The sequence below is a fragment of the Taurulus bubalis genome, assembly GCF_910589615.1.
Source record: "Taurulus bubalis genome assembly, chromosome: 9".
Lineage (NCBI taxonomy): Eukaryota > Metazoa > Chordata > Actinopteri > Perciformes > Cottidae > Taurulus > Taurulus bubalis.
In genome coordinates this window covers 1,573,391-1,645,479 of record NC_136597.1, presented here as the reverse complement: position 1 = coordinate 1,645,479, position 72,089 = coordinate 1,573,391, and the positions used below count along the sequence as shown (strand labels likewise).

The window sequence follows — 72,089 nt, the reverse complement described above, 5'->3', positions numbered from 1 at the left end:
AGACGCAGCTGGTTTAAATTTTGCACACACACACACACACACACACACCATTAATTTAAGCGATAATGGTAAGTTTTGACCTGACAGCATAACAGTTAATATGAATAATGATAAAAAAACCTCCTCCTTTCCGCTGTCATTTATAATAATAATAATAATCGACTCATTCCTTTAATCACAAAAGTGGATGTTCATAGGGAAATGCTGTAAACATTGCAACTCTTCTAAGAACCCATGTATCATCATTTCAATAACCTCTTATGAAAGGTTTATTTCTTATTCAGAACAAAGCTTTTGAGCAGGTAGTTTCACGTCCCTGTTGGTAAATGAAGCAGCCTAGAAGAAGCATGTCAGTAGGACTACATTAAGACACTGGTGCAGGTGATATGGTAGCGATAACAGAGGCTCTTCATATTTGGGCCCTTACGGTTCTCGGAGCATCACAGCTGCGTCGTCTCAGCTCTTAGTCATTTGATGTTTGTGGGCGTTTTGCTTTGAGGCCTCATCAAGATTATTGGTGGTTCTCTGAGACAAAGCAAGACTGACGGCTGGCAATTTGGGTCAAATCAGTTGGTAACCCGCCTGCTACCGGGCTCTGACCACAGAACCAACAGCATCTAAACCGTGACGTTCTCCATTTGCTGTACATTTAGAAGCTTCTCCTCATCCTGCTCCACGCCACCACCTCATCCTTTGTTTTACTGTCCTTCAGCATGCGCCACGTGTTCTGTGTCTCTGTGGGGTCTCATCGAGTGATACTGGTGTGTGTGTGTGTGTGTGTGTGTGTGTGTGTGTGTGTTCCCCCTGTGTGTTGCAGCGATGAGGAGAAGAGTGACTCTTCAGAGAAATACTCAGTAGTGGAGTGTGGGGATTCGGAGAGAACAGGCGTCACCAGCTCAGCCGCAGCCTGCTGTCCCAAAACCGGGTCAGACGCAACACACACTCTCCTAAACACACCTCATTCAGACACACACACACACACACACACTCTCCTAAACACACCTCATTCAGACACACACACACACACACACACTCTCCTAAACACACCTCATTCAGACACACACACACACACACACACTCTCCTAAACACACCTCATTCAGACACACACACACACACACACTCTCCTAAACACACCTCATTCAGACACACACACACACACACACTCTCCTAAACACACCTCATTCAGACACACACACACACACACACACTCTCCTAAACACACCTCATTCAGACACACACACACACACACACTCTCCTAAACACACCTCATTCAGACACACACACACACACACTCTCCTAAACACACCTCATTCAGACACACACACACACACACACTCTCCTAAACACACCTCATTCAGACGCAACACACACTCTCCTATACACACCTCATTCAGACACACACACTCTCCTAAACACACCTCATTCAGACACACACACACACTCTCCTAAACACACCTCATTCAGACACACACACACACTCTCCTAAACACACCTCATTCAGACGCAACACACACTCTCCTAAACACACCTCATTCAGACACACACACACTCTCCTAAACACACCTCATTCAGACACACACACACACACTCTCCTAAACACACCTCATTCAGACGCAACACACACTCTCCTAAACACACCTCATTCAGACACACACACACTCTCCTAAACACACCTCATTCAGACACACACACACACACACACACACTCTCCTAAACACACCTCATTCAGACACACACACACACACACTCTCCTAAACACACCTCATTCAGACACACAGACACACACACTCTCCTAAACACACCTCATTCAGGCACACACACACACACACACTCTCCTAAACACACCTCATTCACACACACACACTCTCCTAAACACACCTCATTCACACACACACACACTCTCCTAAACACACCTCATTCAGACACGTTCAGTCCCATGATCTCTTAAAGCGTTGGTTGTGTCTCAGTCGGTTTATGTTCCTCAAAGCTGTAACTTCATTGAGAGCAACAAGCCGTGAAATTCATCCCTTCATCACCATCTTAATGCAGAATCACAACCCTTCATTACTCTGTATAATTACATTTTTCAGTCCTTTATATTCAATTGATGAATTAAAAAATGGGATTGAACATTATATTTAATAAATCACAACATGGGAACTCGACTGTAAATGTTGAATCAGGACCAAAGGGTTGTGAGGTGCAATGTGGTAGAAAGGTTCATGAATAAAATTAAGTTTATTGAGCTTTTTACAATGTTTTTCTTTACTTGATCTTTTTAACGCGTCATATAAATGCAGATTCAGTTGGTGACTTGATTATAAGAGTCCAAGCTCCATAAGGCTTTGTCCACAAAAACAAACCTGCAGCAGTCGTCCATTTCACATGATGATGTAACCTCAGGCATATGCTCCCGTTCTATAGATCCAGTGGATTTAATGTCCCATTCAGATCAGGAACAGACACATTTCTACACAATCCATTTGATGTCGGTCATGTGATGCTGAACCTTTGCCTCTCCCTCGTGTCTGTCTGTGTCTGTGTCTGTGTGTGTGTGTGTGTGTGTGTGTGTGTGTGTGTGTGTGTGTGTGTGTGTGTGTGTGTGAGCAGTGAGAAGTGTCAGCCCAGTGTTGAGCTTCCCAACGGGCCTCTGGAGGAAATGTCACCCGTCGAGGAGGCCAAGTAAGTCCGTCTGCGATGCCGCTGAGAGGAGGCTTCAGGGGTCCAGCCTCCAGAGCCGGGGGTCAAACTCCTTTCAGTGAAGGGGTCGCATGCTGCCCGTGTTCTCAAGTGGGCCAGTGAAATCATAGCATAACAACAATATTTCTCTATGTTTACCTAGTGTACCTTACTGACGGCATATTTTCCGATTACAACTGAAAATGCGACATATGACTTTACTTTATGCTTCTTTTGGCTCCAAATCTGCTGAAAGATCGGACATCGTACCCGTCACAGTATTCCTCGTTAGGCTAATGTTGGCAAAAGCCTCTTTTATTTTAACGAGCTGGACCCTCCGGAACCGACCTGCACCTACCCAGACGCACTGAGCAGACGGGTTTCCATAGTTCTCTGGCCATCACTACTACTCATGCTGCAGCGTCACCATTCTTCCTCTTCCCTCTTCCCTCCAGACTGGACCAGAGCGCCGTGTCCTCAGAGCCGGCTGTGAACGGGCCGGCGTGAGGTTCTCCCGCCGCCAGCTGACGTCCACCGTTCTGCCACGCAGCGCCTCCTGCTGGCCAGCCGGAGGCGGCCGGCGCTCAGAGCCGCACCAATCACACGCCCCCACCAGGACCAGCAATACTCCTATTGGCTCATCACCGACCCACGGACAAGACAGGTGTACAGACACGGGACGAACTAAACGCAAAGAGACACTCGCTCGGATGGATACAGAATACCTTTTCTTCTGCATTTGTTTATATACTATTGTTCTGATGAGGTGATGTGCGACCGATCTCTTGCCACTCAAAATTAAATAGTAAATGTTGCTATAGTTAAAGAAATGATTGTATGAATAAAATATTTTATAAAAAGAAAAATGTATACAGAAACATAAGATGAATTACCAAGAACCAGGAATCCTGGCTGGAGCCGTCATCCGGCATTAACACAACCGTTGCTATACTTCAAACGCGCGCCACCCATTGGTCAGTCTGAGCCACCCAATTGAAACATTTTAAAAAGGACACTCATGTTCGCTGCAGGTATTATTTGTAAATGTTTTTCTCTTGTATTCTCCTGCATTGAGTAAGATAGGACACACCTTTTTCTCTTTTTTTGGGGGGGGGGGGTATACTTTTTTATTTATTATGGAAGTAAGACTCATGTAAGCCGACATGAGAGATCCAGTATGACGTCACCACAGCCTCTTCTTCTTCTCCAGAAACACAGTCCTCTCCTTCAGCCCAATACGCTTCTCTTTTTTCTGAAGTGCTTATGACTTGAAGGTCTTCCCTTTAAATCTCTATCGCACACATGAAGACGCACGGTGGTGACGTGAGGCAGTTTAGAGAGCGTGGTAGTTCAGTTAAAGACTTCTACCTGGAGACGCGCCATTGGAACGGCTGTGCTGCTGATCAAGGGCCAGCCTCAGGTGTTTTATTCTCTGCCTCTCCAAGACGCCGATGGCAGAAGAGAAGCTCGACGGTCAAGTCAGTCCGGTAGACCGACGAGGGAACTCTTGTTTCCGTGATGGTTGTTGAAACGCTCCAGAGACGCTGGGGTCTGAACCCTGAGAGTCTCTGGTGCCGGCTTCATGTTTGTGTTCTTCGTCCGCCTTCAAGAGGCGACGACACATCAGAGTCCCACCGGCTGCTCTTGATCGGCAGCAGATCTGTGCTGCAGCTCCGTCCCCGCAGCTGGGCTTATGGCTTATGGCTTATGGTTTACTGGTTTAATGGTTTAATGGTTTTAAACGGCCTCCCACCTCATCCTTCTCATGGACTCACTTCCCTTCTGCCACATGTGACCCTTTCTTCTTCTTCATCTGGGCAACAAATGACTCACTGGTTGGGGTTTGGATCCAAAAATAAAAATGTAACTGAGTTTTCTGTACCAGCATTGGAAGGGGGAGGAGCTATTTACGGATGATTGTTCAACACTTTTTGTCAGATTTATTAATTAAATTTCATCTTAATTTCTGAAGCTAAGTGGTCTTTGCCGGTGGTTTCTTTGGCCTAACGGAGGGTTGTAGACTCTTTACAGGACTGTATAGGAAGCTCATTGCAGACGCACCGGCATGTGAGTTGGTGTTGAATGTGGAACCTGCATCAGACGTGACCATCAGGCCTGTTCCTGAAACCAGATGAGCTTGAAGACGCTTCGGGAAGTCGTCACCGCTTCAACTCCCTTCAGCCTCCAGAGACCTGCAGGTCAGTGACTTCTCTTTGAGCAGTTTGAACGATGGTTCAGGTTCGTTGATCCAAAACAATAAATACAGCATTAGTAACTTTAGTTCTAGATAGATGTATTAATACCAGGGTTCATACGCTCAAGGAGATTTAAAATGGTTATTTCCAGGCCTGGAAAAGTCCTTAAAAATAAAATCCCAAAGTTTAGTAAAAGTCATGTAAATGTGTTATATTCATGTGTTCATGTCGTTCATTCACGCTGAGTTTGGAATAATGAATATGCTTTTAAAAGAAAGACTCAAAATATAAGCAGGCATCTATATAAATGTTTATTCTTTTAATCAAACTATTGTCTCATTCATTTGAGTCATTTAAGGTTTACTGTATGCTTTGTATTCTCATTGTTAGTTTAAATACTATGTGTATGAACCAGTAATAAGGTATTTTCTTTGTATCAAGACAAAGCTATATATTTTACTATAATACTTATAAAATAGTAAAATATAAGTGCTACTGGAGATTAATGTAAGAAACAACCATCAAGGCTTTAGAAGTGTAACTTTGATCAGATCTGAGAACATCAGATCATTTAAGTATAATATTGCTTTGATATGTAGGCCAGATATCATTTATTATAGAATTAGAGCCTCGAGGTTTAAAATGTAAGGTTGTCATCGGCAGAAATGTAACTCACCTTTTTAAAATCACTTCCTGAACATAATAAATAAATAATGGTCTGTTGGCGCGATGATGAACCAGAAAACCGTTTCACAAGCAGTGAAGAGAAACGAGTGCCGAGTCAAACTGTTTTCTATGTAAATATGCAAATTATGAGAATAAAATGTTTGACTATCAAACACTACAGTGTTGAAACTAGACCAGGTCCACTTGTAACGGATGAAGAGTCCAACGACGAATAAGATGTATTATATTTATTATATTCATACGACTCCCTCCCTGGATGTGGACTGAAGGCCTCTGGAGCAGGAGCCGAGGTCTGGCAGTATCACGCATACACACATATGTATCTAACATATAGATGTATATATACAATATATAAGTATTATGTAATGATATGCATGTGTATGTAATGTCTGCAGTGCCACATTATTAGAAGGAAAGCAAAGTTGGGAAATAGGGCAAAAATTATTCATTTGCTTTGATGAAGGGCACACATTGTTCAGAGTATTAAATACATGTACATTTACACATGTACATTAGAAGATACGTGTTATATTATGAAATGAGTGTAAGAAAAGCAGGTTGAATAATATTGACCATCTGCAGGCCGAGTAGGACGTCTGTCCTTTACAGCTTGCCTCGTGACGAGCAGCGGTTGCTTTGCAAGCTCGTTCCAGAGAACTGGTTCTGTCAACTTGTATTCACTTGTGTGACAGTGGCAATGTGTCTAAACATGTCACGTCCAGGTCCTGTGTGGACACTGCTTCCTCTTTGATGGCATACTGGGGATGAAACACAAGAGGGTAAATGACAACCGTGTGATAGAAGGTGTCTTCAGTCATCAGGGGATCTCAGTACGCAGGCAGTAATTACACTCAGCAGCTGGAAGGCTCGAGTTACGGCCTTGGCTTTCGGGTCATTGGTGCTTTGGGATCTCCACGGCGATGGGAATGCCGTTGCTGTAAAAACACACAAGAAAAGGTTTAGTTAATATGAGCAAATGAGTGCATGTTCTTTGTATGTGAATAAGACAAAGGGTTGGGTTTTACTGGACAATGAAGGTGTGTTTATGGTACATGTAGTAAAGTAACCATTGTGAGAACCCAGTTTCCATTTCCAAATGTTCAATATGATGGTGCTGGAATTGGGTAGTATATATATTTTAGTGCTGGGCAAAGAAGAACAAATTTAACTGATTGCATGATTTTTCTGCGATTAATCGCATTATGTGAAAAATTCAATAATGAAGTCAAAACTAGTGTATTGCGCGCAAGTTAACAGAATATACATCTGTTTTTTTGGAATGGAGAAAGCACCATTACGTTGGAGTAAATAAAACATGTAGAAGCCGTCAGTCCGAGTGAAAGACCAGCAGTACAAACTGAGATAAGGTTACAGGACGTGCAGTCGTCTCAGAGAGGGAACAGCTGGTCGCCGTAACAACGTGTTGACAGCACAACAAACACAAGCATTCACATGTTAGGAAGCATATTCAGTCCAAAAAACGTGTTTTTCGGTTCAGTTATAGAAAAATGACCACCTGACCTGATCCTCGCTCGCACCATAACAAGCTGCATATCAGAATGACCCCCTAGAACAATCTGAGGACCAATGGGATTGCTGGATCTCGGAATGCCCCAAAAAACAAAACCAAAAACTCTCCGCCATGTGGAGACACTAATGCGGGTCAGAAAATGCTGCTGTAAGGGAGACTTATCAAGGTTTTAGTGAAACGTTATAATCGCTTCCTCATTTTAAGTAACTACCTTTTTTTTTTTTTTTAAATGTAAAACCACACGCCTCTTCTCACAAGGGTTACGGTACTTTAACCATTTAAATGAATTAATTTGACTTTGTGGATGAGCAGATAGCACAGTTTTAGTTTTGAAAAAACACAATTCTCTCATTTTCGGAAAAGGAGCGGTCAGCTGTTGAACTAAACTGCAGGCCCAGGTACCAAACCCACGGCCCGCCACTGCGTCTCAGTGACTCCATAGAAGCTGTAATCACCTCACAAGAGCCTCTTATTCTGTGGGCTGTATTGTCCCTTTTAATGGTATTTCAACTAATGCATAAATAATAAAAAGCCCTGGCTGCTTTTAATCTCGGGCAAAGAGTAAAATAATGCAGACCGTTCTGTAACCCATGAATCATGATCATTAAAGTCTCCAACTATAAACAGGAACAAACCAAAAGCCAAAATGAATGTCCAGAGCAGCACGTTCTACATCTGATGACACACGAGTGATTATTCATCACAGATCATATCTTGCAGTATTAATTTCTTATTAGTTCCTGGCATTGCCTCGTATTACAGCCACATTTTAAAAGGTAACGTTGCTCTTGTTGAGCAGCCTTGTCTTTATTTCAGGAGCTGGAATATGTTTAAGGACTTTTTAATCCCCAGTGACTCAAAGATGGCTGGAAATATATATTGATAGCTTCAGCAGTAGCTATTTACCCTTTGATCTGTAAGACATTTTATTATAGCTTAATGCAAATTACATATAATGGTGAGGAGTGTGTTCCAACAACAAAGACATCTCAACAAGACCAATTCTACCACAGGTAGACAGCAGACTTATATCAATATTCATAAACCAATAGGGGTGTGTGTGTGTGTGTGTGTGTGTGTGTGTGTGTGTGTGTGTGTGTGTGTGTGTGTGTGTGTGTGTTTCTATCTTTCTTTCTTCCTGAGTCAATTCATAGCCTACAATTATTGTCAGCATGTTATTTGAATTATCTTCTTCTTATGTGGTACAGTGGGATAAATGGCTCTATTAAAAGACTTGCATCAGATGAGTGTTTCTTAAAAGCAGCTTCAAGCTACTTTAATGCCATTAGGACTAGAATCACCAGCTCACGTGTGCAGTCATGTTGCAGTTCACGTCCGTCCAAAATGTAACCTCATCATTTCATCCTCTGATTGGCATATGAATTATTGAGTTATGTAAAAATGTGTTTGACCTTTGACCACTAAATTGCACTGCGTTCAACCTCGAGTCCGGAGGAGGTTTGTGTCACGTTTACCTGCTGGACTCGTCTATGTGCTCATTTACTCATGTATAAAGCATGTATAACATAAAAGAAATGAATCAAGTTTGACCCATTCAGCCAAACAGCCTACTATATTTACTGCATACTTCTCGTGCTACTGCTACTAATGCTACTACAGCTACTACTAATGCTACTACAGCTACTATTAATGCTACTGCTGCTACTACAGCTGCTACTACAGCTACTACTACTGCTGCTACTACTACTGCTACTACTACTAATGCTACTGCTAATGCTACTACTACAGCAGCTACTACTGCTACTAATGCTACTGCTAATACTACTGCTAATACTACTAATGCTACTGCTAATACTACTAATGCTACTGCTACTACTACTACTACAGCAGCTACTACTGCTACTGCTAATGCTAATGCTACTACTACGACTACTACAGCAGCTACTACTCCTACTACTAAATCCTTCTGGCAGAAAGGTGCAAATAGAGTTCAAAGTACTGAGATGTATATATTTATACGTATATTAGGTATATTTAACCCTGTGCATCCACAGAACCACCTCTCATACTTAAGCTGACACTATTGTTGTAAAGTTACAGTTCACAAATTGTTCCTGTAAAAATGTTTTGTAAAGAACACAAGCCACACGCAGATGAAACATATTCACAGACGATTTATTTTTGATTGAAATTATTTCACATCATAGTTGTTATTTTTCCTGTTAAAGATCTTTTGTATTTTTATTACAACAGCCACAGAGCAGCAGCAGCAATAATAATAATAACAATAATAATAATAACCCAGCAGGAGAAGCAGATCAATGCGGAGAAAAAAAGACTGAAAAAGAGAAACATGATGGACGACCCCCTTTTTTTTTTCTCCAGCTGCCAAAAAACATATTTTACAACAAGGAATTATGGGAAATGAAGTTGTTTTCAGTCTGTCAGATTCTGACCCGGTTCCTTCCGTAACAACTGTTAGAAAATGGCGGGAACTCTACAGAGTGTGCTGCACTACAAACAGAGGTGATGAAGAGGGAGGAGTCAGGCAGTGGACACGCCCTAAAATACAAAAGTGGGAGGAGTTAAGTGACAGCCCGCCCACTTCCTTAAAGGAGCAGTTTACTTTCATGAGGCGATGATGCTCCTCACGTCTAACTGGCAGCAATCTTCTCCTGGCGGTCATCGAAAAACTACAGGAAGTTACACTGAAGCTTGATTTGAAATAACGTTCAGTCAGTGTGCTCCACCTCTGATATGATTTCCTTATTTTTTTTAAATATGAAAATAGACGAACGTAAAAGATGAAAGCTGGAGCGGCTTCAGTCCTTTTTAGAAAAGCAATAATCACTCAAATCCTCACGGGGTCGATTCCTGGCAACAACCAATCAGAAAGTAATCAGATGGGATCTTTCTCCATTTCAGTCCTTAACCTCAGAGAGATAGTGATCAGACCCTTTTATCAAATTTTCAAACCTTTTTATAAAAACAAAAATTACAAAATAAAAATACCAGAAGATGCAGCGGCGGCATGTACATGCAAAAAAAACAAACACAGGAAACAAATGTCTGATTAAAGTGATGAAATCAAAAGATGTTGGAAAACGTAAAAGATATTATGAAAACATTATTTGTTAGATTACAGTGCACTTTGTGTGAAAAACAAAAACAACCACACGCGGAAGATGAAGGCAACAGCAGCCGGGAGGCTGAAGTACAGAAAAAGGATTAAGAGGGTCAAACGGGGTCTCCTCCCGTCCTGGCAGGGAGGAGACGGCTATATACACACTCCTATGTACATCATACAGGATATGAAAGAGTCCGAGAGCCAGACCCAAAGACGGCCGGACACAAACCGAGTCTACAGGCCAGACCCAGAACCGTCATGGCACCCAATAAATAGGAAACGAAGCCTGTGGTGGCGGACGGCGTCCCGTCCTCTGCTGCAGCTCCCGCCTCCGGTCAACAGACGCCCCGAGCGCTCCGGAGGTCGACACGGAACAAATAAACGGGACGGATGCGTCGGAGCGACGCTGAGGGCGGAGGCCGGACTCGTGTTGCGTTCGAGGGCGCGGACAAGAGAGCGACCCAAACCGGTCGGCAGGAAAGAGAGATTCTGACACAGTGTCGGGGCAGTTACCGCATCGTATGAAACATTTTGAGGGAATGTAGACGGGCGAATGTGGCCGAAAGTCTCTCGTCCCTTGTAGCCCAACGCGAAAGGATATGTACAGTAATTTTGTCCCATCCTTTGATGGGAAGGAATCATCCCAACAGCCTAAAAATGTCCCCCATGTCTTATGGCGTAATATAAATACAGCAGAACAGTCCAAAACAGGTGGTGAGACGGATAGATAATAGGCAACTCATCCACGGCTCCACCAGAGGCACTGAGACTCTTCACCGGAACTCAGGGGGGCGGGGTCCAGAAGACTCACCAGTCAGGACTCACCAGTCAGGACTCACCAGTCAGGACTCACCAGTCAGGACTCACCAGTCAGGACTCACCAGTCAGGACCAGTCAGGACTCACCAGTCAGGACCAGTCAGGACTCACCAGTCAGGACCAGTCAGGACTCACCAGTCAGGACTCACCAGTCAGGACTCACCAGTCAGGACCAGTCAGGACTCACCAGTCAGGACTGGAACCAGTGAACAAAACTAAAACTAAACTCCATGACGATGTTTGGCGAGCGTCCGTTCTTCTTTTTCATAACCGTGTCAAAAAGACAAACCCCACCAAAAAAAAAGAGCAGAGGATATGAAAATATACACCTCTCAGCTGGTGATGGTCTGGTTTACAGGCCCACTGGTGGCTTACAGGCCCACTGGTGGCTTACAGGCCCACTGGTGGCTTGCAGGCCCACTGGTGGTTTACAGGCCCACTGGTGGCTTACAGGCCCACTGGTGGCTTACAGGCCCACTGGTGGCTTACAGGCCCACTGGTGGCTTGCAGGCCCACTGGTGGCTTACAGGCCCACTGGTGGTTTACAGGCCCACTGGTGGCTTACAGGCCCACTGGTGTCCACCATGGTGGTGCAGAGAGATTCATGTGCTCCTCTCGGTTGGCTTCTTTTGTTGTACGTTGCAGAGAGAAAAGAGAAGAAAGACCTGTGTACTTCATTACTGTCAGGACGTAACAGCGCAGGAGGATTTAAAGACACGACTTATAAATACGAGGCGTCCTGTTGGACATGAGACCGTCAGGATGTTCACTGGGAACAAACGGAGAAGAAAAAGAGGAACAAACGTCGCCATCGCCGTTTAACTTTCCTGCAGTGGTCTGGAAATGTTTCTGAAATGTCATCGCTGGGGGTTTCCGCACATGTTTATATGTATATATGTTTTATATAGAAACACAGTATATGAAAGCACAGATGTCTGGAAAAATATGTTCATTCAAGTTGATAAAAACTTTTTTTTTCCTTTTTGAGTGAGTGAACGTGTCGCGTTAAGAGGAACAGGCACAGTCCTCCTCCTCTCGGAGGTAAAGCACCTCATGTTCCAAAAACAAAGAGAGCAGAACCGGAAACCTGAAAACCGAAGCCAAAGAGCAAAGAGAGGACAGTTCAACGCGGTCGGGTTTGAGAGCTACGCAGCGGGACGGAGAAGAACTGGAATGTGAGCTGCTGTGTCCAGCCTTCATGGAGGGGGAGAGAGAGGAAGAGGAAGAGAGAGGAAGGCCGAGGTTTTCCTCACGACGCACACAGAGGAGCGAGAGCTGGACCGGATATGAAAACTGTGTGGAACGGGGAAAACGAAACCGACTGTCACGGCTCCTCGCGTGTCCTCTGATCACACGGAGGTCCTGAAAGGTTTCTCCTTCAGGACAAAAAGACAGCTCCTTCCTGGCGACGGCGCCTGAAGATGACGAAGGCTCCTCGTGGTCACACGGGGATGATGTCAGAGTTCCTGGTCTAAAGATGGCCGATGTCACGACATCATTTCTGTGTGTGTGTGTGTGTGTGTGTGTGTGTGTGTGTGTGTGCGCGTGTGTGTGCGCGTGTGTGTGTGTGTGTGAGGGCCGTGTGGTCGATCACCAGGCCTCCGTGTACCGAACGTCAACGTCTTTCAGGTTGGGCAGTTTGGCCTGCAGAGACATGGACAAAGAGAAGGTGAGTAAATGTAGTATTTAAACTAACAATGAGAACACAAAGCATACAGTAAACCTTAAATGACTCAAATGAATGAGACAATAGTTTGATTAAAAGAATAAACATTTATATAGATGCCTGTATGTATGCCTGCTTATATTTTGAGTCTTTCTTTTAAAAGCATATTCATTATTTCACACTCAGCATAAATAAACGACATGAACACATGAATATAACATGAATTTCCATAACTTTTCCAGGTTTTCCATGACCGTATGAACCCTGTATAGGTACATTTGTTAAGCTTATCTTAGATTATATCGCACAATGAGCTGTGCACTGACATATTATCCCCTTAGAAATGTGTTGAAGCTAACGTGCTAATGTGTTAGCGCACAAACTAAACATCCCACAGGCGAGGAGCAACATTAGAATTCCTCTCAAGTGTTTCTGCTAACAAAGATGAAACCAGTATTTACTCCTTTGTCTGCTTTCTGCGTTACATCAGCATTTCATGGGAATATATTCAATTAACAGATGTCTCTTTAAATACCGCCAACAGTTCTTTTTAGGAAGTTTGGCAATCATTAGAAAATAATTTGTAACAGCCCAATAGAAATGTTGAAAGCCTCTGCTGTGAGATACGACTCGTATGTATTTCATCCTTTCATAGGCCGTGAATACTGAGCCCGTGTGTGCATGTACGTTCATGCACATTTAAAAGATATACATGCATATCTTTGTCTTTTCAGAGCACAGTTGCTGTGGTTTTACCTTGAGGTCCTCGTATGTGTCTGCTGTGAGCTTGGTGCTGTTCATGTTCAGACTGCACAGACTCTTCATGGCTGAAAGAGGCAAACAGTCAGTTAGCCACCGTTAGCCACAGTTAGCGGATTCACTTCCAAACAACCCCCTCTGCAGTTAACATTACACTTCATTTAGCTGACACTTTTATCCAAAGTGACTTACAATAAGTGCATTAAACCATGAGCACAAACTCAGAACAACAACAATCAAGAAAGTACAACTTCTTCAATAAAGTTAAACTACAAAGTGCTATCAGTAAGAGACATTTAAGTGCTGCTAAAGTGCTACTAGGTGCTACTTTCCTTATTCAACATGACACACGTGTATTTGGGGTTTCTATTCCAACATGCTTTGCATTCTCAGTCTGAATAGACGTCATCGTCCTCTGCGCCTGTCTCTTTAAGACCCACTCCTGAACAAGCCCAGCCCGCTCTGATTGGCTAGCAATATGGCGCACCTTTGCAAAGGTAGTTCAAAGATGCATTACAAGCTCCGCCAAAGGTTTGAAAGGGGACACACTTCCTGTCCACAAAGTGGGCGTGGTCATGCGTCTCGCATGACCACGCCCACTTTGTGGACAGGAAGTGTGTCCCCTTTCTGTCTGAGCGTCTCTGGGCGGTTCTCCAGCCGTCTCTGTTCTAACGAGCTCTTATGACACAGGAAGGGGAGCCACATCTGATTGGCTCGTTGAATCACATGTTCTCTGATGCAGACGGCCCGGTTGTAAAGCTCCAGATACCCAAATGTGTGTGTGTGCACGAGCACCGGAGAGGTGTTCCTAATATGTCATACTTGTTATAGTAAGTGTAATAAACAGAATGCAGGGATTCATGTTGTGCGCTTCCTTACAACTGAGCGCCAGCAGCCCGGCGTCGGTGACGGGCGTCTCACACAGGTTCAGAACCTGGAGGCAGGCCAGGTGTTCGGATAGCAACCGTAACCCGGCGTCCCCAAACTGGGGAGGGAAGCAGAGAGAGAGGCACGTGTTTGAGTAAATGTCATTGTTTACATTCAACCACAGGCAATATTCTCCTCAAAACACTCAGAGATTGTTAATGCATATTTACTGTTGCATAGTGTTAATCATTCTCAAGGAAGTACTGCTACTCAGGATTGTACTTAAGTACAGCAAGTTCACCCAAGTAGAAAAGTGAAATCTTTCTTTCTTTAGGGAGATGCAGAAGATGCTATTATTAGCCCATGTGTCTGTTTACACGTCTGTAGCCTACAATGCTAGTTATAGCCAACCCTTACACACATTAGAGTGTGTGTGTGTCTGTGTGTGTCTGTGTGTATTTGTGTGCGTGTGTGTGTCTGTGTGTGTGTGTCTGTGTGTGTGTACCTGTGTGTGTTTGTCTGTCTGTGTTTGTCTGTGTGTGTGTACACCTGTGTACGTGTGTGTGTGTGTGTGTACCCGTGTGTGTGTACCCGTGTGTGTGTGTGTGTGTGTACACCTGTGTACGTGTGTGTACCCGTGTGTGTGCGTACGTGTGTGTGTGTGTGTGTACACCTGTGTGTGTGTGTGTGTACACCTGTGTGTGTGTGTACACCTGTGTGCGTGTAGCTGTATGTGTACCTGTGTGCGTGTACGTGTGTGTGTGTACACCTGTGTGCGTGTGTGTGTGTGTGTACACCTGTGTGCGTGTGTGTGTATGTGTGTGTACACCTGTGTGTGTACACCTGTGTGCGTGTACCTGTGTGCGTGTACACCTGTGTGTGCGTGTGTGTGTGTGTGTACACCTGTGTGTGTGTGTGTGTGTGTGTGTGTGTCTATGTGTGTGCCTATGTCTGCGTGTCTATGTGTCTGCGTGTCTATGTGTCTGCGTGTCTATGTGTGTGTCTGTGTACCTGTGTGTGTTTGTCTGTCTGTGTGCGTGTACGTGTGTGTGTTTGTCTGTCTGTGTGTGTGTGTGTACCTGTGTGTGTGTGTTTGTCTGTCTGTGTACGTGTGTGTGTGTACACCTGTGTGTGTACACCCGTGTGTGTGTGTACACCTGTGTGTGTGTGTGTGTACCTGTGTGCGTGTAGCTGTGTGTGTACCTGTGTGTGTGTGTGTGTACACTTGTGTGTGTACACTTGTGTGTGTGTGTGTGTACACTTGTGTGTGTACACTTGTGTGTGTGTGTGTGCGTGTACACTTGTGTGTGTGTGTGTGCGTGTACACGTGTGTGTGTGTGTGTACACTTGTGTGTGTGTGTGTGCGTGTACACTTGTGTGTGCGCGTATGTGTGTGTGTACCCGTGCGTGTGTGTGTGTGTGTGTGTGTGTGTGTGTGTGTGTGTGTGTGTGTGTGTGTGTGTGTGTGTGTGTGTGTGTGTGTGTGTGTGTGTGTGTGTACCTGTGTGGACCAGAGGTTGAGCTGTTTGAGTGACGGCAGCTTGATGAGCTGCTCAGCACAGGCACTGGTGACGTTGGTGAAGGCCAGGCTCAGGTTCTCCAGGTTCCCAAAGGAACCGGAGCTCAGCAGGCGGGCCAGGTCTGCATCCTGATGTTGACCAGAAGAAACACACATTAGATGTTAAATATCTTGTGACGGGCCGGGACAGACGGGTGAAAGTGTGTTCTGGTCTCACCGTGGACTTGGAGGGCAGAGTCAGTCGGGTCGGGCCGCCTTTCCTTTGCTGAGGAGACGACAGAAAAGAAAGATGGCGGCTGAGCTCAATGCCTTGCAGGAACACTTTCAGCCAGTAGGTGGTGTGTGTGAGCAGCTGCATTCATTATTTATTCAGCACAATTCAAACAATAAAATGAAAACGGTGACAGAGATAAATGAATATCACAACAGGAAGAGACAAGAAGCCAACTGGGCTCATTTGAAGCCTGCACCTTTATAATATTTAACATTTTGCAAAATTACAAACATAAAATGAAATATGCATAAGATAGACATCAAAAGCGTGTGTGTGTGTGCGTGCGCGCATGTGTGTGTGTGGATGTTGGATTATACCTCTGTGGCTTTTCCTAATAATATATGTATGTGCCCAAATCTACATACCATGGTATGTAGATTTGGGCACAGTCCCTTTGCTCTCGCCCCATCCAGCGCTCGGGTCTGAACCTCTGGGACCTTTTAGCAGGTACTGGTTTGTACTGGTTTGTACTGGAGGACGGAGAAGCAGGAGCTCAGAGAATCTGCTCGAGAGGAGCTGGTGATTCCTTCACAGCGACAGGCTGAAGGCAACAGAGACGCTGTGGGACGTCCCGGGACAAGACGTCCTCAGTCCAGATCTACCAGAGCTGCACCATGTCCTCTTCAGGCCTCGCTGTACCTTATAAAGTACCGAGAGAGTGTGTGTGTGTGTGTGTGTGTGTGTGTGTGCGTGCGTGCACTCACCAGTTCTTTGAGCTCTCTCTGTCGGTCACAGAGCTGCTCGTACATGCGGAGGCCCACCTGGGTGCTCTCCAGCGTGGAGATGATCTGCAGCTGGGTGTCTTTGTTCTCGATGATGTTGTACTCCAGCATCAGACACAGGATCTGCACACACACACACACACACACACACACGCACACGCCGATCAAGTAATTTAATATTGAGAAAATAATCTGCAGATGAAAATAGTGTAAATATGTGTCTTACTTCTACTGTTACAACTCATCCTACTGCTTCAATAGGGTTCTATATGCTAATACATAAACACAACAGATGTCTTCTCTTGGTCATATTTATTCTTCCAGATAGCTGAAGGCAACTGGGAACAGCTGAAGGCCCAGTGTTCCCAGTCTATAAAGCCCAGTCTGCCTTACTGGTGCAGCTGTTCTTTCCCTACAGGCACATGTATGTGTGCTTTGGTACGCTGCTTTAAGTGGACATTTCTCACACACACACGGCATCAATCTCTCATGCACACTGGGTGTGCATGAGAGATTGATGCCGTGTGTGTGTGTGTGTGTGTGTGTGAGAAATGTCCACCTAAAGCATCACTGATTACAGCAGCACCACACATCTTCAAGAAAGAAGAAAGAAGATGTTCAAATGAAACGGGACTGGAGGCTCCGTACCTCCACCATGGTCTGGTTCCCTCGCAGGGCCAGCAGCATGCAGGGACCCAGCTTGTTCTCAGCCAGCGAGAGCAGGAACTTCTTGGTCTTGTAGCAGGAGCCCATGAGGATATGGACCTGGAGGAGAGGAGGAGAACTACGCATTAGCAACTAGAGTGGGCGGTAAGGCCAAAGAAACATATGACGGTATTTTGTAAGATTCTGGCAGTTTCACGGTATTTCATTCCGAGTAAACATTCATTCATTGAGCCCGAAACAGACCGCCGTTGGAAAGCTGTTAGTGGTGAGCAGCTGTTAGTACGTTGGTACATAGAGGGTGTTAGGAAGCTAAACATGGAGGGACTTAAGACCCAGGGGAATGTAGGTGGAAAAAAAAACAGTGACGGAGTTTCTTCTTGTTGTGAAAGTGGGTGAGCTTTACCCAGCATGCAGTTTGGCGGTGTAATTTTATAAATGTACAATTATTAGTGTTACAAATTGTTTGTGTCACAAACTGTTGTGTCGTGGTGTTTTACCTTTTTAACGAGCGTTAGTTGTGGGTTATTAATTGTTCTTATGAAGTTAGAACATGACTAAAGTTATAACCATGACTAAAGTTACAACATGACTAAAGTTACAACCATGACTAAAGTTACAACCATGACTAAAGTTACATGACTAAAGTTACAACATGACTAAAGTTATAACATGACTAAAGTTACAACATGACTAAAGTTACAACCATGACTAAAGTTACAACATGACTAAAGTTACAACATGACTAAAGTTACAACATGACTAAAGTTACAACATGACTAAAGTTACAACATGACTAAAGTTACAACATGACTAGAGTTACAACATGACTAGAGTTACAACATGACTAAAGTTACAACCATGACTAAAGTTACAACATGACTAAAGTTACAACATGACTAAAGTTATAACATGACTAAAGTTACAACATGACTAAAGTTACAACCATGACTAAAGTTATAAACATGACTAAAGTTATAACATGACTAAAGTTACAACATGACTAAAGTTAAAACATGACTAAAGTTACAACCATGACTAAAGTTATAAACATGACTAAAGTTATACCATGACTAAAGTTACAACCATGACTAAAGTTACAACCATGACTAAAGTTACAACCATGACTAAAGTTACAACCATGACTAAAGTTACAACATGACTAAAGTTACAACATGACTAAAGTTACAACCATGACTAAAGTTACAACATGACTAAAGTTACAACCATGACTAAAGTTACAACCATGACTAAAGTTACAACATGACTAAAGTTACAACATGACTAAAGTTACAACCATGACTAAAGTTACAACATGACTAAAGTTATAAACATGACTAAAGTTATAACCATGACTAAAGTTACAACCATGACTAAAGTTATAACATGACTAAAGTTACAACCATGACTAAAGTTACAACCATGACTAAAGTTACAACATGACTAAAGTTACAACATGACTAAAGTTACAACCATGACTAAAGTTACAACATGACTAAAGTTACAACCATGACTAAAGTTACAACCATGACTAAAGTTACAACATGACTAAAGTTACAACATGACTAAAGTTACAACATGACTAGAGTTACAACTATGACTAAAGTTATAAACATGACTAAAGTTATAAACATGACTAAAGTTAAAACATGACTAAAGTTAAAACATGACTAAAGTTAAAACATGACTAAAGTTACAACCATGACTAAAGTTACAACCATGACTAAAGTTACAACATGACTAAAGTTACAACATGACTAAAGTTACAACCATGACTAAAGTTACAACATGACTAAAGTTACAACCATGACTAAAGTTACAACATGACTAAAGTTACAACATGACTAAAGTTACAACCATGACTAAAGTTACAACATGACTAAAGTTACAACCATGACTAAAGTTACAACATGACTAAAGTTACAACATGACTAAAGTTACAACCATGACTAAAGTTACAACATGACTAAAGTTACAACCATGACTAAAGTTACAACATGACTAAAGTTACAACATGACTAAAGTTACAACCATGACTAAAGTTACAACATGACTAAAGTTACAACTATGACTAAAGTTATAACATGACTAAAGTTATAACATGACTAAAGTTAAAACATGACTAAAGTTAAAACATGACTAAAGTTACAACTATGACTAAAGTTATAACATGACTAAAGTTACAACTATGACTAAAGTTATAACATGACTAAAGTTATAACATGACTAAAGTTAAAACATGACTAAAGTTAAAACATGACTAAAGTTACAACCATGACTAAAGTTACAACTATGACTAAAGTTATAACATGACTAAAGTTATAACATGACTAAAGTTAAAACATGACTAAAGTTATAACATGACTAAAGTTACAACCATGACTAAAGTTACAACTATGACTAAAGTTAAAACATGACTAAAGTTAAAACATGACTAAAGTTAAAACATGACTAAAGTTAAAACATGACTAAAGTTAAAACATGACTAAAGTTAAAACATGACTAAAGTTACAACTATGACTAAAGTTAAAACATGACTAGTTACAACTATGACTAAAGTTAAAACATGACTAAAGTTACAACCATGACTAAAGTTACAACATGACTAAAGTTACAACTATGACTAAAGTTAAAACATGACTAAAGTTACAACCATGACTAAAGTTAAAACATGACTAAAGTTAAAACATGACTAAAGTTAAAACATGACTAAAGTTACAACCATGACTAAAGTTAAAACATGACTAAAGTTAAAACATGACTAAAGTTACAACCATGACTAAAGTTACAACATGACTAAAGTTACAACTATGACTAAAGTTAAAACATGACTAAAGTTACAACCATGACTAAAGTTACAACCATGACTAAAGTTAAAACATGACTAAAGTTACAACTATGACTAAAGTTAAAACATGACTAGTTACAACTATGACTAAAGTTAAAACATGACTAAAGTTACAACCATGACTAAAGTTACAACATGACTAAAGTTACAACTATGACTAAAGTTAAAACATGACTAAAGTTACAACCATGACTAAAGTTAAAACATGACTAAAGTTAAAACATGACTAAAGTTAAAACATGACTAAAGTTACAACCATGACTAAAGTTAAAACATGACTAAAGTTAAAACATGACTAAAGTTACAACCATGACTAAAGTTACAACATGACTAAAGTTACAACTATGACTAAAGTTAAAACATGACTAAAGTTACAACCATGACTAAAGTTACAACCATGACTAAAGTTAAAACATGACTAAAGTTAAAACATGACTAAAGTTACAACCATGACTAAAGTTAAAACATGACTAAAGTTAAAACATGACTAAAGTTACAACTATGACTAAAGTTATAACATGACTAAAGTTATAACATGACTAAAGTTAAAACATGACTAAAGTTATAACATGACTAAAGTTACAACCATGACTAAAGTTACAACTATGACTAAAGTTATAACATGACTAAAGTTAAAACATGACTAAAGTTAAAACATGACTAAAGTTACAACCATGACTAAAGTTAAAACATGACTAAAGTTAAAACATGACTAAAGTTACAACCATGACTAAAGTTACAACTATGACTAAAGTTATAACATGACTAAAGTTATAACATGACTAAAGTTAAAACATGACTAAAGTTAAAACATGACTAAAGTTACAACCATGACTAAAGTTACAACTATGACTAAAGTTATAACATGACTAAAGTTAAAACATGACTAAAGTTAAAACATGACTAAAGTTAAAACATGACTAAAGTTAAAACATGACTAAAGTTAAAACATGACTAAAGTTAAAACATGACTAAAGTTACAACTATGACTAAAGTTACAACTATGACTAAAGTTAAAACATGACTAAAGTTACAACCATGACTAAAGTTACAACATGACTAAAGTTACAACTATGACTAAAGTTAAAACATGACTAGTTACAACTATGACTAAAGTTAAAACATGACTAAAGTTACAACCATGACTAAAGTTACAACATGACTAAAGTTACAACTATGACTAAAGTTAAAACATGACTAAAGTTACAACCATGACTAAAGTTAAAACATGACTAAAGTTAAAACATGACTAAAGTTAAAACATGACTAAAGTTACAACCATGACTAAAGTTAAAACATGACTAAAGTTAAAACATGACTAAAGTTACAACCATGACTAAAGTTACAACATGACTAAAGTTACAACTATGACTAAAGTTAAAACATGACTAAAGTTACAACCATGACTAAAGTTACAACCATGACTAAAGTTAAAACATGACTAAAGTTAAAACATGACTAAAGTTACAACCATGACTAAAGTTAAAACATGACTAAAGTTAAAACATGACTAAAGTTACAACTATGACTAAAGTTATAACATGACTAAAGTTATAACATGACTAAAGTTAAAACATGACTAAAGTTATAACATGACTAAAGTTACAACCATGACTAAAGTTACAACTATGACTAAAGTTATAACATGACTAAAGTTAAAACATGACTAAAGTTAAAACATGACTAAAGTTACAACCATGACTAAAGTTAAAACATGACTAAAGTTAAAACATGACTAAAGTTACAACCATGACTAAAGTTACAACTATGACTAAAGTTATAACATGACTAAAGTTATAACATGACTAAAGTTAAAACATGACTAAAGTTAAAACATGACTAAAGTTACAACCATGACTAAAGTTACAACTATGACTAAAGTTATAACATGACTAAAGTTAAAACATGACTAAAGTTAAAACATGACTAAAGTTAAAACATGACTAAAGTTAAAACATGACTAAAGTTAAAACATGACTAAAGTTAAAACATGACTAAAGTTAAAACATGACTAAAGTTACAACTATGACTAAAGTTACAACTATGACTAAAGTTAAAACATGACTAAAGTTACAACCATGACTAAAGTTACAACATGACTAAAGTTACAACTATGACTAAAGTTAAAACATGACTAAAGTTACAACCATGACTAAAGTTACAACATGACTAAAGTTACAACATGACTAAAGTTACAACATGACTAAAGTTATAACCATGACTAAAGTTATAACATGACTAAAGTTACAACATGACCAGTGTTGAGGGTAACGAATTACAAAGTAACGGATTACAGTAACGTAATTACTTTTATAGGTAACGAAGTAAAGTAACGCATTACACTCAACATATTGTAACTACACTACTTTACTAGACCTCAGTAACGCGCGTTCCTGCGTTACTCAAGACATTTTTACCAGTCCGAAAAATTCTCTTTTAGCGGCGCGCGAGTCACACGACACTTCCTGATGAACAGCCTATCACAGAACTCCATCTGAGTGATCTGAGTGACGTAGCTGCTGGTGCGTAGAAGGAGGGAAGCGGGGAATGGAGGAGACGGAGACGGAGAGCCCGGATCCAACTGGGAGGTTCTCTCCAGGTTCCCTAGGATTAAGGATATTGCAAAGCAATACAACACTCCAATACCATCAAGTGCACCTGTCTGTAATGACGTGGAGCTTCTAATGAGGACAAGACACGTCTGTATGAACGGACTCCCTCTACTGGTGAACTGCAGTATTACAACTGTTAAAGCATTGAGAACGCGCTCTTGCACCAGACATGTATATATTTTCCACACGTAACATCAACATTAGTTAGCGTCAACAAGCACGTATCATTGTACTGTCTGCCTTCAAAGTAAAAGCACTTCCTGTTTACATGCGCTTCACAATAAGAGTAAATCATGTAATAAAACAAGTTACAACACTAGAAAGGCTTTCAGCCTGGGCAGTATTGATCTGACCCCAAGGAGGAACAGGCTGTCGGATAAAAGATTCCAGAGACTTTTACTCATGCGATACAATCGCTATTTTGAAGAATAGAGAAAAATGATAAACTTCATACTATATAGTGCACTTTCTGTTATTTAGGCAAAGATGAAGTGGATTTTCCTGTTTATTTAATTGCATTTTCTGTTTCTATTTTATGGGAAAAAGTGCCATTAATTTTCCTATTTTTCTTAAACCACTACAATGATTCCCATAACAAGCTGGTTTTGTTCTTAAACATTTGGTTTAGTGGGGTCTCATGTTTCCAAAAGCCTGTTTTAATGTGTTATGCTGTTTGACCTGAATGTCCCCACCATACACAGCCTCTTGTATCCTGTTGTTTGTGGATTTTAAAGTGAGGCATATTTCTTTGGTCACACAGTGTGAACAGGGTTAATGTTCCTTCAAGTTAATGGCTGAGTTTTATATGCCATTTTGTTTTACATGTTTACAATACACTATGTGGAAAGGCTAAGAGATGCCCTTTATTGAACATAAAGTGATGAAAGGGCCATGATGTTTGTCCAGGTATCTTTACGGTTAATTTGGACATTTGCTTAAAAAAATGGAAAGTAAAGTAACTAGTAGTGAAGTTACTTTTCAAATGCAGTAACTAGTAAATTAATCTAGTTACAATTTTCAGAACTAACTAGTAACTTGTAACTAGTTACTTTTTCTGAGTAACTACCCCAACACTGAACATGACTAAAGTTATAACATGACTAAAGTTATAACATGAATAAAGTTATAACATGAATAAAGTTATAACATGACTAAAGTTATAACATGAATAAAGTTATAACATGACTAAAGTTATAACATGAATAAAGTTATAACATGAATAAAGTTATAACATGACTAAAGTTATAACATGAATAAAGTTATAACATGAATAAAGTTATAACATGACTAAAGTTATAACATGAATAAAGTTATAACATGAATAAAGTTGTTAAATGTGAACCGGTACCGCAGCCCTAATAGTGACCCACGCACCGATGCTACCGTTTCTCTCTGCACTCACCATGCTGGCAAACAGCTCTCCATCGTCATCACAGGCCACGCCTCCCGGACTGTAGAGCTGGAACCAGCCGTCTTTACCTGAACGCACGCTGAGTAGGCAGGAATGCACCTGGAGAGGAAAGAAAAACACATTTTTCTGTTGGTGAATGTCTCCATAAATCTCCAGGAATCCCTTCTCCTGAGCGCCTCCCCGAGTGTGAGCGGTGGTGAACGTGCAGCAACGCTCACCTCCTGCCTCGGGTCCTCCGCAAACCTCTGAATGACATACTTCAGCTCCCTGTTGAGACACAAGCATTGAGGCACGTCAGGCTGCTTTCTGACCAGATCGTACTGAATCTGTGAAGGGCGGCGTTTGGGTGTCGGAGGTACGTACTTTGTGAACTTGGCGTGAGCGAGGGCCCTGGAGAGAGAGAGAGAGGAAGTGAGGAGACGTTAGAGCCGAGCTCAGAGCACAAGGAGGTCCGTCTAACATCCCCTCTGTGCTGCAGAGGCAGCAGGTTCATAACATCCTGACCAGTGGGTCCATGACTTTAACCCAAATGTCATGACAAACATTTAGTGAAGTCTGGGTGTAGACAGTAAAAAGTGAGTAAATGTATTTAAACTAACAATGAGAATACAAAGCATACAGTAAACCTTAAATGACTCAAATGAATGAGACAATAGTTTGATTAAAAGAATAAACATTTATATAGATGCCTGTATGTATGTCTGCTTATATTTTGAGTATTTCTTTTAAAAGCATATTCATTATTTCAAACTCAGCGTAAATGAACGTTATGAACACATGAATATAACACATTTACATGACTTTTACTAAACTTTTATTGTTTTCAAGGACTTTTCCAGGTCTGGACATAACCATTTATAAACTCCATGACTTCTCCAGGTTTTCCATGAGCGTAGGAACCCTGCTGCAGGACGTCCAGCTGAGGACAACATGTGATGACTTTCTATTGATCCGGTCCGCACACGAGCTTGTGAACTTCTAGGAATTGTTTGTTAGGTTAGACGACATTGTAAAAGTCATGACAATGATTTCAGGAGCAGTTGTGAGACGCGGTGCTGCTACATCGGCTCAGAGGATGGATACACAGCATGTTGTGTTCTGAGCGCTCCCACGCTTCATGGAGCTCCTGAAGCCCACATGGTGTTCACTGAATGAGTCCATGCCGGGGCTCTTAAATGCTCCGGGTCAACAGTGAGCCACGTCAACACCTCAGTGGCCCTGGAGGGTTAGGTGAGCTACTACAGGAGCAAGAGGAAATAAATATACATATTCTGTTCCATATCAGACATAAATCATGATGTTTCTTTCCTGCCAAGAGTTGAGATGAGAGGATTGATGTCTCTCATGTCCGCCTGGTCATTATGAAGCTGCCGGTTAAATTAGCTTAGCACAAAAAAGACTAGAAACAGTAGGACACAGCTAGCCTGGCTAATCCACCGACCAGCAGCAACTGAACCCTTCATCAGTTTATGTGCCAGACGAGTCTGGAACCAGTGACCTCCTGGAGTCTCTGCCAGTTGCCTGGTAACCTCTCCAAATTAAAAATCACTTTGATAACCACAACATATTCTTTTCCCCACGTTTCCACATTTTTTGTAGGGATTAAACTGACGAGATATAACGTGAATTAGTGAGCTTTAGAGGGCCCCTCGTTCCATTTCCTGTCTCTTTCCTGTTTTTCTTTCCTGCCATTATGCTAAGCTAAAGCTAGGCTAGCCAACTGCTGGTAACCTTCTCATCGAGAGAACTGGTCCTTTCAAACCGTGAGGAGTGCAGAACGGCCTGGTCTCTTTTCCAAAGAGATCAAGTGAGCCGGGGGAAGGCATGAAGTCATGAGGAGACAACTAGTTCCCTAGTAACAGATGTACGGCGTGTGTTTCTGCGTGTGTGTGTGTGTGTGTGTGTGTGTGTGTGTGTGTGTGTGTGTGTGTGTGTCTCGTGCACTGATGTGACTCATTATATCCCGGCTACAGGGTGCTGGGGAGTATTGTTGCCTTCCTTAATGACGCCCGAAGCCATGGACCCGGCAACAGTGGCGCAGGTGAGCAACAGGTGCGTCTCGGAGTTAGAGGAACAACAAGTCTGACACCGCTAATGAAGCCGGACAATTACGGAGAGGAACCCGCGGCTGCTTACAGCCAATTAGGGCGGGCCCTCTGGGGAGAGCGAGGCGGACCCCTCCGGGTCACGACCCCCAGAGGCGCGGTGCGGTACCTCACCCACGTCAGACCCGGCCCAGCAGGACCCGGCTATAAACATGTGACCCCCAGAGACAGTGATGCAAGGGAGGGAAATGAGGAAGGAGGGAGCCGGAGGGGAAGGACGCCGGCGGTTACAGTTTATGATTATGGTTATGGCTTCAAAGGGCTCTATTCCACATTTCTCTGAAACAGCCTTTAGACTTTTAGGAGACACTGAAACACAGAATACTACAAGTACTGCTTCATGCAACCAGTAAGACTTGTTTGATTTGAAAGCCTGTGGAAAGTCTCTGATTCTCCTCCCTTCTACTGTCTCCATGTCCACGTGTCTCAGCAGTGGTTGCACTGGGGCTGAGAGCGCTGACCTAAACCAGCACTGGGGCTGAGAGCGCTGGCCTAAACCAGCACTGGGGCTGAGAGCGCTGACCTAAACCAGCACTGGGGCTGTGAGCGCTGACCTAAACCAGCACTGGGGCTGAGAGCGCTGGCCTAAACCAGCACTGGGGCTGAGAGCGCTGGCCTAAACCAGCACTGGGGCTCACTGCCTCCTCTGTGGACAGAGAGATGAAGCTGTGCAGCCGGAGAGCAACTCCATGGATCTGATGCGGGTTCCAGAGGTTCTTTAACGCTCTTTACTCCGGCCATACATAGTAACCTGCAGTAGGCTTATATATACACACACACACACTCTAATGTGTGTAAGGGTTGGCTATAACTAGCATTGTTGGCTACAGACGTGTAAACAGACACATGGGCTAATAATAGCATCTTCTGCATCTCCCTAAAGAAAGAAAGATTTCACTTTTCTACTTGGGTGAACTTGCTGTACTTAAGTACAATCCTGAGTAGCAGTACTTCCTTGAGAATGATTAACACTATGCAACAGTAAATATGCATTAACAATCTCTGAGTGTTTTGAGGAGAATATTGCCTGTGGTTGAATGTAAACAATGACATTTACTCAAACACTTAATCACTTACTTGTGTAGTACAGACAAAACATATGATGTTTATGAAATTCTTCAAGTTTAAAACACACACACACACACACACACACGCACACACACACACACACGAGAAGAACTTTGCACTTTCAGGTTTTGACATTTACTTCTACAAACTGTGGTATTATTACTTTTACTAAAGTACAGATCTCTCTCAGCTCACCGTTAATACCCGTTTTTCAACTACTAAGTATTGAGTAAATAAAAATACGCATTTAAATGTTTTTGGGGTCATTTGAAGTGGCTTGAATGAGAGCTCAGTAGAAACATGAATGAGATGCAATCACTGTGTGTGTGTGTGTGTGTGTGTGTGTGTGTGTGTGTGTGTGTGCGCTCACTCTTTTGGAAAGGGGATGGGCTGCAGCAGGCTGGCGAGAGCCGGTCTCCAGTCATCGTAGTCCGACCTGACGGTTGTCACAGGGAGAGGAAAGAAAGGAGAGTGAAGTGAGTCAGAGGGGCAACGTACAGGAGGGTGCAGCCTGCAGACACAGGAGCAGTCAGAACACCAGCGTGACCTCACAGCAGCGCCCCACATTACTGGGAGTTGAGTAACAGCATCGCTCTTTAGGCATCTTGTTTGGTTACTACACACACACACACACACACACACACACACAGCTCCACTTTCACACCGTGAGACCGACGCTGAGACTCATAGCTTTAGCCACACTGACTCACACAGCGTCACCTTTATAAACCATATCTGTGTTCACCTGGCCCACGGCTCATCTTTCACTTTCTAATTCACTTCTATTTGTAAAGCCCAACATCACATCTTTGTCTCTAAAGGTGTTTACTGCAGTAAAAGCGCGCTGTGTGTTCTAAAGCCTTCCATGCCAGTGCTGCCACTGGGCATGTGGACAGTCAAAAGAGCCAAGCAGAACTTAATTGTTATTTCTTTAAAAGGAGCCCAGAAGACATATCTAAGACCTGAAGATGAGACTCTTCCTCAGACTGTTTGCTCAGCAGTCATGCAGACGGGACCCGACTCTTCGTTGTGGGGCAGAAACCAACCAGAACAACACTTTAGCGTATAAACCTGATGCTAAGAATCTCTGATTTTTCGGTGCCTTTAGAATGAGACTTTTATATCTCCATGTTCTCCAGTAGCCCAGAAGAGACGCTGGAGCGCCTTTGGCCTTTTCACGTTACCAAAGGCCACCGTAGTTCTCCAACTTTTTGTGAAACTGCGGTACCGTGAAACACCAAGAGCAAACCCGTGTATTTGCCAGCCACCGTGTGAAGCTTGCTCCTAAAGCAGAGTGATTATGGTATGGATGGCCTCTGAGCGCGGTGTGACTGTAAACTCACAGCATCTTGAGGATGAGGGCGAAGCAGCCCAGCACCCGGTCGGCCTGCGCCGGCAGCTGGATGGACAGCGTGTTGGCGGCCGGGCTGACCAGCAGGCAGTCGATGAGGTTGGGCTCGCTGTCGCCGCCCGGCGGCCCGCCCTTCCGCCTGGCGTTGGCCGAGTTGTTGTTCCGCTCCAGCTCCACCAGGATCTCGCTGGAGTTGACCACGGAGGCGGGCGGGGAGAGCGGCAGGGCGGGCGTCGGGGCGGAGAAGGGAACGGACGGGGCGGCGTTTGAGGGCGCGGGCGGAGGCGGCTGCGGGGGGCTGGGGGCGGCGGAGACGGGCAGCAGGGCGGCGGGAGGCGGCGCCGGAGGCTCGGGGCGCAGCAGGCGGAGCGGCATCGGAGGCTTCCGCTCGTTCTGCTGCTGGCAGCCGTTTCTGATCTCCTTCAGGCTGGGGGAGTTGTCCCGGCTGCAGGGGGGAAGAAGAGGAAAGGCGATTGGTCCAGATACAAATCCTATACTATGCAGGAAGTGTCAAAGTACAGCAGGCAATGCCAATGGAGGTATGAGCAAGAGAAGTGGGAAAGACAGAAGAAGTGACATCAAGCATCCAGGAGACGCGGTCCCCAGAGAGACGGCTCCTTCGTGAGCCGAGGGCTCGGACAAATGGACCAAGAAGGATCCAAGAGATGTGCAGGTGTGGGCTAACCCGACTCATCAGGCGTCGCCCCAGAGAGGATCCTCTCTGGGGCGACGCGAGCTGAGGAGATGACGCTGATGAGTCGCGTTAGTCTACACCTGCACATCTCCAGTCAACACAAAGCCCCTGCGGGACACACAAGGTGTTCACATTTGTATTTGAACACCAGCGTTCAAATACAAATCCCTGGAACGAGGCCCTGCACAAAGCAAACACGCTGTGGCTTTCTTTTGGGAACGCAAAGTGGTTTCATTTCTCCCAAGTTGTTTGCTTTCTCTCGAGCACCATGGCATATTTAAACCTGTTAACAAACAAAACTGCTCTGTTTTCCACAAGGAGCGATTCAGAGTTGGACCTTGTATTGCACTCTAGAGTTATTGTTCCACGTTAGCTAATTAGCTGAGGCTATAAATGGCATAATGTGGTCTGATGACGGGACGGTATCTGATCTGCTCTACCGGTAACATCTGCAGATTACCGCTCGTACCGTTTCCTTCATATTAGTCTGGCAAGATGTGGGAAATTAACAATTGCGTGTTTGTCCAATCAATGACAAAAGAATGACCCTTTGACCACGACAGCTGAACAAACAGGTCCTGAGGAGAGCGGCGGCTGAGCTTCTCTCTCGCAGCAGTGGAAGTGAGTCCTCTAGATGTCCTGGAAAGGTCTGCTCATCATAAGAGGTTTGTCAATTTCAAAAAACATTTTGACGAAAGAAAGTTGCATTTTGGTGTAAAACCACATTACGTAAAAGTGAAAACATGTTATAAGAAAGTCTCTCTCTGAAGGAGCCTGCGATGGGTTGAGTACCAGGATGCACTCACACTAACAACGGGCTCGCCCTCGCTTCCCGGCTGATAAAAAGAGTCTCTTGATCAAACACATCAGTGAAGATAACGCTACATCTGTTCACAAACACAGCTAAGCTACCTAGCTAGCTAGCAAGCCAAGCTAACGCGTTGCTTTCCAACTTGTGCGAGACGAGCAGTGTTGGCAAAGGCCCGAGCGTCTCCTCTCTACAGAACGATGACCCATTGGGTCTCTATCCGTTCTGTCTGCCACCGGCCACGATGTCCCAGGAAAAGGAACGCTCACTTACAGTACAGAGTACGAGCGTCAACCGTTATCAACCAAATCCCTGTAGCTGGACACAGATACCCCCAGTTACCAAAAAGTACCACTGGAAGTTCTTTGCAGGTACGCAGTAGCAGAAAAGGCGTGACGGCAGGGCCGACAACAACACCACGTGGAAACGAGCATTCATCATCACAGACCTCCACCAATCTTATTGACAGGTTTAATAAAGAATATACATCCATATGCTTCTGTCCCCTACAGCTCATGCCAGAGAGGCGTTACTCAGAGCACATCCACACTACACAGAGGGACTCATCTCTAGCATAAGGACAACATGAACACAGCGTTCACGCATGTCGCTCACTGTCAGCAAAGAGCACACATTGACTCAGGTAGCCATTTTGTACACAAGCAGCGAGGCAGTGTGAAGCCCCAGGGGAGCTGGAGCTCCTCTAGCCGTCCATGCCGCTGACCTTCAAACTGCAAAATGAGCTGCTCAAACTGCAGCGGTCAGATGAACAAGATGTCGAGACATGAGTGGAAAGGTAAGTGAAGGAGGTGAGGCAAGTTTACAAACTCCATCGTGTTCTGGAAAAAGACACTGTGTGTGTGTGTGTGTGTGTGTGTGTGTGTGTGTGTGTGCAGACTGACCTGTTGATGAACTCCTCGTAACAGGAGTAAATGGCGGCGAGACACACTGCCACCAGGTTTGGCAGGACGCGTGGGTGAGGGCACTGCCCGGTTGGCCCGTGCATGCTGCAACACACACGGCGCAGGTTAGACACCACGCTAACGTCTACTGAAGGATCAGCATCAGTCACACCATCGAGTATGAGTAATGGAGAGCCTATGTGTTGTTAGGAGGCTTTCATCCCAGAGAAGAATACCGTTTGAGATAAGTATGTGATGCACCAGCAGTCATTAGCGTGTCTACATGCGACCCATCTAGAGGCGTGCCGTTGTGCGGGAAGGTGTCTCACCTGTGGACGAACTTCTTGACGACCTCCATCCCAGCATTCAGCTCGTTGAGAGCCAGGATGTACTCCTGAGTGAAGAGACGCAGTCGAGGGCACTTTCCAAAATCCTGCCAGAGACGCACAATTCACATATATCAACCGAACCAAAGAGAGAAGACACAACTGGAGGATTACGTCAGAAAGGTAGAGGTTTCCGCTTCAGGACTTTAAGGGTTTAGATCAGACTTATCGGACAAACTGAATGCATTTCTTGTCCTACTAGACTTACACATAAACAACCAAAACCATGAAATTGCGTGCAATAAACCGGCTAGTAAGCGATTCGTAGTTCTATTACTCTGTGCCGCTCCCGGACAGAGCCGTTCTCACCATGTTGTGTTTGAGGATTCTCTGGACCACAGGGGTGAACACTTCGATCACCACCATGGACCGCGGCCGCTCACGACAGTGCTGCAACACACAGCCAGGCCCGTCAACAGGAAGCACTTCAAAACGTTTCTCTTCACGACAGAAGGTACATTTCAGCGTTGCTCTACTTTGACACATGGGCTCACCTTGCAGAAGAACTCACACAGGTCAGGTGGTGGGTGGTTGTTTTCCAGAAGAGGAGCAATGGCCTGAACACACACAGAGACAGATGAATATTTCCAAATCCTATCTCTCTTATTTATCCTGGCTGGGAGCCACCAGTATAGATCTGAGCTGTCCGTTGCAAGAGATTTGTAAACTAAACCTGCAAGGACACTACGCAAACACCAGAACCGCTGTCAGTATCAAACTCTACCTTCCTGCCCAGATACACCATGATACACCATGCTAGCACCATGCTAGCACCATGATACACCATGCTAGCACCATGATTCATCATGATAGCGCCATGATAGCACCATGATAGCGCCATGATAGCGCCATGCTAGCACCATGATACACCATGCTAGTACCATGATAGCACCATGCTAGCGCCATGATTCACAATGTTAGCACCATGATTCACCATGGTAGCACCATGCTAGCGCCATGATTCACCATGCTAGCACCATGATTCACAATTTTAGCACCATGCTAGCGCCATGATGCCGCAGTTATGCCGCAGTAATGCCGCCACGATTGAATTTAATATATTTTGTACAGCCCAACATCACTAATTACAAATTATCCTCAGAGGGCTTTGCAATCTGGACATATACGACATTCTCTGACCTCACATCGGCACAGGAAACACTCATGATGCTGCCATCTTACTATGATATATCTATGATACATTGAAAGCAACAATCAAATATAATACCAGAACTCAAGCGTGTTAATTATTACGTTAATCAAAAATCTATTTATAGTGGAAACTCACCACAATGATGTTCTCATGATCCTGAGTGCTGAGATTAGCGTTCTGTGGGGAAGACCAAGAGAAAAAACTGTAGTCAGATGTCCTTGCAGGACTTATAAAAAACATTTTAGAAAACAAACAACATAAGGACACATCACCAGGCTAAATACTTCTTAGCAGCAGAGCTACTAGTTAGCTACTGGCCACATTGTCATAAAGCAGACTGTAAACATGCATGGTCTCCAGAGGAGCATTCTTAAAAGGAGTAGTTTTTTTCAAACTCCGTGTGATGAAGTTAATGCTACCACCGGTAGCAACCACTAATAGCGCAGCAAAAAGACTGTAAGCAAGGAAACCCTGAGCAGTGCTCATTTGTGTAAAGCGTGTTTTCTTGGCCAGGAGCCGTTTTTACACACAAGTCTAGTGTGAAGCTTACCGTTTCCCAGTTTACAGCTTTATGCTAAGCTAAACTAGCTGCCGGCTGGTAAGTAAACTAAATAAATAACTTATATCTTCAATGACTTTAGCAACCTCCTGACCATTCCTTCTCTTCCTCCACAGAGTTTTCCTTCACAAATGTCTAGCCAGACTACAGCTACTACTAAAGACCTACGGATAACAATGACGTATTGATTGCTCCATCAAAACCTTTTGGATTATGACCTTAAAATAAACATTGGCTTCTCCAGGGCCATGTTGTTCTGTATGAACTACTGAAGTAAAAAACACCACACTAAATAACCAAGTGAACACATTGTGTTCAATATATACATGAACCAATAATTGTGCACTAATGTAAGTGTGTAAATAGTGTGTGTGTGTGTGTGTGTGTGTGTGTGTGTGTGTGTGTGTGTGTGTGTGTGTGTGTGTGTACCTCAGCCAGCAGGGTGGAGATGATGTGCAGAGGAGCCTGGTGGATGGACTCGTCCTGCAGCGGTGAGGTCAGAGCCATGTCCACCAGCGCCCTGATCTCCTTCAGAACCACGTCCCAGCGACTCGGGTTGTTCAGGACCTTGCGGTACTTGTAGATCTTTTTCTGCACGAAAAACCCAACAGCCCCCCGTTGACTACTGAGAAAAACATCTGCAACATCATCAGCGGTTTCTGTGGCTGCTGGAGTTGTTCTGTGGCAGGAACTATCTTCAAAAGTGAGATTTTTCTACTCGTCTTTGTCCCGTTTCATGTCACCATTTCTCAAGTGCTTGGACATTTCTATCTAAAATGGCGGAGTGAAAGCCCATGAACAGGAAACGCTCATAATAGGTGGGCAGTGCTGCCTATATATTAGCTTTTGATTCTTCCTCGAAAGACAAAAATAAAGTAGAGTGAGCTCGAGCTCTCTGAACTACGTCAGGCCTACTTCCTCGTGCAGCTTTATTTGGCTCAGTGAGCGCAGCACGACTCAGGTACTGACAGCTTTAGATTGGACTGACTGAGAAGAATGCGCATGCAACACAAACCCATTCTGGTCTTTCAACATGATCAATCTGCAATAAACTTCAATATGTGTGTGTTTTAAAATAAGGAACAATACAGGTGTAGGGGTAATAGTTAAAGACAAACAGGAACCTTACCTTCCACTGCAGGGAGTGGAACCACTGGTCCCTTAAGTAGCTGTTTGCAGCCTAGAGAGAGAGACACACACACACACACACACACACACACACACACACACACACACACACACACACACACACACACACACACACACACACAGTTACAAAGTGATCTCAGTCGACTACATCCTGAAAGTTACACGTTCTGTAACAATAGAAGTCAACATGAAATCAGCAGACCTGAATATGGTTTTAATCAATTCTGAAGATAGAATTTCTTGACATTGACAGTTGCAGACGACTGAGGCAGGGTTTTAAATCACAAATGCAACGCCCTCCCTCGAACTGCAAACTCATTTCACTCCTCAATGTGCTGTGGATGTTTAATCCGTCACCAATAAAGGAAAGCGTGCCGTGACTGGATGCAACGCACAACGGGAGACGTTCAACCGTCTGCCAGAGGAAAAACTCATTCAACAGGCGAGGTCGGACTTTGACGGGAGACGTTCTGAGCATTGAAGCTGCACTGATCAATACTTCATACTAACAATGGGTCAATGTGTAATGTGAAAGTGGTTGCACATGGTGATGAATAAATAAAGAACTACCACGGAGGAGCCTCTAGCTGGGGAACACAGTGCTAGAGGACAGGAGGTGGAGACCACAAACAGCTAAAAGGACTAAGCTAACTGTTGCTGCGTGTAAATGATTAAGATCAGCAACCGACCAGAAGTAATTAATAATCAGAACCATTTATTCGCCAGGAATGTTTACACAAACGAGAATTTTTTCTTGGTGGAAGGTGCATAACATTAGACGAGACAATCATCAACAACAACAACAGTGTAATAGATAATAAGACAATTATAACCATTCATAAGGCAAGAATGAAATTGTATTAAATCAAATAATAATTAAGATTAACAATTGACGAATCAAATAATCATTGTCCCCTGAAGAAAACCTCCTAAAAACCTTTTTTTTTAACATTAAATATTCTAACTGAATATTTCCTCTGTTATTATTTCGTACGGGTTTAAACCTCCACAGCGTGATCTGGACGGTGTACATGTGGTTTGATGTCATGTGACGGCAGGAGCCAGGAGACGTACGCACACAAGCGCACCGATAACTGACCCACACAGAGTTGTGCGTGGGATCATGCGGAGGAATGACAACATGACGTTTCTCAGGGCCTTTGAGGTTACACAGGAGAATGAAGAGCCACGAGAAGCCCGTTTACACACGACTCACATCATCACATGACCTCTGTCTGTGAAGTACGGTTGGTCATTTGCGGTGGAATTTTGACTTGACGTATTATGGACAAGGCAGATTCATATGGGATTCTGACCACAGGCTGGAGGCGACTAGAGGGCCAGGTACACCGGGGGACAGGGCTGTAGACACAGGATCAACATTTTGATGTTATTACATTACATTTAGATGACGCTTTTATCCAAAGAGACTTACAAGTCCATGAGTACAAACTCAGAACCACAAGAGTCAAGAAAGTACAATTTCTTCAACAAAGTTAAACTACAAAGTGCCATCAGTAAGACATTTAAGTGCTACTAAAGTACGATTGATATCAAAGCCCATCTCGTGGCACGCTGCGTACCATCTCTGTCAGACTGTCAGCTGTGGGCCTTTAGTTGGAGGCTGCTCGTGATAAACCGAGAGGCACAGAGCAGGAGAGGCAAGATAAATACAGTGGTTGAAACTGTTGATGGACGTCTTTTCAGAAAGAACTTCTCTGGAAACACAGAGTACAAAGATAACTGAACCGGGACCACAAGCGACGAGCCATTCTTCCCGTCTGCTTCCAGCGTCTTTGCATTGTTTTTTACCACTTGCCCCAATGTTTGTTAACGGGAGAATAATTGATCATTGAAAGCGATCATGGTATAGAGCGATTGGAAGCTGTGCTCAGTACAGTGGCCGATGGTTTTCAATGAGATAGTGAAGGAGTTCAACTGTAACTCTTATCATATTATTAATAGAGTAACATGATGTCAGAATACACTGAAATGGAGTCCATTCTTGTCACTTGCACTTATGAGAAACTACTAGAGTCCTGGAAGCCAGAAATGAGTCGGCACAGTTTACACTTCCGGTTCCCTCGCGTGAAGTCAATGTGTTTGTGGTTAGAAGTCTGAAAGAAGCTCTGTGGTCAACCTATTTGTTCTCTGATATGAAATAGGTCAGGAAAAATACGCTAAATGAAAAAGAGAGTGTGACTGAGGCGACTGAAGGTCACGATGAAAGCAAACGTGCTGGAGTTGGTTTTAGAGCCTAGCGTAGTAGCGTTAGCTCCTTACTGCTGATCGTACTCACGATTCAAACATGTTCATTTGTGAAGATGATCTTGATGATGAAACACTCAGAATCATAAACGTTTGTTTGCCACTGGAACGTCCTGTTTGGTTTTGTGGGAGGAAGCAGCTAACTTCCCGTTAGCTAGAAACCCTCGTCATCCCTTCAGTGCCTTATTGCAGACCGACGGTCCCTTTCCTCACCCACTTCAGTGAAAAACAAGTGACGTCAATAACCCAGCATTTAAAAACTAACAATACAGCTCCTGCTGATTCATAAACCGACATGAAATATATTTGATTAACTTTTACTTGCATGAATGCACGATGACATTCATCAAATTTAGACCCAAAGGAAACTCTGACGCCGACCAACAAGCGAGCGACTGCATCACATTCATCACTGCGTTGCCGCGGATGAACAATGAGTTGCCGTAGACACTATCTTTCGGTTTTCTCCATCCTCGACATATTTGGTCTAATTTCCATGTTCTTCCAATGACTGAACAAACCCCAGCAGGTTCTCCAGGTTTCCACAGTCTCAGGAACCCCGACTGCTCCGGGCCGTGGAAGCAAACCGGCCAAAGCACACACTGAATGGGTCTGGCAGCGGTCCAAACAGCTGGCAGCAGGCATAAGCAAACACAACTGATGAGGTGGGTATACACTGTTGACCCCACCGCCAATAATGGGCCGAGTAGCGTATCAGAGGTAATTGGGCTTAATGGGTAACAGTACCGAATGTGCTCACTGAAGGGCTCTGGTTAATGTGGGGATGATTTTTTTTTCCCCAGGAAGTGAGAGCGGCCTCTCATAGTTCAGCGGGTACACTGGAAGGTGTCCAGTACGGGTTCTCCAAAACAATACAGCCACCAGTCTACCGTCAATAGGGATCGGTTTAGCCTTTTGGAAACAAACCTATTTTTAGGCCTTTGCTCGAAAATGTCATCCCCAAACTAAGAAGGGTGTATCTCTGCAACCACTATTTGAATAATGTTGGTGTTATACTAAAATGTACACATGTGAGATTTTGTTCAGATGTGTAAATATCAGTCTGTATGTTACTGGTTATGAAAAATGAAGATGACACACAGAAAAAATGAAAAGGTTTCAGGTCCGCCTATAATAAAGTGAAGCACAACAAACTTAGAGAGGGTTTAGAACAGAGAACATTCAGGGCAGGTCAAAAAAAATTGCATTGGGGCACATTTGCATCTATGACATTTGAATTGTCTCATGTACCAAACCATATATTTCACTTGAATATTACTTATGGTGTTCAATACATCCAAATACAGCAGTTTGGGGATTTTCTTCTCTCCATAGAGCAAGCTATGATTTACAGTTTTATATAACAATCACTCTGCATGGGTTTTGATTTGGTTAAAGGAATCAAACATCAGATTGAGAATGTGTGGAGACCTTTCTTTAGTGCTGACACAGCGCTCTGGAGACTAACCCCCCCCAGAACCAACGTTCCCACTACACCCACAGCTTTAAAATCTCAGTCTAATCACTGACCAAACAGTCGCCACACAGTGCTCTGCATTGTTCCCAGACATTCAATCTGTTTATCAAGAACAGATACAAAGACTGTGCCAAAGAGTTTGATGAGCTGACTTCATGCCAGACTTCACCGTCCGTTTCCAGGCAGGGAGCAAACACAAACACAAGCGCTGCACCCGTTAGCAGCCGTTAGCGTGCAAGAGGTGCATTGTACACCTGCAGTGTGGAACGTGTGTCTGAGTACCAGCTAACTGCTACCTGCTACCAGCTACCTGCTACCAGCTAACTGCTACCAGCTACCAGCTACCTGCTACCAGCTACCTGCTACCAGCTACCAGCTACCTGCTACCAGCTAACTGCTACCTGCTACCAGCTACCAGCTACCTGCTACCAGCTAACTGCTACCAGCTACCTGCTACCAGCTAACTGCTACCTGCTACCTGCTACCAGCTACCCGCTACCAGCTACCAGCTAACTGCTACCTGTTGACCTGACGGAGAACCATAAACTAGGCTTCATGGTATGAAACACATTTCTTAACAAAACCCTTTCTTATTTACATAATTGAACACTAATGGCCCTTACAGGAACGCATAATTAAAAACAGGAAATATGGAAAAGAAGAAGCAACACCAACAGTACACTAAAGTACGCTACTTGACATTTTGCTATATGCAGTTTATGAGCATCATTCAACATATTTATGTTCCCTTTTATTCCCATAGAGAAATAAAACTGCATCACATGCACCCAACTGATCAGATGCATTTATTATGTAACACGTGGAAGCAGCCGTGAAGCTTCCAGCCAACCGAAATGTCAAGTTATAAAACAATGCAGACGATGTGCAAAAGCAAAGTCACTGCAAACTGTGTACAAATACTGTGTACAAATACTGTGTACAAGGTTGTTTCAATACATGAAATATACATAAAGATGTATTTCTATTGTAGAGTTCAGTTATGGAACAACACTAACATGAAGGTAAGAACGGTCAACTCATTTATGGTTTTTAAAAGGATTGTTTCTAAAAACAATTTTGAAGTGTGAATGAAATGTATATTTTTTTTCTTTATATCAAATGAATTATCTGATTTAATTGAAAATAATTTAGGATAGGAATATTTAAGCATTATGCTTCAACCTTTTCAGTCCGTTTTGTATATCACATTGTGGCTTTCCTTCTTGTATTGTAGTGATTGACTGAATAAAACACAGTTAGTGTTTGTTTCTCGGTCTAGGTTCACCCACCAGCCCCGGTGGTGACGGCAGACGTTACCTGCAGCAGGACGGTGCCGCCGGGGAAGCTGAGCTGCACACAGTACTTGGGAGCGTTGTCCCACGAGAGCAGCTGCAGGTCCTCGATGGAGCTGTAGGACAGCGAGGCCTCCATGTAACCGGTGGGCTGCAGACAGAGAGAGGATGTTAGTCTCCACCGTCTCAACATTTACACAACACGCTGTGTATTTAAACAGAGCCAGAGCAAGGGAGGAAAAAAAGAGCATTTATTTTGACTGCCGGTCGGGCGGAAAGACAAAAAGCAACGTATCCCGGGCTAACCTGCCCTGTGTCCACACACAGAGCACACAGCACAGCGTCTATCAGCTGGGGACCTTCAGGGAGGGAATAGGCATTGAATGCTGAAACAAAGTGGAAAAGCAATTTAGCAAAAGCCATTAATCACACAAACACACAAACACGGTGTAGAAAGACACGGTTCATGTAGCTTCGAGTACACACACACACACACACACACACACACACACACACACACACACACACACACACACACACACAGTGTGATCCCAGTCTCCTGGTTCAGGGAGCTGGGAGCAGATGCAGCTGAGGACAGAACAGGCCACAACCTGTTTGCTCGTCTCAAAATGATTACAGAAACGCTGACAAATGACCACAAGTTTCCGGACTCAGAGACAGAAGAGTCTTTACGGAGGGGGAGGGGGGGGGGGGGGGGGGGGGGGGGGGGGGGGAGGGAGGGGGAGGGGAACCAGGAGCAAACAGAGGCCACGTATCTACTAGCCCTCTCTAGTCTGAACTAACGCTGTATCTGTATAATGTAGAGAACACCATGTTTGGCCCTGTGCCGTCACATGTTTCAGCTCATCATCGTAACCTCACTGCAGCTCACTTCTTCTCACACATTAGTCTGGTGGCGTCTCTCAGTGCGAGGTCATGTGTGCCTGGAAAGAGGATTTGCACATGGCACCAAACCAAAAGTGTTACCTGCTCATATAGTAACCTGTGACCACACACCTCCAGGTGAGGATCAAGACCCATTCACACCTCTTCTTCATGGAGGACAATAGAAGTTGCTGCATCAGTGTGTGTACATCAGTGTGTGTGTGTGTGCGTCAGTGTGTGTACATCAGTGTGTGCACATCAGTGTGTGCGTCAGTGTGTGTGCATCAGTGTGTGCATCAGTGTGTGTACATCAGTGTGTGCGTCAGTGTGTGTCCCGGTACATCAAATGTAACATGATAAAGAAAAATAATGACATGAATATTCCTGATGGTTATGATAATTGATACTAAATCTGAACACATTTCCTCATTGCAACCCGTTTAGAAAACATTAGTTCTGCAGTAAATACGACGCTCATATACATGAGACCAATGTCAATGTGTCCGTCACATGCAGATAATGACTATCATTATGGTGATGATGATCTAGCAGTAAAACTGGCCTCTGCTCTCAGACAGATAAACAGTCCGGCTCCACTCAACACAAACACACAGCTACATGAAGGCAGCAGCAAGGCAGTCCAGACAGGTGCTGCTCTCTATTTACCACTCACACGGCAAATATTGGTTCTGGGCGAGATGTCTCATGTCCTTGGAAGAGCAAACGCCTCCTTCTCCCTCCCCCTCTCCCTCTCCCTCTCTCTCTCTCTCTCTCTCTCTCTCTCTCTCTCTCTCTCTGACAGCGTTTTAAACGAGATGAAATTCAGAATAAAGAGCAGAATATGAACCGGTGTGGATAGAAATGGTGTTTTTGAAAAGGCAGAGCAGAACGGAGACAAACAGAAGGGACTTCAATTTACTGATAACCAGCCGAGGTTTCCATAGATACTACATCCTGCACGAGTCTCTCTCAGTTGGTTGGAGGAGGCTACAGCTCTGTGTGTCTCCTCTCCTCACCGCTGTGTTACCATAGAAACAAGGGGATGGAGATGTGAGTTGTTGTTGTTTGTTTCCAGGGAGAAACAGACAGAGAGCCAGTAGATGACAAAGAGAAGAAGAAAGAAGGCTGACCTGAGCACTGGCTATAGAGCGCCTGTACTCGCGTGGAGGCTATAGAGCGTCCGCACTCGCGTGGAGGCTATAGAGCACCCGCACTCGCGTGGAGGGCATAGAGCGCCAGCACTCGCGTGGAGGGCATACAGCGCCCGCACTCGCGTGGAGAGCATAGAGCGTCCGCACTCGCGTGGAGGCTATAGAGCGTCCGCACTCGCGTGGAGGCTATAGAGCGTCCGCACTCGCGTGGAGGCTATAGAGCGTCCGCACTCGCGTGGAGGCTATAGAGCGTCCGCACTCGCGTGGAGGCTATAGAGCGTCCGCACTCGCGTGGAGGCTATAGAGCGTCCGCACTCGCGTGGAGGCTATAGAGCGTCCGCACTCGCGTGGAGGCTATAGAGCGTCCGCACTCGCGTGGAGGCTATAGAGCGTCCGCACTCGCGTGGAGGCTATAGAGCGTCCGCACTCGCGTGGAGGCTATAGAGCGTCCGCACTCGCGTGGAGGCTATAGAGCGTCCGCACTCGCGTGGAGGCTATAGAGCGTCCGCATTCGCGTGGAGGCTATAGAGCAGCGGTCGGGAACCTATGGCTCGCAAGCCATATATGGCTCTTCCGGTGACGGCATATGGCTCCCAGAAAATTGAGTTGAAAAAAAAAAATCAGCTTGGAACTGATTTTAAAATACTAGTTTTGAAGATAAATTTCACGGGTCACGAGCAGTGGTCCCTCTAAGCTGTGCTCGGCCGCGCAGGCCAGTCGAAGTGGCCGCGCAATAGATTTTTTTTTCAGGGCTTAAAAATCTTTTTTGCGCCAGTGTTTCTGAGATAGGAGTGAGCCATCTTCACAAGAATACGATCTTTGATCAGGCGCCCCAGAAAAAGGTCTGCCTAGCGTTCAAACATGAGTGGCTAGATGAAATAATCCAAACTGACACAGGTAGGATGAAACTTTCAGACATATTTAAATATGAAGAATATGAAGTTATTCAATTGTTTATATAGGCTACCTTTAGGAAAAATGACACCATGTCAATTTAATAGGCCTATAATTATTGTTAAGCACTGCATTAGCATTTTTCTTTAAATGTTGTACCTGCTGAGAAATGACTAAACACCTTTGATACTTTTATTTTTTATATATATCATTATCAGTCATAACCAGTGAACCAGTCATAACCTCCCCTTATTGAAGTTCAACAAAGATCCTTTAAGTTCAACTAAACTGACTGGTAAAACACCATCATTAAAATGTTCCCAAAGTCCAGCCATTATAAAGGATATTGAATAAATATCAACCTTGTATACATATTGATGCATTTGCTGTCATCTCAAAGCACCCGCAAAGTGCTCAACCTCACCACGTATGAACCAGACTACAAGGACATCAGCAAAACCATGCAGCACCAGAAGTCGCATTAAAAGTAAGACATATTCAATTTATTATACATTAAAAATACTATATGGCTCTCAATGAAATCTCATTAGAAATATCTGGCCTTTATGGCTCTCCCAGTCAAAAAGGTTCCCGACCCCTGCTCTCGAACGTAGTATAATCTATAGTAGTATAATCTAGATTATACTAGTATTTATTAGTATAGAGTATACTAGTATCTAAAACTACTAGTGCAACTAGTCTCCTCTTCCTCTGAGCCATAGTAAAACACACCCATGAGCACAGGGAGACACGAACCTGCATCACAAAGCACACACACACACACACACACACACACACACACACACACACACACACACGACCAGGATAACACCCGTCTGAAAATAGTTCCTGACAAATGAAGTATTCCCTCCTGTTTGAGTAACATTCCCTAAAAGGCAGACTGCCCACTGAGCCGTTAAAGGAGACACTAGGTGTGAGACTATTGTCTCAGCTGACTGGACCAGCCTGAGCTGCAGAGGAAGCAGCAGGTTTGCAGGAGGCACCAGTCAGGTGTTCAGCTCCTGCTGCCGGGGTCAGGACTGGAAAGGCCAAGCAGCCATTTTAAAGGTCAGTCCACCACGTACACAGACGGAACACCAGCAGCAGTGGAATCAGCTGTTATTACTGCTTTATTGCGGCTTTATTACTGCTTTAAACCGTGAGAATCAAAAAGAGCGAAACTGGCAAAACGCCGTAAACCAACCTCCAGAGGAATTGTAATATCTGTAAACTCATATCAGGTCTACTTTATTACCTTCCTATAAGCTCTGCAAAGAGTCTGAAATGCATTATAAAGAAACAAAGATTGATGATACTGTACAACATTTACTTTAGATGTTTAAGATCTCCTGCTTCACTGCGGCGAGTAGAGACCCAGCTTCACGCTTTCATGACTCAATAAAAGTGTTTTTATGTCTGCTGCCTTCTCTAATATCCCACAATCTAATCAAACCTTCTTCCCGGTTTCTTATAATAATAAAAATGATTGATCATATTCTAAAAAACTAAAACAGCAGAGTCACAAAAGACGAGCACCTGTGTAACACAGGTGCAGCCAGACGGAGGCGGTTCACATGAAACCTGCTCCGGGTCCCACGGGAACACGCCTCCTGGTGAAGGCCGGCAGCGAGGGGACAAGAGGGCTGCCGGGTTCCCGCCATCAAGCAAACAAAATCAATCCCCTCCCCCGGTTTCAGATTCACCAATAATCACACACACAACAGTCGTACTAGGGCTGGGTGGGATGGCCAAAAATTCATATCACAGTATTTTGTAAGATTCTGGTGGTTTCACGATATATCACTGTATTTTTTTTCGAGTAAACACATTAATTCATTGACGCCGAAAAGGACCGCCGCCGTCGTTGTTCACCGCTCGCTGTCCAGCAGCTGTTGTTGCTGTATGTTGGTACATAGAGGGTGTTAGGAAGCTAAACATGGAGGGACTTAGGACCCAGGAGAATGTAGCTGAAAAAAACCCAGGAAGAGTCAGTCTCTTCCTGCGACGGAGTTTCTTCTTGTTGTGATAGTGGGTGAGCTTTACCCAGCATGCAGTTCGGCGGTGTAATTTTATAAATGTACAATTATCAATGTTACAAATTGTTTATGCGTCACAAACTGTTGTGTCGTGATGTTTAACGAGTTAAAGAGCGTTAGTTGTGGGTTATTAATTGTTGTTATAACATGACTAAAGTTATAACCATGACTAAAGTTACAACATGACTAAAGTTACAACATGACTAAAGTTATAACATGACTAAAGTTATACCATGACTCAAGCTACAACATGACAAAAGCTACAACATGACTAAAGTTATAACATGACTAAAGTTTATAACCATGACTAAAGTTACAACATGACTAAAGTTATAACATGACTAAAGTTACAACATGACTAAAGTTATCACATGACTAAAGTTTATAACCATGACTAAAGTTACAACATGACTAAAGTTACAACCTGACTAAAGTTACAACATGACTAAAGTTACAACATGACTAAAGTTTATAACCATGACTAAAGTTATAACATGACTAAAGTTACAACATGACTAAAGTTATAACCATGACTAAAGTTATAACATGACTAAAGTTACAACATGACTAAAGTTATAACATGACTAAAGTTACAACATGACTAAAGTTACAACATGACTAAAGTTTATAACCATGACTAAAGTTATAACATGACTAAAGTTACAACATGACTAAAGTTATAACCATGACTAAAGTTACAACATGACTAAAGTTATAACCATGACTAAAGTTATAACATGACTAAAGTTATACCATGACTCAAGCTACAACATGACAAAAGCTACAACATGACTAAAGTTATAACATGACTAAAGTTTATAACCATGACTAAAGTTACAACATGACTAAAGTTATAACATGACTAAAGTTACAACATGACTAAAGTTATCACATGACTAAAGTTTATAACCATGACTAAAGTTACAACATGACTAAAGTTATAACATGACTAAAGTTACAACATGACTAAAGTTACAACATGACTAAAGTTATAACATGACTAAAGTTACAACATGACTAAAGTTACAACATGACTAAAGTTACAACATGACTAAAGTTACAACATGACTAAAGTTACAACATGACTAAAGTTATAACCATGACTAAAGTTATAACATGACTAAAGTTATAACCATGACTAAAGTTATAACATGACTAAAGTTATAACATGACTAAAGTTATACCATGACTCAAGCTACAACATGACTCAAGCTACAACATGACTAAAGTTACAACATGACTAAAGTTTATAACCATGACTAAAGTTTATAACCATGACTAAAGTTACAACATGACTAAAGTTACAACATGACTAAAGTTATAACATGACTAAAGTTATAACATGACTAAAGTTATAACATGACTAAAGTTACAACATGACTAAAGTTACAACATGACTAAAGTTATAACATGACTAAAGTTCCAACATGACTAAAGTTATAACATGACTAAAGTTATAACATGACTAAAGTTACAACATGACTAAAGTTACAACATGACTAAAGTTACAACATGACTAAAGTTATAACATGACTAAAGTTATAACCATGACTAAAGTTATAACATGACTAAAGTTACAACCATGACTAAAGTTACATTACAACATGACTAAAGTTATAAACATGACTAAAGTTACAACATGACTAAAGTTATAACATGACTAAAGTTATAACCATGACTAAAGTTATAACATGACTAAAGTTACAACCATGACTAAAGTTACATTACAACATGACTAAAGTTATAAACATGACTAAAGTTACAACATGACTAAAGTTACAACATGACTAAAGTTATAACCATGACTAAAGTTACAACATGACTAAAGTTTATAACCATGACTAAAGTTACAACATGACTAAAGTTATAACCATGACTAAAGTTATAACATGACTAAAGTTATAACATGACTAAAGTTATAACTTGACTAAAGTTACAACATGACTAAAGTTACAACATGACTAAAGTTATAACATGACTAAAGTTCCAACATGACTAAAGTTATAACATGACTAAAGTTATAACATGACTAAAGTTACAACATGACTAAAGTTACAACATGACTAAAGTTACAACATGACTAAAGTTATAACCATGACTAAAGTTATAACATGACTAAAGTTACAACCATGACTAAAGTTACATTACAACATGACTAAAGTTATAAACATGACTAAAGTTACAACATGACTAAAGTTACAACATGACTAAAGTTATAAACATGACTAAAGTTATAACATGACTAAAGTTATAACATGACTAAAGTTACAACATGACTAAAGTTACAACATGACTAAAGTTATAAAATGACTAAAGTTATAACATGACTAAAGTTATAACATGACTAAAGTTATAACCATGACTAAAGTTATAACATGACTAAAGTTTATAACCATGACTAAAGTTTATAACATGACTAAAGTTTATAACCATGACTAAAGTTTATAACCATGACTAAAGTTATAACATGACTAAAGTTATAACATGACTAAAGTTATAACCATGACTAAAGTTATCACATGACTAAAGTTATAACATGACTAAAGTTTATAACCATGACTAAAGTTATAACATGACTAAAGTTTATAACCATGACTAAAGTTATAACATGACTAAAGTTACAACATGACTAAAGTTATAACATGACTAAAGTTTATAACCATGACTAAAGTTACAACATGACTAAAGTTACAACATGACTAAAGTTATAACATGACTAAAGTTACAACATGACTAAAGTTTATAACCATGACTAAAGTTATAACATGACTAAAGTTATAACATGACTAAAGTTATAACCATGACTAAAGTTATCACATGACTAAAGTTTATAACCATGACTAAAGTTATAACATGACTAAAGTTACAACATGACTAAAGTTATAACATGACTAAAGTTATAACATGACTAAAGTTTATAACCATGACTAAAGTTATAACATGACTAAAGTTATAACATGACTAAAGTTATAACATGACTAAAGTTTATAACCATGACTAAAGTTATAACATGACTAAAGTTACAACATGACTAAAGTTATAACATGACTAAAGTTACAACATGACTAAAGTTACAACATGACTAAAGTTATAACATGACTAAAGTTACAACATGACTAAAGTTACAACATGACAGTAAGTAGCTCAGACCGCTGCGTCCTCAGAGGTGAACATTACATTTTGCTTCCTGCTGAAGAACTACAACGTTGTTACATCTTTGCACCGGTATGACGGTATATGAAAAATTCATACCAATGGAAATTTGAAACCGGTATACCGCCCAGCTCTAGTCGTAGCCATTCAGCATGGCCCAGGTTTAAAGGGGAGCGAGGTGAGATGGTGCTCTGGGAAGTGGCTCTTTTAATGCTCGGCGACATCACTCACAAGTCCAGCTCGTGAGTGATGTCGCCGGGCATTAAAAGAGCCACTTCCCCCCCGAACGATAAGCCGCTTCCACTTCTCCATTTTCTAAGGAACGAGCAAACTGCTGCTCGTAAAACTCGGGGCCCAGAAACCCGGTTGGCCTGTTGCAGGCTTCCCAGAGGCCGGCACAGAGGCCGCTCTGTGGAGCCGCTCTGCGGTCTGGCTCTGCTGCTTTCTGAGAAGACACAGTTCCAAGAAACTTCTCAAGGCCAAACGGACGCGCTTTGAGTCTCCACTCAAAATCAATAACAGCTCGGAAAAGAATTACGACCACATCTGTTATCAAGACTTAAGACTGCGTGTCACATGACAATAAAAGCTGTGTGGCAATATACACGAGGAGAAAATAGTTGGTTATACAACTGAAACTTTTCCAGTTAAAACCTTCTGGTTTTTACTTGAGACTTGTAGACGTGAAGAGGAGACCAGGTGAAGCTAGGGGGCGCAAATCCAACACAGTTTATTTTGCAAAATGCTTCATGGTCATTTTATTTAATTTTCTATATATTTTATTAAGCCCAAAATCACAAATTAGCCTCAGAGGGTTTTACAATCTGTACACATACACTTAGCATACACTTAGCACACATTTAGCACACACTCTCTGCTGCTGTGACTTCATGTCACGACCATGCTGCAAAGCACTTCATACACTGATTGTGCAATACTGCTATCATATGTTTGTGCAATACTCTTACTGTATTTTGTGCCTTATTTAGTTTAAGTTTATTGTAATGTTCTGTGTTAGGAGGACATAGCAAAACAAGCTTTTCATTGTACATCTGTATCTGTGCATATGACCATAAAAAGACCGGTAAGAACAAAATAGCACCTTAAAGGTCCCGCTGGGGTCTTTGACCACTGGTGGCGCTGTAGAGCAACGCTTTAAAGAGCAGCTACCCGACTTCTGTAGACTTCGTACAAACGCAGGCGACACAACACAGACCGGCCACGCTTTCGCGCTGCTCCACTCATCCGTGAACGAGCAAACATGGAAACAAAATCAACAAAAAGTTTCAAAAATCTCACAAAGTATGGCTCAATAAATGTTTTATGAGGAAGAAAATGCATGCAACAGATTCATTGAGCCCAGTGGTAGACACACGGAGATAAATCGAGCACAGCCGCCCTCAGGGCTTGTGTTTGCACGTTTGAGACACAAATGTATTCAATGAGCCAACGCCATGTAGTGAAATGATGAAAGGAATCAGGTTGACAGCAATACAGAACAATGCACCGCGGCTCAAGAGCAGAAAGATCAGCTGCTTCAGGATTTTGCACACAGAGGTTTTCTCCTCTGATATTCTGACTGCATCCTAAAGCTAAATAAATTAAGGATTCCAAGCCTTTGAAAAAAATAAGAATCCTCTGAATGTGGACAAAGGAGTTAATACTTGACATCAGCATGTGCTGAACATTCGTGGCAACTAACCGCATCAATAAAAAGGAAACGACAACCACACATGAAAAACATTGACGTTGCACCAGTTAAGAAGCCAACACCAACAACAACAACAACAACCAGAACGGCGACCGCTACAACAACAATCGCAACTAAAAACCAAAAAGCAGCTGCAACCAAACCAAGGCGAGTGCAGCTGGAGCTCCTCCACCAGCTGGGAAACACAAGCAGCTCCACGCTCAGATCAAATGCTACGCTAACCCAAACAACAGAGGGCAGATTGTGGAGAACCTTCAGAGCAGCTGTGATTATCCAGGGAGGTGACGTGTGTGTGGACGCCCTGAGCGCATGCCGAGTCCTCCTCGTACACAACAACGTGTCCCACAGTCCGTCTGCACCTGCCTGCTGGGAGACACGGCAAAGACAACGCTGCACAAACACAAGGCTCGCACTGCCAGAGGCCGAGATATGAAAGCAGAGATACCGACGCGTAACTAAAGGAGTGTTTTGCATTGGTCCACTTGTGCACGTCATCTCATCACGCAGCCCGATAGCATGACGACTCGGCCTCAGTCTGACTGCAGTTCAGGGACTCGTTCACATTTTAAAATACACAAAACAAACCGGAACAGAACTTTTGCTGCACCGGAAACCACTTCATGTCAGCTCCAGAGCGAGGCTCACAAGAGAAAGAGAAACTAGAGGAAAGGGCCTCTTTTCTTTTTTAATCCGAGTTGGCCGCTGTGACATTTAAGGCGCGGCCGCGGTTTCACATCTCTCTGGTCTGTGACGTCATCTAGAACAATGCATCGGTCTCTGTTCCCTTTTCTAGCAGCAGACTCACTGATCAAACACACTTTTTTATTTCCAAACAGAAAAATGATGTTTTGGACGACCCAAACTGAAGGTCCAGTCTGAGTTCAGCCAGCATAACCGTACTGACGTACAGACCAGGAGGCCTTTACTGGAGCTGGACTCGCTTTAGAGACCGGGAGGCCGGTTGTGCTCATGCTCCATGTCATCAGTGTGACTTTGTGTCAACGCAACACATCTGCAGGAAGTGTTGGGTTTCACAGTAGCATACACACACATGTTTGTAGGACAGTTATATATTTGTTTTTTATATAACGCCTCCACCAAAGGTAATGACAGGCCGTTCGAAGGAGACCAGGGTTAACATGCTGGTCTCATTGTGTCACAGAAGAGGAAGCGAGGCTCCTCTGAATCTGGTTCTGGATGAACGTCGTTAAGCTGCCTGACTCGTCCCTCATCACCGGCCTCTCGTTACCAGCGCTCCCTCCACCCTGATGGGTCTCTGACATCCACAGCTTTCTGCTGGGTCATAACAGGGTTCATACACATTCTGACCAACGGATTTCATGACGTTAAAGCAATTTTCCATGACTTCAATGAGGTCATCAGGAGGAAGACCACTGTTCTGTTGCCTTTGGTCCAGAACAACAGAGGGAGACGCCCCCTGACTTCATATCGTCCACTTTATGGGATGTTTAGTCTCATGAAGGAGCATGTCACTTCTAAGCCATTACATGAGCAAGGATCCAGGCATATGCAGATTAACGCAAAGGCACACCTAATTCATGAGGTCTACATCTAAAGTCAAGAGTTTATTTAACAGGTGTTGAACTTAAAGTTCAGAGAGTATCTGTTGGCTCCACACAGTCCTCAACATGGCGCCAGCTGAGCGGTTGACCTATACGTGTCATCAGCTGTAGCCGTGTGAGAGCTAACGATGCTCAACATCTTTTCACTATATCTTTGAATAGTAAACACTTTCATCTGCTTTATGGATGTTCTGAATGTTATAGAGACAACCTCAGAACAAACAGTTAGACGTGTTCTATCTAGAGGAAAGACGAGAAGATCTGTGCTGTCTATTAAATATTAAGCTAATGCCAGGAGGCAGTTAGCACATCAATAATAATCCATCTCTTCGCACCTAAAGATCCCTCAGTGACACGATCTGTTTCACAAGAAACACACCATGTGGTTATGAGGACTCTTTCTTGGCTGCTTGCAGTGACGTCCTCTTTCCGGCCAACACACAGTTCAGCTCCCTGCAAAGCCACAACTTGTCATCTTTCTCTCATTTTTTTTTTTTTTTTTTTACAGATTAAATAAACAAGATAAATGTATAAAAGAGATTTAAAGGTTCTTGGAAGTGTTTATTTGGACTGAATCAGGGAGCCGTGTTGAATGTTTCCCACAGTTTATTGGTTATAGGTTCAAACTAAATGGACAGAGTTTATATATATATATATATAAATATATATAAATATATATATATATATATATATATATATATATATATATATATATATATATGCAAAGAAGATGTGCCAGTATTAAATGAACGTTTAACGTGTGATATCAAACTCAAACAGCTGTGCATAAATGACCAAATGCAAACTAGTGGGCCGTGCAACCAAGTTTCAAAGCACTCAGCTGCAGAAGGGTGTGTGTGTGTGTGTGTGTGTGTGTGTGTGTGTGTGTGTGTGTGTGTGTGTGTGTGTGTGTGTGTGTGTGTGTGTGTGTGTGTGTGTGTGCGTGTTCCCACTAAAAACAGTCACAAATAAAGAATGCCTGCTTCACTCCTCTCCTCTCTCTCTTGTTTGGTTTCTCCGTTTTCCTTCACGTTATCCATCACACACACACACACACACACACACTTGTAAATATCATAAATCAATATGGCGGACAGAGCGCCATCGTTCCCGACTATAACTCAAATCTTTGCCAAATGGCTGCATTGTTCAAACAAAACTGGGAGGATCCCGTATTTGAATATGAACATGTACTGCAGCCTGCCCTGTGTGTGTGTGTGTGTGTGTGTGTGTGTGTGTGTGTGTGTGTGTGTGTGTGTGTGTGTGTGTGTGTGTGTGTGTGTGTGTGTGCGTGCTCATAGGTCTGCACGTCTTTTCTCTTCCCGTAATTCTGCATTAACACAATACTCTAGCTGCCTCTGCAGAGATCAGCCGAGGGTCATTCTTGGGTTTGAGGCCTAGTGGAAGGGAACGAGGTGGTAGGATGTAGGATGTAGGATGTTCTTCCAGTCGCATGAACTTCCTCTACTGTGTGCTCATGAAGTGGGAGCGATGACAGCTGGCTGTGGCTACAGAAACCACACAGTCAAGCAGCAGGCTGTTAATGTTTAGGGATATTTGAGTCCATGTACAGGTTTGTGTGTGGATTGAAATGTGTCCCATTTTACAACGATGATCTCTCTACCTCTCTCTACCTCTACCTCTACCTCTACCTCTCTCTACCTCTACCTCTCTCTACCTCTACCTCTCTCTACCTCTACCTCTACCTCTCTCTACCTCTACCTCTACCTCTACCTCTCTCTACCTCTACCTCTACCTCTACCTCTCTCTACCTCTACCTCTACCTCTCTCTACCTCTCTCTACCTCTCTCTACCTCTACCTCTCTCTACCTCTACCTCTCTCTACCTCTCTCTACCTCTACCTCTCTCTACCTCTACCTCTCTCTACCTCTCTCTACCTCTACCTTTACCTCTCTCTACCTCTCTCTACCTCTCTAATATATATATATATATATATATATATATATATATATATATATATATATATATATATATATATATATATATATATATATATATATATACATACATACATGTAAAAAGCCTGTCATGTTCCCTGAGGAAAAATACTTGGCTGTTGTGTTCCCTGAGGATAGATACCTGGGTGTCATGTTCCCTGAGGATAGATAACTGGGTGTCATGTTCCCTGAGGGTAAATACCTGGGTGTCATGTTCCCTGAGGATAGATAACTGGGTGTCATGTTCCCTGAGGATAGATACCTGGGTGTCATGTTCCCTGAGGATAGATACCTGGGTGTCATGTTCCCTGAGGATAGATACCTGGGTGTCATGTTCCCTGAGGATAGATACCTGGGTGTCATGTTCCCTGAGGATAGATACCTGGGTGTCATATTCCCTGAGGATAGATACCTGGGTGTCATGTTCCCTGAGGATAGATACCTGGGTGTCATATTCCCTGAGGGTAAATACCTGGGTGTCATGTTCCCTGAGGGTAAATAACTGGGTGTCATGTTCCCTGAGGATAAATACCTGGGTGTCATGTTCCCTGAGGATAAATACCTGGGTGTCATGTTCCCTGAGGGTAAATAACTGGGTGTCATGTTCCCTGAGGATAAATACCTGGGTGTCATGTTCCCTGAGGATAGATACCTGGGTGTCATGTTCCCTGAGGATAGATACCTGGGTGTCATGTTCCCTGAGGATAGATACCTGGGTGTCATGTTCCCTGAGGATAGATAACTGGGTGTCATGTTCCCTGAGGGTAAATACCTGGGTGTCATGTTCCCTGAGGATAGATAACTGGGTGTCATGTTCCCTGAGGATAGATACCTGGGTGTCATGTTCCCTGAGGATAGATACCTGGGTGTCATATTCCCTGCGGATAGATACCTGGGTGTCATGTTCCCTGAGGATAGATACCTGGGTGTCATATTCCCTGAGGGTAAATACCTGGGTGTCATGTTCCCTGAGGGTAAATAACTGGGTGTCATGTTCCCTGAGGATAAATACCTGGGTGGCATGTTCCCTGAGGATAAATACCTGGGTGTCATGTTCCCTGAGGGTAAATAACTGGGTGTCATGTTCCCTGAGGGTAAATACCTGGGTGTCATGTTCCCTGAGGATAAATACCTGGGTGTCATGTTCCCTGAGGATAGATACCTGGGTGTCATGTTCCCTGAGGATAGATACCTGTAAACTTGAGTGGATGCTGATGAGCGTTCCCACTGAGGACAGATACCTGGGTGTCATGTTCCCTGAGGATAGATACCTGGGTGTCATGTTCCCTGAGGGTAAATACCTGGGTGTCATGTTCCCTGAGGATAGATACCTGGGTGTCATGTTCCCTGAGGATAGATACCTGGGTGTCATGTTCCCTGAGGGGTAAATACCTGGGTGTCATGTTCCCTGAGGATAAATAACTGGGTGTCATGTTCCCTGAGGATAGATACCTGGGTGTCATGTTCCCTGAGGATAGATACCTGGGTGTCATGTTCCCTGAGGATAGATACCTGGGTGTCATGTTCCCTGAGGATAGATACCTGGGTGTCATGTTCCCTGAGGATAGATACCTGGGTGTCATGTTCCCTGAGGATAGATACCTGGGTGTCATGTTCCCTGAGGATAGATACCTGGGTGTCATGTTCCCTGAGGGTAAATACCTGGGTGTCATGTTCCCTGAGGATAGATACCTGGGTGTCATGTTCCCTGAGGATAGATAACTAAACTTGAGTGGATGCTGATGAGCGTTCCCACTGAGGACAGATGCTCGTGGGTGTGACTGCTGGGTCCAGAGGGAGAGTGGTTTACCAGACAGAATAGTTCCTCTGTTCTATAATCACTTGGAGCTGCTTTTACTTTAAAGCTCATTCAGAGTGAACTTTACCGTGGGAACCCAACAGAAACTGCTTGTGGTTGTTGTTCTTACGCTGCGAGGCTGAAACCGTCTCAGCTCCCACACACACAAGGCCAGCACGCTTATCAAATACACAATTCATACACTTCCACTGCCAAATGAAACGTTAGACGTGCGATTTGATTATTCTGTGCAAACGAAAAACCCCCAAAGACTTTCGGTGAGAGCCGGAGTGACACAGGGATCACGCTGACCCGCTAGGAACAGCCTCCTTTAAAATAGACTCTTACGTAACAGCAGGCAGGGCAGCCGTGACCAGAGGACACTCGAGCCTCCTCGTGGATTTCTGAAAGGCTCCCGTCTCTCTACCTAAACCGAGCCCCTCGCCAGATTCCTTTCATGTCGGGCCTTTTGTGAGGGAGGAGCAGCACAGGAACCCTTCTGACGCTAATGTGATGCAAGTTAGGTTTGGGACGAGTCTGTCGAAGAGAGAGGAGTGAGTCCCAGCTCTCAATTCAGCTATCACTTGTATCGCCCAAAATCACAAAATTGTCTCTGGGGGCTTTACGACATCCCTGTCCCGGGACCTCACATCGGATCAGGAACAACTCCCCAATAAAGATAGTAAAAACTTTTTCACAGGGGAAACAGGAAGAGCCTTCATAGAGCAACAGAGGAGGATCCCTCTATCAGGATGAACAGAAGAATAGATGTCATGTGACCAGAATGAACAACGTAACAGAGTTACAGCACATTACATGAATATGACAGACAGTATTCATAGGATGAGTAGTATACACATGGAACACAATGCAGATAACAACAACACATGACATTCTCACTCACACATCGTCACCTTCCTAAAATAATGGCCTAAGTAATTTTTTCAGGTTTTTCAGAAAACACAAAACATAATACCAATGTAATATAGTGCACAAGCTGCCTCTAGACACTGAAAACAGACACACTGGCATAACGGTCAAATTATGTTATGATTACTAATAATCTTTAATAATAATACTAATGTTCGAGTGAGATTTTCAGTGACAAAAATACTTGCAAAAATGCTAACTAAATTGCTATCTTAAATGCTAGCTTCAAAATGCATTATTAAAAAGCTTGTAAAAGTCACATTGTCTTTTGACTTAGGCAAAATAAAATGTCCTAAGTCACCCTCGTGGTGGAAGACGCTCAGGGAGCCGTTGGAGACGCAGAGTCAACGCTCTTCGCCTCCTTCTTGGAGGAGGAAGAGAGCCGAGCACCAGCTGGTCAGCATTGTTCCCGTCGGCCCACATGCCCGCTCTGTTCGGGGAAAACCAACGAGCACAACGTCGCCACTCAGGAAATGCACATTCATGCCTCGCCTTCTGAAGAAAAAGCCTCTTCCTCATATTTCCGCCCTGCGGTTCACTGGAGGACAGCTCGTGATAGATGACACCAGAGTGACGGCCATACTGCGGACCATGTTAACCACATATGTGGTGCTAATGGCGTTGACATGAGGGCTTAAGGCAACACGCTGCATTGTTAGCTTCCAGAGCAGCAGCTGTGCGTTAGCCTCGGGGCTTCAGGACTGATAGCATCTCTGAAGACCGGGCGATAAAGCCCTACGAGCAGCACGGCACAGCTTTCAGAGACACTGCTTGAAAAGGACTAAACGGCAGAATCTGGAGTTTACGGAATGACTTTGAAGAACTCCTCATCCATCAAGTAGCTTGAATGAACTCACGGTCTGAGGGCGTGCTCCTCCTGAACTTTGAGCCCATATTTGATTTGATCCAACCAAACCGCTGTTTCCAAGGTCAAGAACTGCTATTCCTTATTACTATAGTGCCTCATTTACATATCTAAACATTACATTTCAGAAAACTTTGTAATACAACATATGATTATCTTGATGTAAGCTAACTGGGGAGGTTCCTTGGTGATAACATTGCCTATCAAGGGAAATGTATTTGAAGAGAAGTCTATATTATGTATTTGTGAATAACATGACTCAGAACATACTGAACTCTGTTTTTATTACGAGGATGTTGCTATAACATATAATATAATAGCTATAATATAATTTTATATTTAACCCATTCTATCTTCCATTTGTTACTATTTATTTATTAATTATTAAAAGATAATGGAAGTGAATTCATCGTTTTTTAATCATGAATCATTACAAACATGCGTTTTTTTTAAATAGCAGATCGTCACAGGGAAACAAATGCATACAAACATGTTGATAAAGATGAATCAATAATGTTTTAATAATGTCACAGCCCTCTGAATCGTGAGGTCTCTAGAGAGTCCGGACCCTAACACCGAACACCAAAGTGATTCAACTTCCACGGTCTCGGAGCCATTTCACGTTGGTTTTGGAGTAAATGGGAAGTAGATATTTAGTGTGATAAATAAGCGACAACAGAGATTGCTGGGGAAAATACCCCCTTCATTGACCAGAGACCGGCAATGTGGCAATGTAGCAATGTAGCAATGTGGCAACGCAACAACACCAGCAAAGAGAAACACTGTAGGCCAAAAACACAAGACACTCTCTGGGACTAAAGAGATGATGGGATGTCTTTTACCGTCATCAAATCAGCCAGACGAGAGCTAATTCATGTTAGCCGCTAGCTGTTAGCTGCACAGTCCTGCTTGGCTAACAGTGGAGCTAACAGCTAACGGGTTGCATTGAGTTACATGATGCCTTCAAGCTCTATTCAGTAAAACGACTATTGGAAGAAGGTAATTTATAACGTTGTCAAAATGTGATCTGGTAAAACTTTAGAGAATAAAACCAGGTGTTTGAAGGAGAAGTGTTAACAACAGTGTAGCACAGATAGCAGAGAGGGAATTATGGCCTGTTGGACTTCCTAAAACTACACAGCTTATCATATCGCATATAAACTACTCAACATTTATTTAAAGTATTTTATGAAAAGTTTCCACATGTTTTTCCATATATATATATATATATATATATATATATATACATACATATATATACATATATATATATACACACACACATGTTCATTTTATCAAAAAGAACCCTCTCTATCTTATCTGACTGCACGATTAATTGATGGAATACCAGGCAGAATACTTGATTACCATAATATTCATAACAGCTGCAGCCCTGATCATAGCCACCATGTTGCTGCTGTGAACCCACAGCACTCAGCCTGCAGACCAGGTAGAGGCCAGCAGACCAGCATTTACAGCTGAAGACACAGATTCCTCCCTGGAGGCTGGAGCCAAACACGGAGCTAAAAGACTCTGTGAATGTGTCAATAAGCAACGGTCTGCTAACAGCATACAACTTAAAAGACACAGCGTGTGGTTCATGTCAATGTTGTGTTCACGAAATGCATCACTGATGGCAGGTAGAGGCGCTATTGTTGGATGCTAAGACGAAGAAGTAAATCACTCAACGCCGTTCATGCCCGATTAGCCGGAAATAGTCTCTAGTCTCTGGTGTGCTGTGAGGGCGATGCTACGAGTGAGCCTGAACGCATCATGCCCGTGTGCTAACAAACAGGAAGTACAGCAGGGAAGCAGCCATGAGTCAGGGTCCGCCCGCCCAGACCCTTTAACGACATGGTGCCAATGCAACACACTTTAGAGCTGCAGCCCCGCCGTGAGTCATGTGACATCAGTCTGTCATCCCAACAGGCTCTTCACTAATTGTTCGTTGGAGCGTACATTTTATTACTCTGAAGCCATTTTGGAGCTTGTAAAGCCCATTTAAATTACACTTCATGGTTACCGGGACATTATCCCGTTTGATTAATCGGCTAATATAATTAATAACTTGTTCATACAGCCGGTCATTTGAACCGTCTATTTGTTAGTTTTCTCCACTATTGTCATCTTTCTTGTTTTATTGCTGCCTCTATTGTTTTCCTTTACCATGTAAAGTGCCTTGAGTACCTTTTAAAGCGCTACACAAATACAATGATTTGACCTCTGGAACCATTCCTTCTTCATTTCTAGCCATTAGCCCTCAGGTGACTCTGCATTAACACACTGTCTGTCTCCATTGACCCTAAACATGTCACCTTTTGGATCGCTGACAGCAGGACATCAATAACAGGTACGGGGACACGAAGCCTTATATATATGTATATATATATATATATATATATATATATATATATATATATATATATATATATATATATATATATATATATATATATAGATAGATAGATAGATAGGGTCTACCCTCCGCTGCCTCCACAAGCCTCCCTGCTGTGATGACAGTCTGCAACACACTGCACACGCCTGTATCTCGCTGTGATGGGCAGACATCCAAAAATACCTCCGACGTGGTGTGTTGATGAAACACCGGCCTGACTTTGTGGGAAATGTCAGAGATGTTGATCAAAACAAGAGGAGGAAATAAAGGCTTTTATTATTTGGGTATTATTCTGCTGATTTACAAACAATTATAATTGATTTGATGAGCACATGCACGGCTCCCTTTGGGTGCTGATGACATCGTGCTGATGACATCGTGCTGATGACATCGTGCCTCTGAGTCCTGCAGGACGGCCCACATGCAGTGACTGGGATGAAGCCAATACAACCCTTTCCAGCATTCTGCTCCTTCACACTTCCTGTTGCAATGTTGTGAACGCAGGAGCTGACAGGAAGTGCATGGACCCAAGCTGTTTCCCCAGCAACAGGATAGCAATGCTAGGCCTGCAGCCTCTCTATTGGTTGGTTGTGTGAATTCAAGGTAAAGCCCCTCGTCCATTTATAGGCACCGACTGCTGCTTTAAATAACCCACATGATCATATTTATGATGAAATATTGAATATTGCCCCTCAACTGGTTTCATGTCACACACCTACCGGGCCCCTAAGACCCCCATCGGCTTTTGTTTCCAGGGACCCATTACAAACGATCTTTGTCGTTCAATAATTCAGATTAAGCGTTCTGAACGATGAGCGTTAAGAGCCTCGTGACCCGGACCCCCAGGGGACCCGGACCCCGCGGGGAGCCGGGGGCCTGCAGGTCCCGGGATGAGGCTGCCCATGAGAGATGGAGGCCAGAGGAACACACCGGGCCCCAAAGCAGCGCCTAGCTTTCCTCTAGTGAACGACAGCAGACTGAAGTGGTGTCGGTCTCTGCGTCCAGACAAGAAAACACAAACCTGAAGTTTCCTGTGGAACGTCACAGGACGTCTGTCCAGACCCTCCGTAGAGAACCAACACCTACATGTGCAGCCTGCACTACTACTACTGCACTCCACATGCACTACTACTACTGCACTCCACATACACTACTACTACTACTACTGCACTCCACATGCACTACTACTACTGCACTCCACATGCACTACTACTACTACTACTGCACTCCACATGCACTACTACTACTGCACTCCACATGCACTACTACTACTGCACTCCACATACACTACTACTACTGCACTCCACATACACTACTAGTACTACTGCACTCCACATGCACTACTACTACTACTACTGCACTCCACATACACTACTACTACTGCACTCCACATGCACTACTACTACTGCACTCCACATGCACTACTACTACTACTACTGCACTCCACATGCACTACTACTACTACTACTGCACTCCACATGCACTACTACTACTGCACTCCACATGCACTACTACTACTACTGCACTCCACATACACTACTACTACTACTGCACTCCACATACACTACTACTACTACTGCACTCCACATACACTACTACTACTACTGCACTCCACATACACTACTACTACTACTGCACTCCACATACACTACTACTACTACTGCACTCCACATACACTACTACTACTGCACTCCACATACACTACTACTACTGCACTCCACATGCACTACTACTACTGCACTCCACATGCACTACTACTACTACTACTGCACTCCACATGCACTACTACTACTACTACTGCACTCCACATGCACTACTACTACTGCACTCCACATGCACTACTACTACTACTGCACTCCACATACACTACTACTACTACTGCACTCCACATACACTACTACTACTACTGCACTCCACATACACTACTACTACTACTGCACTCCACATACACTACTACTACTACTGCACTCCACATACACTACTACTACTGCACTCCACATGCACTACTACTACTGCACTCCACATACACTACTACTACTGCACTCCACATACACTACTACTACTGCACTCCACATGCACTACTACTACTGCACTCCACATGCACTACTACTACTGCACTCCACATGCACTACTACTACTGCACTCCACATACACTACTACTACTGCACTCCACATGCACTACTACTACTGCACTCCACATGCACTACTACTACTACTGCACTCCACATGCACTACTACTACTACTACTGCACTCCACATGCACTACTACTACTACTGCACTCCACATGCACTACTACTACTACTACTGCACTCCACATACACTACTACTACTACTGCACTCCACATGCACTACTACTACTACTACTGCACTCCACATACACTACTACTACTACTACTGCACTCCACATGCACTACTACTACTGCACTCCACATACACTACTACTACTACTGCACTCCACATACACTACTACTACTGCACTCCACATACACTACTACTACTACTGCACTCCACATACACTACTACTACTACTGCACTCCACATGCACTACTACTACTGCACTCCACATACACTACTACTACTGCACTCCACATACACTACTACTACTACTGCACTCCACATACACTACTACTACTACTGCACTCCACATACACTACTACTACTACTGCACTCCACATACACTACTACTACTACTGCACTCCACATACACTACTACTACTACTGCACTCCACATACACTACTACTACTACTGCACTCCACATACACTACTACTACTACTGCACTCCACATACACTACTACTACTACTGCACTCCACATACACTACTACTACTACTGCACTCCACATACACTACTACTACTACTGCACTCCACATACACTACTACTACTGCACTCCACATGCACTACTACTACTGCACTCCACATACACTACTACTACTGCACTCCACATACACTACTACTACTACTGCACTCCACATACACTACTACTACTGCACTCCACATACACTACTACTACTGCACTCCACATACACTACTACTACTACTGCACTCCACATACACTACTACTACTACTGCACTCCACATACACTACTACTACTACTGCACTCCACATACACTACTACTACTACTGCACTCCACATACACTACTACTACTACTACTACTGCACTCCACATACACTACTACTACTGCACTCCACATACACTACTACTACTGCACTCCACATACACTACTACTACTGCACTCCACATACACTACTACTACTGCACTCCACATACACTACTACTACTGCACTCCACATACACTACTAGTACTACTGCACTCCACATGCACTACTAGTACTACTGCACTACACATGTTCTATATTGTTTATATTTCCTCTCCTAAATTAATACTCTGCGCTGTACATATCTTTCATCCCAGTTATTTTGATTGTTGTGTCTGTGAGCTGCTACTTTGACAACAAATGTCCCTTTGGGGATGAATGAATAAAGTAAGTCTCTCTCTCTCTCTCTCTCTCTCTCTCTCTCTCTTGGTATTGAAGTACTCTCACTAGAATTTGCCGTTTAAGTCATTGTTTTACACAGTAGATCAAATTAGAATAGAGATTTCAGAAATCCAGAAAATTGGCCCTGCAGGGCCACACACTGATTACTAACTCACCTATTAGAAAGAAAGCAGACACAGACACACACACACACACACACACACACACACACACACACACACACACACACACACTCACTAAAGGTTGAATATTATTGTTTTCTGTGTTTTAAATCATTATTTTAAGTATAAATGTGTTACGGTCTCGATGCTGTTTTCATAGATGGATCAAATATTTGCCATGGGTCCACCTTTGATGTCACACACTTTCTCACACACACACACACGCGCACACACACACACACACACACGGAGGAGACTCACGGTGGCCGAGGAGAGGCTGCTGTCCGTCAGCGTGAGGTGGTGCGGCTCCCACCGCCTCAGGAACTTGGAGGTGAGGATCTTGCTCAGGAACGTGCGCGGGTGCTTCACCACGCACACCTGGATGTCGCCCTCGTGCAGCAGCTTGTATCGCATCCCGCCGCTGCTGCAGTGGTGCAGGGTCCTCTTGCCCGGGCCCGCGCACGGCTTGGTGTTGTTGTTGCCCTCGGACATCTCCCCCAGCAGAGGCTTGTTCTCCTCGCACTGGTAGAACTGGTTGTTGTGCAGCTCGCTGGCGCCGCCGCTGTTGTTGAAATCCATCGCTCGGTAATCCAGCAGGTTATTGGTTCCAAAAGGGGACGCGTCGAACCCGACACGGGATCCTACATGTAGAGGGGCAGAAGCTGGGGGGCTCCCTCCAGACCCGGTCCCGAGGACAGGCCCGAGACTGGCGCACGAGTGTTTTACCAAAGGATATCCAGGCTGTGGGTGATACACTGCAAATAATCCACCATTTTCCTGCCCGCACAATGGCCCATAAAGCGTCTCCACGGCGCGTCTCCTGCGCCTCCCCCACCAGCAGCGGGCTCTTCAGGACGTGGGCACCATTATCCAGTCCGGCTGGAGACCCGGGACCAGTATTCAGTCCGGCTGGAGACCCGGGACCAGTATTCAGTCCGGCTGGAGACCCGGGACCTTTATTCTGGAGACTCGGGACCAGTATTCAGTGCGTCGGGGCCTTATCCGTTCCGTGCGCGCCCCGGTGCCAACCCCGATAATCCACAGCGCGGACGCGGACGGGAGGACTCAGAAGGCGGACGCGGTGTCCCGATGGCGGCGCTGGGCTCCTCCGTGGGGCTTCGTGGTCCTTACAGCCTCGGCGGCTCGGCTTCCTGTTTTTATTCGGCCTCCCCCTCCTTGTGTCGCGGCGTGAAGGAGCCAGCACTCTCCGGCTGCGCCGCGCCGATTGGTCCGTGCTCGTCCATGTGACACCGGGCTGACGTCAATGGGGAGGCGCGCGGATGAGCCGTGTGTCTTTCTTTGCGCTTGACTGTCTGCCGAGGGCGCACGTTCAAGCCACGCCCACTCGTCTTAATCACGCCCCTCACCGTCCCTGGCCCCGCCCCCTCCGCGTTTACGAGAACAACATGGAGGGACTTCAGACTTCCAGGGAATGCGGCTCCGTTTTCCTTCTCGCGGGTCGTTTTCCAGGGAAGCGACTCAGAGAGGAAGATGACTTCCTGGTGAGAGGAAGAACCAGGACGTGACGTCACTCTGGTAGTGAACAGGGACAATACAGGAGATCATCCTGCCACAGAAATAAGCTGTACAATAAGTCACCTCCTCTGTAGATGAATGAATCTACAGCCTCTGCTGTTTGTTACTCACTGCACATGTTTATGTGTATATACACTTCACACACTACATATACTTTCTCTGTTGTTTAAATTGAATTTCCTAAATGAATACTCTCTGCACTGTATATATCTTTCATCCCTATTATTTTAATTTTTGTACATATCTTTCATCCCTGTTATTTTTATTTCTGTTATTTTATTTCCCCTTGGGATGAATAAAGTATATATATATATATATATATATATATATATATATATATATATATATATATATATATATATATATATATACATCTATATATACATATATATATGTATATATAGATATAAATATATATATATATATATATATATATATATATATATATATATATATATATATATATATATATATATATATATATATATCCATCCATCTGACCTCAAGCTCAAAGTTATTTTTCTTCCACAACATTCATTCAGACCAGATTCTGGAATTACATCCCAACATGTTATTTTACAGCCTGGTGTGCAAAGATCTATTTTTCGTTTAATGGAGAAAAAATAATGTAATTCAGCATAATTAGAATTTTAATGAAACTAAAACTCACCCAAAACCTGTAAACTAAGTGAACTAAACAAGATGGAATCCAGAAGTCACTGTACCGTGACCCTGGTCTGAACCCTGGACCTTTCCTTTCACCTCGTAGCGTGTAATGAATACAGACGAGCCGGCTGATGGAACTTGATTCCACCGGATCGGGTTTGGACTCCGGTCTGAGTTCCGGTGCACAGAGACAAGAACACGTCACACACCTGCAGAGATTTATGTCTTATTCACGGATACCTGGGCAGGGATGTGCAGCAACACGCAACTCACCTCACATCATCTCATCTCACATCATCTCATCTCACATCATCTCATCTCACATCATCTCACCTCACATCATCTCATCTCACATCATCTCATCTCACATCATCTCATCTCATCTCACATCATCTCATCTCACATCATCTCATCTCATCTCACATCATCTCATCTCACATCATCTCATCTCACATCATCTCATCTCATCTCACATCATCTCATCTCACATCATCTCATCTCACATCATCTCATCTCACATCATCTCATCTCATCTCACATCATCTCATCTCATCTCACATCATCTCATCTCACATCATCTCATCTCACATCATCTCATCTCATCTCACATCATCTCATCTCACATCATCTCATCTCACATCATCTCATCTCACATCATCTCATCTCACATCATCTCATCTCACCTCACATCATCTCATCTCACATCATCTCATCTCACATCATCTCACCTCACATCATCTCATCTCACATCATCTCATCTCATCTCACATCATCTCATCTCACATCATCTCATCTCACCTCACATCATCTCATCTCACATCATCTCATCTCACCTCACATCATCTCACATCATCTCACATCATCTCACCTCACATCATCTCACATCATCTCACCTCACATCATCTCACATCATCTCACCTCACATCCATCATCTCACATCATCTCACCTCACATCCATCATCTCACATCATCTCACCTCACATCCATCATCTCACATCATCTCACCTCACATCCATCATCTCACATCATCTCACCTCACATCCATCATCTCACATCATCTCACCTCACATCCATCATCTCACCTCACATCATCTCACATCATCTCACCTCACACCATCTCATCTCACATCATCTCACATCATCTCACATCATCTCACCTCACATCCATCATCTCACATCATCTCACCTCACATCCATCATCTCACATCATCTCACCTCACATCCATCATCTCACATCATCTCACCTCACATCCATCATCTCACCTCACATCATCTCACATCATCTCACCTCACACCATCTCATCTCACATCATCTCACATCATCTCACATCATCTCACCTCACATCCATCATCTCACCTCACATCATCTCACATCATCTCACATCATCTCACCTCATCTCACATCATCTCATCTCACCTCACATCATCTCATCTCACCTCACATCATCTCACCTCACATCATCTCACCTCACATCATCTCATCTCACCTCACATCATCTCACCTCACATCATCTCATCTCACCTCACATCATCTCATCTCACCTCACATCATCTCACCTCACATCATCTCACCTCACATCATCTCATCTCACATCATCTCACCTCACATCATCTCACCTCACATCATCTCACCTCACATCATCTCATCTCACATCATCTCATCTCACATCATCTCACCTCACATCCATCATCTCACCTCACATCATCTCTCCTCATCCATCTCATCTCACCTCACATCATCTCTCCTCACATCATCTCACATCATCTCATCTCACATCATCTCACCTCACATCATCTCACATCATCTCTCCTCACATCATCTCACCTCACATCATCTCACCTCACATCATCTCATCTCACCTCACATCATCTCATCTCACATCATCTCATCTCACATCATCTCACCTCACATCCATCATCTCACCTCACATCATCTCTCCTCATCCATCTCATCTCACCTCACATCATCTCTCCTCACATCATCTCATCTCACATCATCTCATCTCATATCATCTCTCCTCATCATCTCATCTCACATCATCTCTCCTCACATCCATCTCCTCAGACACAACGTTATGAGTTGAGTTCTCCTGCTATCCTCTCATGGCCCACAAGAAAGAAACACAAAGCTGTGTTCAGGCAAACAACGACGTGATTGAATTGAGGAAATGAAATATACATAACTATTAAGTATACATTTCTATTAGATTTAGGGGAACCAAATTATGTAATGACTTTTTCCACCTAACAAAGAAATGTCCGTCTATAAAATGTTTAAAAAATGGCCTAAAAGAAAGTCTGGTTGCTGTTTTGTAAGAGTTTATGTATTAGGTTTTTATCTGTTATATCTACATAGTTACTGTTGCTGAGGAAATGTCACAGAGGTTTAATCCAACATCCTGAACACACACAAGACATGCTGACTTTCACATACACACATACACACACATGCATACACGTACACACACATGCACATACATACACACATGCACATACATACACAAACATGCATACACACACATACACATACATACACAAACATGCATACACACACATGCATACACGTACACACACGTGCACACACATGCATACACATACACACACATGCACACACGCACACACACGTTCACACATGCACACACACGCTCACACATGCACATACTCACACATACGGTCACACATGCACACACACACGTGCACACGCACACACATGCACATACATGCACACACACACACACACACACACACACGCTCACACATGCACATACATGCACACCAGTGTTCCCTTTAAGCTGCGCGCGTGCGCGGCCGCGCAGGCCAGTCGAAGTGGCTGCGCAATAGATTTTTCAGACCGCGCACATTTTTCAAACCGCACAAACGATTTTTTTTCAGGGGTTAAAAATCTTTTTTGCGCCAGTGTTTCTGAGATAGGAGTGAGCCATCGTCGCAATAATAAGATCTTTGACGTGTCGAGTCTTCTTGGCCAATCAGCGTCCCGTTTCTCGACATGCGCTCTCTGTACCTCTGCTAGCCTCTGCCTCCGTTAGCACCCCCACCCCCGCTGTCCTCCTCCGGGCGCCAGGAGTGAAGCTCGCCCAGAGCGCCACATGAGCTCGGGCCGGCGCTGTTTAGGCTCCTCCTGGCGGGCCCTGCTCCAGCAGCTATAGGCTACCATGGAGAAAAGAAAGCAGAGCAGGCGCCCCAGAAAAAGGTCTGTCTAACGTTCAACATGAGTGGCTACACTGTAACAAGATTACTGTAGAATTTACAGTAAGTTGCTGGCAGCAATTAGCAAGTAAGTAGCTGCATTATATTTTACAGTATGCTTACTGTAAAATTAATCACAGTACCTATAGAATACTGTAGTCATTTCTACAGTAATAATCCAGTACCGTCATTGTTATTACAGTAGTTATGAAAATACTCTACTTGTCATCACAGTAACCATGTACAGTTTACAGCAAATCCTAGTTTACTGTCACATGTATGACTGTATTCATTTTAATACTGTAAATGAATGCTGTAAAATAATTACATACTGTAAAATGAAGACAGTTTTTTTCAACAAAAGTCATTTATTTTAATATTTCAACATTTTAAATTTACATTTTGTTTTTAGTTTATAAAAACAATTTTTTTGTAAAACAACAAAAAAAATAATGGTATTCTTGAACATAGAACATTTTAAATGTTCCTCTTTCTTCAAGTTACTATGACAATTTAAACATGTTTTAAAGTAATTTGACAGTAAACCGTCAAATTCAAGGACTGGAAGCAATACAATATTCAGGTCAAGGGGGAAATGTATAAAAACAATTTGAACTGAAACAAGTAATTGTAGTTCAATAAAAAGTCCATGACTGACTTGACTGTATTGAACTGAATCCTCTCCCTGGACGGTCGTCTTCTCCATGAACTGAGTCTCTTCCTGGGCAGGAGTCTCTTCCCTGCAGTGGAAGGACAGAGAGACATTGGTGACCGATTCCCATTAGAAATACCACAATATGTTTCTACTATGACGATGTCAGCCTATGTGGTGTTTGTCTGGTACTGGGATCTCACCAACATGATGAGCCTTGAGGCTCAGCAGGGACACCTGGGCCTCAACATCAGCTGGTGGAGGTTTCCTGCAACACACAATAAACAGACAATAGTACCGTATTTATTAGGAGAGACATGAAAGAATATATGTTATTAAGAATATTTATTTATCAAATAAAGGTGTATTTAGGGGGAAAGTGAGAAGATAAGCATAGTATAGTCTGGAAGGTGTGGTTCAGTGGGGGGACGGGCACATGAAGCAGGACAGAGATGGTTCCATAACAAACACCTGCTTTTATGGTTTGAAGTTTGAAATGTGTACAACTTTCTATATGGGGCTGCGAACAAGTGTGTGTGTGTGTGTGTGTGTGTGTGTGTATGTGTGTGTATGTGTGTGTGTGTGTGTGTGTGTGAGAGAGAGAGGGGGGGATATGATCAGCAATTATGTGTGTTTAAATGTCTAGTGTGGAGGATATCATAAAGTCTTGAGGCAATCAGATGTAAAACACAATATGTATGATTGATTAAAGTTGCATATCGGTCGGATTAGACACGAACACAACAGCAGGGTTAAGCTAGCAGCAAAGTATCAACGTTATACCAGCTGGTGCAGTCTGCCCTGTAGAGTTAGCTCAGAAAACACACGCCATGTTGTGTAAAGGTCTTACCTGACCTGTTGTGTAGTTCTGGTTCACCTCCAGTGGTCCTTGGTAACGTTACCCACGTCACGTTGTGCCGCACGGTAGCTAGCAAGAGAGAAAAGAGTCACAACTTCTCCATTGAGCTACGAGCTAGCCTTAGCTAACGAGCAGCAGCAACACAGACACACACACACACACACACACACACACACACACACACACACACACACAACGACGGCGTCACACATAAACGATTCTAAGTTAATTTACACGTTACACTAAACGCATGCCATGTATCAACTATATGAAGCCAAATGATTTATATCACAATATAAAGGGCAAATACTATATTTTGGTAATATTAGTAACACTAACGTTAGCTTACTAGTGCAGGAAAGTGTCCCTACTTCCCTCTTAAAGTCACGCAGCGTTACACGGTGACTTTACTGGAGAAGACTGTGCTGTCATTGTGCTGTCATTAATGTACAGTTGCAAATTGCTGGCAGAAAGGAAATATGAAGGAATAATAATGAGCTTCGTTACCTCGCTGTTGCTGAAGTTGAAGTGGACTCTGGTCAGAAATGTTGTAGCTCTTGCTCCAAAATGTTGAGAAGCCTCTCCTTCCTCTCCTCGAGAGAATAAGTGTCCATCGGCACACAACGTTATAGTTACTGCCATCTTTGTGTAACACAACGTTATAGTTACTGTCATCTTTGTGTAACACGACGTTATAGTTACTGCCATCTTTGTGTAACAACGTTATAGTTACTGTCATCTTTGTGTAACAACGTTATAGTTACTGTCATCTTTGTGTAACAACGTTATAGTTACTGTCATCTTTGTGTAACACGACGTTATAGTTACTGTCATCTTTGTGTAACAACGTTATAGTTACTGTCATCTTTGTGTAACACGACGTTATAGTTACTGCCATCTTTGTGTAACAACGTTATAGTTACTGTCATCTTTGTGTAACACGACGTTATAGTTACTGCCATCTTTGTGTAACACAACGTTATAGTTACTGTCATCTTTGTGTAACACAACGTTATAGTTACTGTCATCTTTGTGTAACACAACGTTATAGTTACTGTCATCTTTGTGTAACACGACATTATAGTTACTGTCATCTTTGTGTAACACGACGTTATAGTTACTGCCATCTTTGTGTAACACGACGTTATAGTTACTGCCATCTTTGTGTAACACGACATTATAGTTACTGTCATCTTTGTGTAACACAACGTTATAGTTACTGCCATCTTTGTGTAACACGACGTTATAGTTACTGTCATCTTTGTGTAACACAACGTTATAGTTACTGCCATCTTTGTGTAACACGACGTTATAGTTACTGTCATCTTTGTGTAACACAACGTTATAGTTACTGCCATCTTTGTGTAACACGACGTTATAGTTACTGTCATCTTTGTGTAACACAACGTTATAGTTACTGTCATCTTTGTGTAACAACGTTATAGTTACTGTCATCTTTCTGTAACACAATGTTATAGTTACTGCCATCTTTGTGTAACACGACGTTATAGTTACTGTCATCTTTGTGTAACACAACGTTATAGTTACTGTCATCTTTGTGTAACAACGTTATAGTTACTGCCATCTTTGTGTAACACAACGTTATAGTTACTGTCATCTTTGTGTAACACAACGTTATAGTTACTGTCATCTTTCTGTAGCACAATGTTATAGTTACTGCCATCTTTGTGTAACACGACGTTATAGTTACTGTCATCTTTGTGTAACACAACGTTATAGTTACTGTCATCTTTGTGTAACAACGTTATAGTTACTGCCATCTTTGTGTAACACAACGTTATAGTTACTGTCATCTTTGTGTAACAACGTTATAGTTACTGTCATCTTTGTGTAACACAACGTTATAGTTACTGTCATCTTTGTGTAACACGACGTTATAGTTACTGCCATCTTTGTGTAACAACGTTATAGTTACTGTCATCTTTGTGTAACAACGTTATAGTTACTGTCATCTTTGTGTAACAACGTTATAGTTACTGTCATCTTTGTGTAACACGACGTTATAGTTACTGCCATCTTTGTGTAACAACGTTATAGTTACTGTCATCTTTGTGTAACAACGTTATAGTTACTGTCATCTTTGTGTAACACGACGTTATAGTTACTGCCATCTTTGTGTAACAACGTTATAGTTACTGTCATCTTTGTGTAACAACGTTATAGTTACTGTCATCTTTGTGTAACACGACGTTATAGTTACTGCCATCTTTGTGTAACAACGTTATAGTTACTGTCATCTTTGTGTAACAACGTTATAGTTACTGTCATCTTTGTGTAACACGACGTTATAGTTACTGTCATCTTTGTGTAACAACGTTATAGTTACTGTCATCTTTGTGTAACACAACGTTATAGTTACTGTCATCTTTGTGTAACAACGTTATAGTTACTGTCATCTTTGTGTAACAACGTTATAGTTACTGCCATCTTTGTGTAACACAACGTTATAGTTACTGTCATCTTTGTGTAACAACGTTATAGTTACTGTCATCTTTGTGTAACACAACGTTATAGTTACTGCCATCTTTGTGTAACACAACGTTATAGTTACTGTCATCTTTGTGTAACACAAT

The 72,089-nt window shown here is 42.9% G+C and overlaps 2 protein-coding genes across 2 annotated transcripts in view; one reads left to right on the top strand and one right to left on the bottom strand.

Moving 5' to 3' along the window:
• Positions 1 to 4,645, top strand: part of ppp6r3 (protein phosphatase 6, regulatory subunit 3) — a gene marked incomplete at its 5' end in the record, with an annotated part of 23,922 nt that extends 19,277 nt beyond the window's left edge. The window contains 3 exons of the mRNA XM_079223865.1: positions 818 to 925; positions 2,612 to 2,683; positions 3,136 to 4,645. Coding sequence (XP_079079991.1) covers positions 818 to 925; positions 2,612 to 2,683; positions 3,136 to 3,187 — 232 coding nt within the window. The 3' untranslated portion in view covers positions 3,188 to 4,645. The remainder of the gene's footprint in view (positions 1 to 817; positions 926 to 2,611; positions 2,684 to 3,135) is intronic.
• A 7,899-nt stretch (positions 4,646 to 12,544) lies between these two features.
• cmip (c-Maf inducing protein) lies at positions 12,545 to 63,154 on the bottom strand (the record flags this gene model as incomplete). Its single annotated transcript, XM_079223288.1, has 21 exons — positions 12,545 to 12,643; positions 13,422 to 13,492; positions 14,304 to 14,409; positions 15,793 to 15,939; positions 16,028 to 16,075; positions 16,789 to 16,929; positions 17,455 to 17,571; positions 24,332 to 24,439; positions 24,559 to 24,607; positions 24,704 to 24,730; positions 27,884 to 27,949; positions 28,857 to 29,309; positions 31,269 to 31,373; positions 31,598 to 31,701; positions 31,964 to 32,044; positions 32,149 to 32,211; positions 32,943 to 32,984; positions 33,796 to 33,957; positions 34,496 to 34,546; positions 39,578 to 39,703; positions 62,837 to 63,154. The coding sequence occupies 21 exons, from the start codon at positions 63,152 to 63,154 to the stop codon at positions 12,590 to 12,592; spliced, it is 2,439 nt and encodes an 812-aa protein (XP_079079414.1). The 3' UTR covers positions 12,545 to 12,589.
• Between the last annotated feature and the right edge of the window lie 8,935 nt (positions 63,155 to 72,089).